At 52.1% G+C, this 66,701-nt stretch overlaps 6 protein-coding genes and 1 long non-coding RNA gene across 24 annotated transcripts in view; 4 read left to right on the forward strand and 3 right to left on the reverse strand.

The window, feature by feature from the left end:
* Positions 1–4,328: 4,328 nt before the first annotated feature.
* Positions 4,329–30,300, reverse strand: TGFA (transforming growth factor alpha). Its single transcript, XM_081960892.1, has 6 exons — positions 30,093–30,300; positions 20,747–20,800; positions 10,796–10,913; positions 9,878–10,027; positions 7,721–7,830; positions 4,329–6,952 (listed from the first exon to the last, which is right to left on the reverse strand). The coding sequence occupies exons 1-6, from the start codon at positions 30,133–30,135 to the stop codon at positions 6,945–6,947; spliced, it is 483 nt and encodes a 160-aa protein (XP_081817018.1). The 5' UTR covers positions 30,136–30,300; the 3' UTR covers positions 4,329–6,944.
* An 8,614-nt stretch (positions 30,301–38,914) lies between these two features.
* On the forward strand, positions 38,915–40,706 carry LOC309395948. Of its 2 annotated transcripts, none has more exons than XR_014176008.1 (3): positions 38,915–38,932; positions 40,251–40,430; positions 40,601–40,706. It is a non-coding gene; the product is annotated as an uncharacterized lncRNA (long non-coding RNA). The 2 variants fall into 2 exon arrangements; XR_014176009.1 differs by lacking the exon at positions 38,915–38,932 and adding an exon at positions 38,959–39,747.
* Positions 40,707–41,960: 1,254 nt separating this feature from the next.
* On the forward strand, positions 41,961–46,604 carry VAMP5 (vesicle associated membrane protein 5). The gene is made up of 3 exons (XM_081960649.1): positions 41,961–42,150; positions 45,148–45,285; positions 45,765–46,604. Exons 1-3 carry the CDS (start codon positions 42,148–42,150, stop codon positions 45,957–45,959), a joined length of 336 nt encoding a protein of 111 aa, XP_081816775.1. The 5' UTR covers positions 41,961–42,147; the 3' UTR covers positions 45,960–46,604.
* Positions 46,605–48,286: 1,682 nt separating this feature from the next.
* Positions 48,287–49,699, forward strand: RNF181 (ring finger protein 181). 2 transcript variants are annotated; one of them, XM_081960920.1, is made up of 5 exons: positions 48,287–48,493; positions 48,580–48,713; positions 48,960–49,075; positions 49,150–49,224; positions 49,476–49,699. In XM_081960920.1, exons 1-5 carry the CDS (start codon positions 48,318–48,320, stop codon positions 49,533–49,535), a joined length of 561 nt encoding a protein of 186 aa, XP_081817046.1. In that variant the 5' UTR covers positions 48,287–48,317; the 3' UTR covers positions 49,536–49,699. The 2 variants fall into 2 exon arrangements, with proteins under 2 accessions (XP_081817046.1, XP_081817045.1); XM_081960919.1 differs by having other exon boundaries at positions 48,580–48,688.
* Positions 49,700–50,624: 925 nt separating this feature from the next.
* Positions 50,625–60,501, reverse strand: TMEM150A (transmembrane protein 150A). 15 transcript variants are annotated; one of them, XM_081961007.1, is made up of 8 exons: positions 58,858–60,501; positions 57,930–58,074; positions 55,063–55,110; positions 54,870–54,956; positions 54,630–54,697; positions 52,511–52,569; positions 51,658–51,852; positions 50,625–51,481 (listed from the first exon to the last, which is right to left on the reverse strand). In XM_081961007.1, the coding sequence occupies exons 1-8, from the start codon at positions 59,156–59,158 to the stop codon at positions 51,272–51,274; spliced, it is 1,113 nt and encodes a 370-aa protein (XP_081817133.1). In that variant the 5' UTR covers positions 59,159–60,501; the 3' UTR covers positions 50,625–51,271. The 15 variants fall into 15 exon arrangements, 14 of the variants coding, with proteins under 14 accessions (XP_081817133.1, XP_081817143.1, XP_081817144.1 ...); XM_081961017.1 differs by having other exon boundaries at positions 51,727–51,904; XM_081961018.1 differs by having other exon boundaries at positions 51,727–51,826; positions 52,442–52,569.
* Positions 60,502–60,637: 136 nt separating this feature from the next.
* On the reverse strand, positions 60,638–64,521 carry LOC309396166 (UPF0561 protein C2orf68 homolog). 2 transcript variants are annotated; one of them, XM_081961055.1, is made up of 5 exons: positions 64,295–64,521; positions 64,077–64,192; positions 63,830–63,999; positions 63,387–63,441; positions 60,638–62,284 (listed from the first exon to the last, which is right to left on the reverse strand). In XM_081961055.1, the coding sequence occupies exons 1-5, from the start codon at positions 64,378–64,380 to the stop codon at positions 62,277–62,279; spliced, it is 435 nt and encodes a 144-aa protein (XP_081817181.1). In that variant the 5' UTR covers positions 64,381–64,521; the 3' UTR covers positions 60,638–62,276. The 2 variants fall into 2 exon arrangements, with proteins under 2 accessions (XP_081817181.1, XP_081817180.1); XM_081961054.1 differs by lacking the exon at positions 63,387–63,441.
* Positions 64,522–64,609: 88 nt separating this feature from the next.
* The window catches only part of USP39 (ubiquitin specific peptidase 39), a 7,356-nt gene continuing 5,264 nt past the window's right edge, over positions 64,610–66,701 (forward strand). The window contains exons 1-4 of the mRNA XM_081960989.1: positions 64,610–64,811; positions 65,091–65,160; positions 66,172–66,266; positions 66,650–66,701. The exon at positions 66,650–66,701 is cut by the window's right edge and continues 85 nt beyond it. Coding sequence (XP_081817115.1) covers positions 64,625–64,811; positions 65,091–65,160; positions 66,172–66,266; positions 66,650–66,701 — 404 coding nt within the window. The 5' untranslated portion in view covers positions 64,610–64,624. The remainder of the gene's footprint in view (positions 64,812–65,090; positions 65,161–66,171; positions 66,267–66,649) is intronic.

Here is a 66,701-nt window from a genome sequence, read left to right on the forward strand (position 1 = left end):
TTTGAATCCTTTGTTCTAAGCCCACGCCTCTCGAACTCAGCAGTAGCGTTCTTTTTAAAGAGATTTTTTTTTTCTTCCCCCAATTAAGACTTAAAATACTTGCAAAAGTCTTGCTTCCTTCTTGGGATGTTAAGATGTTAAGATGTTAAGGCTGTTCCCGGCGACTGGTTCTGCTAATTAGCAGAGGTTATCAAAAGGCAGGAGAATACAACAACTGCGAAGGGGGGCAAACCTCGTCGGACTCCGGACTCCGGAGGGTACACGAGGGCTCAACCCAGCAGCTGAATCTCTCCCTCATAAATTCCAAGAATTTACGAGTGTCCGAGGTGTTAAAGATCGTAAAAAAACACCTCTAACTGTCTCTTGATCTGACAGGCTCAAAAAAAGCCTGCCATCGGCACCAGGAACAACCGGAAGTCTTGATTCTGATTCCTACCCTTTTTTGCCCAATGGCGAATTCTGTGGGATGGAAATGTTTGTAGCTATCTTGTGACCTGTCTGTTTTGCTTGTTTTGTTTTGCATATATTTATTTTCTTATTTATTTATTAGATTTATGTATCACCCATCTCATTTGCCTAAAAGGAATTGCTTTCAAGGAGGCTAATGAATTGCATACATTCATGTGAGACTCTGCTATTGTAAATAAATAAAGGTCTCTTACTACATGGGATTTGACTAAAAAGAAATGTGTGGTGAGATGCACATTGTGGCCCCCAAACTTTTCCTGAAGTTGTTCCAGCAACTGTGCATCAACATGTGATGGGTTGTTGTTTTTTTGCTGCAACCAGTCCTGAACAAAACACAGCAGAGTAATTTTTACAAAGGTCATTAAAATTTAAATTATTACCATTAACAAAGCTGTGTGATGTAACAAAGCTAAAATTAAAAAAAAACAGGTTTGGAGAGTACAAACCCAAAATTAAAAACAGACTAAACATCTCAAAAATAGAAATTAAAATATGCACCGGATGAACACGGAGATCCAAGGGCAACCAGGGGCAGCTTTGTGTTTCTCATAGTTTTGCCAGCCAGAGTGGCAAAGAGGAAAAGCTTTCCCACCAAGTGCCAGGAGTTGTGGGTTAGCTGCAACAGGTTTGCTCCATCACGTGGCATGTGGAGGTGGGCTGCCTCTACCTTGGGCAGGACCAGTCCTCAAGCTTTGTGGCCACTGAGGAGCCTGTCCCCAAGGAGCTGGTCTGGGCTCTTTGGGATTCAAATGTTTGTACTACCAATTCGGTGGGCGTGGCAGGGGAAGGATACTTCAAAATCCCCATTTCCTCCTGATCAGCTGGGACTCGGGAGGCAGAGAATAGATGGTGGTGGGGACAGCCAGAGGGGGTATCTACCAGTTCTCCGAACTACTCAGAATTTCCACTACCGGTTCTCCAGAACTGGTCAGAACCTGCTGAATTTCACCTCTGTTTGGAAGCCCACTGAATCAGCAGCCAAGCCCAGATCCCGTGGCAGGGTGTTCAGCTGGCGGATTAGACGCTGGGTGGAAAAATGCTTCCCCTTATCAGATTTAATCTTCTCCTAGTCAGTTTCCTTGGGTGGCCTCCAATTCTAGTACAATAGCAGATGGAGAAAAACCTGTTCGTTCTTTTGCCCTCGGTCTGTTGTGCACATTCACACCTTGCTGACTGGCCTTAAAAACAGCCTGGAGTACGGAGGAGTGTCCAGCTTGGGAACTGACGCTGCTTCCTCAAGTGGGGCCTCATTCTGGCCACGGGAATCCACAGGTTCTCCTTTGGGACACACGCCCATATTGTGACCTGGGCAGGTGGATGGTTCCCTTGGAGGCTTTAAGGAAATAATTGCTGTTTATAGCAGCTGCACCTGACATTGCACTTGAGATGCTCCGTCTCCTCACCGGTCCTGAGCAATTGGGCACCAGCATTCCTTCGCCAATGGAAAGGGATGATGGGAGTTGCAGTCATCTGCTGGGTCTTCTCATGGCCAAGGAACGGTCAGGAGCAAGCGAGTCTTGAACTCTGAGAGAGGAGGCCTCTGTCAGCTGCTCAGCTGAGCCAGCCAAAGACCTTCACCTCAAGTGCCTGGGAAAGAGGGTTCCCAGAACAAACCACTGCTCATCCTTTCCAGGCTTCTTCCCAGCTCAGGCTGATGGGTCTGTAGTTTCCTGGATCCATTTCTCCCATGGAGCTACTAACCCTACTGTGAAGTCCCTCCCAGCCTGCGCCCCAAAATGTCAAAGCAAAATGCCAAAAATCAGTGTTGCGTTCAGTTAAGTCAGTAACTAAATAGGTTTAAAAAGTTCCCAGCAGACCTCCCCATCACCTGTCTTATTCAGGACCAGAGGAAGTTTCCCTCTGAGCCCCTTGGAAGCGTTTCAGGGCCCACCATTGTTTTGGTGGTTTTTCCTTGCAGACCTTCCGAGGTTCAGAAATATTCTCAGATGCAGCTGACGCTTCAAATCTCCCATCTGAATTTTGAAGACATTCAACACTGTTACTTTCCTGGGCTTCTGAGCTGGTCTGGGTTTCAACTGCGTTGGTTTGCTGAAATACCCAACCTCTTCTCAACTTCCATTTCTTCCTGACTGTGAAGCTTCTGGGGTACATTGATATTTAGTTGCCTCCCTGCTTCCTTCCACCCACACAATATTTCCTGTGCGACTGGCTGCTACACAATCCCAAAGTAGGATGCAGCAACCCCCAGGCTCAACAATTGACAAAGTGCTCTTTTCTTCAACTCTCACTTCCCCCCCCCGCCCCGCCCACCTCCTCCAAATGTGTCCTGAGTAGTTGTGGCTGAACAGTTAGCTTCTTTTCTCAGTTAGCTTCTTTTCCCTACGACCAATCCGCTCACACAGGGAGGGACTCCTCCTGGTGCCGTCCGCTAGGCAATGCCAGCGGGCGACACCTAGGAGTAGGTCCTTCTCTGTGATGGGCCCAACCCTCTGGAATGACCTCCCCCCCGACATCCGAACTACCACCGACCTCCGCTCCTTCCGTCAAAAATTAAAGACTCACCTGTTTCAATCAGCTGGCCTGGCACTCTCTTAGTTTTGTCTCCCGGGGATATATTTTAATTGGGTTTGGGTATTTTAATTGGGGATGTTTTTTAGGGTTTCTATAGTATATTTATTTCTTGTACAGTCTTATCTCCTCCATCCAAATGTTTAGTATTTAATTGTTTTATATTATTGTATTTTTTCTGCATTTTATTTGACTGTACACCGCCCCGAGTCCCTTTTTGGGAGAGGGGGCGGTTTAGAAATCCAATAAATAAATAAATAAATAAATAAATAAATCTAAAGCACTTTATTCCAAAGGTTTATTTCAGGCTTATCCTGGTTTTCTCTTGCACATTGGAGATCGGTGCTTCTCCACTTCAGCAACTTTAGCAAGGGTGAACTTCAGCTCCCAGAATTCCCCAGCCAGCATTTCCCCAGCCATGACCTCAGCTTTTCCATGGACCTCCATGTCTTAATTAGGTTTCTTACAGCTGAAATTGCTAGCTGGCAGCAGGAAACATTTCAAGCTCTCCGCTCTTTCACGAGAGAGAATGACATTCGTTTTTCAAGCACTCGGGGAATGCTGATGGTTGGCAACAGTAGTCGGAAACATTACAACTTAGAAAATCAGAAGGATCAGGGATCCCTTATGGCAGGGGTGTCCAAAGTTGGGAACTTTAAGACTTGTGGACTTCAACTCCCAGAATTCCTCAGCAAGCCGGCTGGGGAATTCTGGGAGTTGAAGTCCACAAGTCTTAAAGTTCCCAAGTTTGGACACCCCTTTCTTATGGAATTTCCTTCTCCCGTCAGTCAATCATCCTTGGCTGCAATAGGAATCCTTTTCTAGTCACGCTGCACTTACAACACGCCCTTTCCTATTTTAAATATGTAAACAACACACATAGGGTAAACGATAAGTAAGCATTCAAATTTGCAGAACAACAAATTTATATCCTAGAGAGAGCCTGGTCAGATCACTGAAACATGCCACTTGTTTTGCATGTAAGAGTAATGTGACTGGTTGTTTTGGCTGTGGCTTACAGTGATGTGTCATCCAACTACAGTATGAATGTAGCCATTATAGTTTATGAACTGTGGTCCGTGGCTTACTCTGTTGTATGAAGCAAGTCTTCATCCAACCACAATTCACACAATCACCCTGGAGGAGGAAGGGAGCTGGTATGTAACACAACACCTGGCTTTGGGCCCACCTCCTTACACGCAAGGCCACCCGGAAAGAGTGATCTCCTCCGATACACAAACAGTTGCTTCGGCTCCAGCATGAACCTTTGCAATTCAAGGCCCCTCCAAGGGAAGAGGTAGGATTGCAATGAGACACAGAGAGCCCTAACATTTGCATAAAGAGTTCCTTATGTAATTTATAGCCTTCCTTTAAAAAAAATACAACAAGGTATTATGAAAAGTGTATTTCACTCATTTAAATATCTATTAACTCAGCGTATTAAGGAAGAAATAATAACCAATCACATAAACGTCTTACATGAATCAAATTAATTTATCCACACAATAAATTAAAATATTAAATAGTAACCTTCAGTGCAACATATACAGAAGAAAAAAAGTGTAACTTGGCTAAAAATAAAACTTCAGTTTGGCTATGGACCAAACTAAACTTAAATTGTGAAAAAGGACAAAATGTTAACTTGGCGTCAAAACACAGAATGGCATTCTGTGCATTTAGTGGCTGATAGTTCAGCATAATTCAAATGCACTCAAGATGAAAAAAGGCCTCTTTTGCTTTAGCAGAAATATTTCATTTGAGAATTTTAAACCGTTTTTCTCCCCCAAAGGCCTTGATACTTCTACACTCAGCTTAGTGTCAATCAATTCCATAAGTCCGGGTGGCATCAGATTAAACAATTGCCAGCTGACAGGGTGCATCTTATTTCTAAACAGCAACCCACAAAACAGAAACCCAGAGAAGAGCAGAAGGCTGCCTTCAGAGAGAAGGCTCTTTCCTCCCTTGGACAGGGGAGAGCATCCTGTCCTGGACAAACGATGTATCAAAAGCCTAATTTAGGAGAAAGGCAACCAAAGTCCTTGGATGCTGTAGCTCCGGAATCGGGTCTGATAGGATCCAAGCTCTCCTTTGGGGCAATTCTCAACTGAGCAAAGGTGCGTTTTCTTTAGCTCTCTGGCTCTAATTTATGTGCCTTGGATTATGCCTTGAGGGGTTGTGCAAAAGGCCCTGCTTTTGGGAATTCCTTTCTTCCTTTTTTACTTATTTGAGAAACTCCCAATCTATAAACTGGTTGTTGAGAAGCAAGGCTAGGGAAAAAGGGAGCGGGTTCAAGAACCCCATTATTTCCCCTTTGAGGAAAGTCAAAGAGGGAATCCCATTCAGGGCAGGAAGAGAATCGGCCCACTAAAAACAACGGGAGCCTTTGTTAGCCAGACCACTTGGGGAACAAAGCCAACTTGTCACATGGCCACAAAGTTTATGGCATGAAGCTCCCCTCGACATGCCAAGCCATCCGTCTGGGGAAACGGAACCTGAAAAATCAGGAATGTCAGCAAATAGGTCTTCTTTCCATCAGCGAGGGAAAGAAGGCTTGCACACCAATCCTAAGTCATAGCTGGCCAATTCAGAATGGCTCTTGAGGCATCACTCGGGTCTATCGCCATCTCTCTCGCGTCCTTCTACCTTTGGTCCTCACAGGGCCAGTCCTTTAAACCTCCACGCAGCCGCCAAAGGGCCGCTTCCGGAGCAGAGCTCTCCTCCACCTCAGGAGTTTCTCAACCTTCTTGAGAAGAACTCGGCTTCCAAGATCCTCCTGGACTCCTGGACGGCCACCCTCGCTCACACTTCCCCAGGCTTCCCCAGAGCTACCTCATTCTTGGAATCAAACCCTTCTGTCGTGCCCCGGGGGGGAGGGGGGTGTCAAAACATTCAAGCACCCACACAATTGTGGAATGTTGTCCCCAGTCCTATGGAATGTTTGTGACTTGGAGGAATCTTCTCTCTCCCAAGACGTTGGAAGAGTTAGAAATCCCGTACAACATTGTAAACCCAGAAACGGTGCAGCATTTTAAAAACACCCCTGCTAAAAATTGATTTTTAGTAAACTTCTCATCTAGCTCAAAGGTGTTTAAGTCAGTATTAAAAACAAGGCCAGATGGACAACACCCCATTCCTACCCATCATGTAATAACAACTAAGGCTTCTGTGCTCTGTTTTCTTTTTGGAAAAAGGTAGCAGAGCTGTCACCAAGTCACCCAGAGACCCCGGTCGAGGAGCAATGATTCAGAAGGAAAGAAGGGAGTAAAGAAGGAAGGAAGGAAGGAAGGAAGGAAGGAAGGAAGGAAGGAAGGAAGGAAGGAAGGAAGGAAGGAAGGAACTTCTGCTCTCACCTGGCTCCAGTCTACCCTTCCCCACAATGTTTCCCCCTCTCCCTTCCCCAAACAAACACTACAAACACGGACAAGGCTACTTGGCATTTTTCTACTTGTGGCTGAGCGCCCACTGGGGGAGGGGGGCTATTCCCAGAGACCTAACGGGGAGCATCCTTCCGCTGGAGAGGAGTCCAAAGATGCAACAGGTAGGCAAAGCCAAGTCAGCCCATCAGGTGACGCTGGATCCAGTCTCCATGAAATAAACCTTTTCCAAGGCAAAGCAGAACAAGCTGGTCCTCTGGTGCTTACAGTAAATGTAAAGCTGCCGATTGTCGCTCTTCTCTATTGTGACTAAAAAGAAGTCTTGGAGATTTGCTGGTGGTCACAGACCACAGACAGGTTTAGTCGGAAGCGGCACCGGCCACGCAGCTCTTTCAGCAAAGTTCTGGACGCCCAGCGTTACGGGGGAAGATCCGGAGGCAGCCTCAAAAGGTGCACTGCGTTGGCCTCCTGGTTGAGTCCCTGGAAACCGTCTTGTCCACATTAAGCTTTTTCTCAGAAGACTGCAGGCCCCTCAGGTAGAAGACTCTGCGCTGTTCCCTTCCGTGGTTTTTGTCAGACAACTGCAAAGGAAGCCGAGAGGTCAGTCCAGAGCAACCGAAGCCTCTTTGTTCTGGCACAGCAACACAATCCTGAGCATCCCAGGGACCCAAAAGGGATTCCCTCGCAGGGTGACAGAGTTGGGAAAAGAACTGCCTTCTCCTTCGCCTCCCTTGCTCAAGCAGGAGACCAGACAGAGGCGCCCAAGCAGGCCTTCAGCCGAGGCCACTGACCTTCCCTCTCCAAAGGGATCTAACGGGTGGAGCAGGAGGAGGAGATGGGCCCATTTCATTCCTCTCCTCCCCGGGAAGGGTTAACCCAGAATGTTTTGGGGACTGGTATTTTTCATACTGTTACAATCCAGGCTTCTCTCTCTGCCTGACTCCTGGGAATACTTTCCCAGCAGAGTGATGGGAGGAGGCTCCCCTGGGAGAGTTTTCCTGACTTCCCATCTGGCCTTGCAGTCTCTCGGCCATGAGTGGGTGGGCTTGGCCCTGCTTAGCCTTTGAGCTCAGCCAAGATGCTCAGGAGTTCTCGAGGACTTCCCATCGTTCAACTGAAGGCAGAGAGGCTTGAGAGCCCCCCCCCCTCCCAAAAACACACAGGCCCAGCAAACTTTGCGCTCTCGCCTGGGACCCTGGCCCGGATCCTCAGGGCTCTCCTTTCCCAGCATCCTCCCTTCTGCTTGCAAAGCCAGGAGGCTCAAGCGCCCACCTCCTTCCTTGGCTCAAGCCAAAGGAAAAAACCAGGGTTTTATTGTCTGAAATTGCACAGACACAATGTTCATTTACCTGTCTCTGAGTGGCAGCAAGACGTGGCCCCCTCCAGCAGCCCTGTGGGTTTCTCATGCCGGCAAACCATCGCCCTGCACCACTCGCAGTGCTTCCGTATCCTGCAGCAACTGCACAAACACACACAAGGGGGGGTTAATCGAACAAAGTTTGGGCCAAGAACGGGAACGGCTGGCAGGCAAGGAGGGAAAGGAAGGAGCAGAGAATCCCTTTCCAGAGCAGAAACAAGGGGGGGCTTGTTGGGAGGCAGCCTCGGGAGGGGGGGGGGTCCGGGGCATGTGTCTTCAGCCAAGACTTGTCCACAGGGTCCCACAGAAGCTTGGATTCACACCAGAAACGGGCCACGGTCCCTCAGTCTGTCAATGGCACGGAAGCCCTTCGACCCAAGGCTGGAAGCCAAGTGTTGTCAGCAGCTTTTCAGCTAACCCAATACTGACAACCAAATGTGGTGTACTGACCCCAAAGCCCCCATCAAGAATTAGGCTGAAAGGCAGGGCAGGTGGCCAGGAGGGCCTTTGCCCAACTCCACCTTGTGTGCCAGTTATGCCCTTTCCTGGATAGGGAGGCTCCATCACTCTTGCCTTGGTCACCCCGTTTGGGCCATTGCAATGGGCTCTGCATGGAGCTACCCTTGGAGAGTACCCAGAAGCTTCGACAGGTACGCAATGTGGCTCCGCAGGCAGTTTTAGGGGCCCGAAGAAGGGTGCATGGAACACTCAGCTCTGTGAGCTGCACTGGGTACCAGTTTGCTTCCGTGTCCAGTTCAAAGTGCTGGTTATATCCTATAAATCCCTACATGACTAGGGTGAGGTTACCTAGGGAACCAGGTTCTCCCCATCACACTGGTCTGTCCCACCTGGTCAGGCAGGGAAGGCATGCTGCAGACCCCATCAGTCAAAGGATTCTGGGTCTAGGAAGAGGATGTTCTCTGCCGCTGCCCACGCATTATGGAATATCCCCTCCCCCCTCTCAAGGAGTTGAGAGGTGGCTCTATGGCCTTGCATGGCGAGCCCAAGGGAGCACCCAGCTGGGGGGCTGCTGAGTCCTCCCTCCGCCTTCATCAATCAGTTTTTAACAGGATTAAATTGCCTTCTCAAACGTTTTCCTGCCAATTCAAAGTTTCTTCTAATTTAAACTTCTAAATAGCAATATTAGCACTTGATCCACCTGTCAAGGACCCTTTGCTAAGCATTTTAGGAGGAGCGGAAAGTGAGAAGAGGGCTGCCCTGTTTTGTGCCCTTTGGAGCTTCCTAAACCTCACTGACAACCACAGCCGTGGTTTAGCACTAACAAGCATTGCAGCCACAGCCACTCGCAGAATTGGAACCTCTTGAGTATGAAGTCAGATTCCCAACTACTGGGAGTTTGTTGTGACTTCAAGGGGAGCTGAGCCGCAGCCAGGGCCCAAGCACAGGGCAACCAAGCGTTCATTTCACGCCATCGTGTGCATAAAATAGGCCAGGATCCTTTATTGGCCAAGTGTGGTTGGACCCAGAAGGAATTTGTCTTTGGTGCAGATGCTCTCAGGGCGCATAAAGAGAGTCATAGCCCTCAATGATAGTCAGGGGACAGTCTTTGTTATGACTGTATTTTATTTGCATTGACTGTACACCGCCCCGAGTCCCTTGTTGGGAGAGGGGGCGGTCTAAAAATCAAAGAAATAATAATAATAATAATAATAATAATAATAATAATAATAATAATAATAATAATAATAATAATAATAATAATATTGTGAGGTCCAAGCGCTCCTCTGCAATTGTGACCCAGGCTCCCGAGAGTCAGTCGGGCTGCTTGGGGCATTTCGGGGGGTCCTGAGCTCAAAAGGGGTTGCTTCACTTTTCAGAGCTTCCAAGCTGTGTCTGCAGCTGTTTCCCCCCCCCCCCAAGCAGCTGAATTTAGAAGGAGATGCACGTAGCCCCACCCCCACCCCCACCCCGGGCAGATTTTAGTCTCAATGCAGGGAATCTGCTGGATTCCATGTAGGCAATGCTCGGGAAGGCAACGGGGCAGTATTCTGCTTCCTTCCTTCCTTTCTCCTCCCCCTGACACCGGGGGTGGGTGGGTGGGTGGGTGTCTGCCCTGCGCCCGAGGAGCCTCCCGGCCTGCAGCTCTTGCAAAGGGGCTTTGGCAGAGGTGGATTTGAATCATACTTACTGTATCAGGACGCAGACCACGACCACCACAATGGAGGCGACGATGGAAACCACCACCAAGGCGGTTATGGTTTGCTTCTTCTGGGTGGCAGAAACAACCGCCAGGAGGTCGGCGTGCTCACAGCGGGCTCCTATGTACCCAGAGTGGCACCTGGCAAGGAAAACAGAAGCCAAAGGCTCTTTTAGGAGGGGAAGGAGGGAAGACCACCGGCTCAGCTCCTGCCCACTGAAGGGGGATCTGGCTGCCTTCGCTGGCCAAGGGCTGACCACAGCAGGCAGGCAGGCGGTCTGGACTCCAGCCGCCCCAGTGCAAGAGACTTTGGAGGGGAACTGGCCCCACTGCTGCCCAGTGCCCGACGCCAGATTCAAGGGCCCTCAGGATCTGCCCTTAGCCTCAACCCCTTTTTATGAGGCTCCATTTCTGTGCAGCTCACCTCCTCTGCTCAGTCTTTTTAAATCTTAGAACATGGAATCCCAGGGCTGCGAGGGACCATAGAGGTCTTCTAGTCCAACCCCCAACCCATGGCAGGAGACCTGATATCATCCTGGACAAACGGTCGTAGGGGTCGCAATCATCCAGATGTCGAAGGTACATTGTTGCCTAAGCGGGGTCTCTCAGCTTCAGCAGCTGCATGTGGGTAAATTAACTTGCTGCATTACTCCAAAATCCCCAGGGTTGTTGGGCCGTTTCTGCTCTGGGGCACCGAGTTCAGGGAAAGCCCCCCTACAGAGTGCAAGAGCTGCAGGTAAGCAGAGTTCTCAGGAGACCCTCCCTCCCTCCCTCCCTCCCGCAGGGCCTCAGCCAGCAGGGGGGCCTCCTGAGCTCCCAGGGCTGCCTCCAGTTGCTCTCCTTCCCCTCAACTGGGAAGCGCTGGGCTGCTCCCCTGCAGGCATCTCAAAGGGCAAGGCAAAGACTTACACGCACGTCGGTTCTTCTTCTTGCACCAGGAATCTGCACGTCCCATGGAAGCAAAAGGTACTGTGGGCATCTGGGCAGTTGTTAAAGTGGGATCGCACTGCAGCTGCCACCGGGGGACCTAGAAGCCCAAGAGGATCGATTAGCTTTCACATCTGCACCGAGGCCCTTCCACCCTGACTTTCCTGGGCCAGTTCCTTTGGAATATTCCCAGGACGTTTTATTCAAGTGCACTCTATGACAAACTGTGAGGTTTTTTATTACGCCCATTTTACAGGCAGGAAAATAAGACCTTGTGAGACCCCAGCTGGGCCAAACCGTGACCGACTGATCACAAAGGGGGACTTCAACCAAAGCACTAGATGGAAGTCCTCTAGGCCAAGAAGATCCCCACACGGGTGTGGCTGCTGCTGCTGCTGCTGCTATTCTCACTCCACTTCCTGTGGCTAGGAATAGAGCCTGCTGCTTATAATGTCTTCATGTGGTCAAGTGTCAGCATAATGCAAAACGAAGACTTAAATGTAAACCAGGAATCCAATCATCATCATCATCATCATCATCATCATCACAAGGCCGCATTTTGGGCACCTGGCAACCTGCTCACACTTACCGCCAGTTGCCAGGCTCCTGGCAATCATGGGGAAGCCAGTGGGGAATTGCAGGCGGTTGTTGCCTGCCGAGTGAACTCCTCTCGCCTCTGGCAAGCGGCTGAAAGAGTCGCCTGCCGGGGGAGCAGAGCCTGAACCCGGTCCCTGCGTCCCACACGGAAGGAGGGCAGCCCATGTCCTTCGGAGGGAGCTCTTTCAGCCGCCCCAAGAGGAACAAGCAGAGCCCGGGCTCCCCAGTGGAGGCCCTGGCAGGAGGGAAGGAGCCTCAGGCCAGCCGTGACGTCTCTTCACTCGGGGGCTGAAAAGCCTTCAGGGATTTTGCCGGGAGGATTTTTGGCTCCTGAGCAGCCAGGCTGCCCCACGGGCGTCTCAGGGGCCTTGGGGAGACGGCTGTGGCCACGGATGGGCCTCTTTCCCTCCAGGGCTGAAGGTCCTGCTTGGATTTCAGCAGGCAGGATTTTCAGCTTCCAGGGCATCACCCACCTTCCCCATGGACTCCTGAACGACACGTATCATCCTTAACGACCACAATCAGGAGTGCCAGGATTGCAGCCTTTGAGTGAAGCAGTCAAGTGGGCAGTCATGTGGCATCTCGCTTAACAACCAATTCACACAACCATTGAAATTCTGGTCCAAGTTGTAGTTGTTAGGCGAGGACTGCCTGTACATGGAAAACGCCCTTATATTCCACCTCTCGGAAGGAAGGCATCATGAGAATTAAGAGCCCAGAGGGAGAAGGGAGGGGCCCAGCAGGCCCCCCCTGTCCAAGGCTCCCTTTTTCTCTTGCCTGCCTGGAGATCCGGCCATGAGATGCTGCTGTGAGGCTCAACCTCGGCATCTGCTGAGCCCCGGAAGGAACTTGCCCATGTTTTTCTCAGGCCGGGGGGGCTGGGAAGGAATGCGCTGCCATCAAACCACATCCATTCGCAGGAAGAGGCTAATGGAGCGTGACATCAGTCCCAGCCTTGGGAAGCATCTGTCTTGAAACTGCCTTCTGAATCACTTCCATCCCCAGCGCTGCTCCCCACGCCGGATCCTCCAGCCGTCCTATCAGGAGCTGCCCTGAGTCACACATGCCGTTCCCTTGGCCAGCACTCCTTCCCTCCTCATGAAAGACTCCAGCAGGTGCCACCAGGTGGGTTATGCAATCAGCCCAAAGCTGCAGCAAGCTTCACATTTCACCGGAAGGAACCTGCCCTAGGTGGATTCTGAGAACTGGAGGACCCGGGTGGGTGGGTGGGTGGGTGGCTCTGCCTCCCCTTTTATTGTCCCTGATGAGTGAGAGAGGCAAACCTCAGCCGAGCAGCCTTTGGCCAGCACATGTGCAGCTGCCAGAGCCCGATTCCCAACGGCTCCAAGGTTCAGACCAGACGTTTGCAGCCGGAAGTAGCTCAGCGCTCGGTGGCGATAATTTCTGAAGCCTAAATTCTTGACTTCCAGATTCCGAGGGGGAGCGGCGTTAAATCTTTTCTGCCGGGAACAACAAAGGCTTTGCTGGGGCCCTTGAAAAGTGATCCCATCTGTCATTTTCTTTGATTGATGGCGGTTGTCCCACTCCAAAGGACTCCCACTGTACCAGCTTTTATAGATCGCAGCCTCTTTCATCAGACGCATCCAGAACACCCGGGGGGGGGAGGGGTGTGTGTGAGACCCACTTAAAGCAGTCTCTGAAATCCTGAATTCTCCTTTCTCTCCCGTTTTTGGCTCTTGCAAGCGAGGGACAGAAGCTTCCAGCATTCTTTCTGTTCCAGAAACTAAGGCACACCTGCTAAATTAAACGTATAAAGTCCTCAACATGACCTCAATGTTGGAGCCCAACACTTCTGTTGCTAAGCAAGTCAATTGTTAAGTGAGTTTTGCCCCATTTTATGTTTTGCCCCAGCTGTTAAGCAAATCACTCCAGTCGTTAAGTGAATCACACGTTCATGAAGTGACTCCTGCTTCCTCCATTGATCTTATCAGAAGCTGCCAGGCGCCTGGATTTTGATCCCGTCAGCTGCGAGAGCTGCAGGAGAAAGGCCCTTTGTTGGGTGTCCTTGTAACTCCGCATGGTTGAGGACCCCTGGAATCCCCCCAGCCATGCCACTGTCCGGTCTGTCCTGCTACCAAACCCCAAAGCAGGAGACCTTCACCTGACATCCATTTACCCAGTAGTTGATAGCCACTGAGTAGCCTCCCTTCTCTTCCACTACAGGCCCCCTTGAAGGACCCCCAAGGCTTAACTCAAGATTTAAATCATAACATTTCTTCAAGCCTTCGCCGGACACACACCCTCCCCCCCAATGTGACAGCACTGCAGATCCCACAGGTTGAGAACCTCTGGTCTGCCCTACTGCGCTTTTTCTCCAGGGATGCAAGGAATAGTAGGCCCTCCACCCCCACATATCTTGGCTGCTCCCACTTTATACTGCAAAGGGTGAGGATTAGCCTCCCCTTCCTCGGGGACTGGGACAGTGTGCGTGTGTGCGTTGAATTCCTACTACTTAATTTCCATTCTGCCTGCCCCCAGCCCCAAATGTTCCCCTGACCCTCCCCAGAGAGCTTGCAGACTGTATCCTGCCCCTCTGGAAATCTCCCTTCCATTTCAAAGCCTCCTCAAGTTCCTGTTCCCATTAAGGGAGGGCAGACCAGGCAGCAGAATTAATGGAAGCCACTTCCTGGACCTGGAAGAGATTAAAGGGCTTTGAAAGGGGCCCATTGGGAAGTCAAAGGGCCTCCTTGCTCCAACTCGGGCCCAGAACCCAAAGGTGCCCAAAAGGCCCAGGCAGCAGAGCAACATGGGGCCACCAAAGGTGGAGGGAGGGAGGGAGGGAGGAGGCATTTTCCACTCCAGAAGTCTAATGGGAAGGTGGAAGATTAGCCCAAGGATGGACTCGGGTTAATGTTTACTTGTGTTCATTTATTTTTCACATTTTTGAACCCTCCGTCTCCTTCAGGGAAGGTCTTTTGGGGCAGTGGGTGTACAATAAAACATTAAAATATAAAAATAGTATGAGGTTAACACTTTAGAAGGAGGGCGGGATGCTTAAAGTATTAAAAGGGGAAGGGAGGCGTCTCAGGGCCCCCACAGCCACCTGCTCCCCTGAGATCCCCACAGGAGCTCACCAGAAAGCGGGGGGGGGGGGGTATTCCATAGGGCAGGGCTAATGGCAGAGAAGGCTCCCCCACTGATGGGGTCTGCAACATGCCTTCCCTGCCTGACCCACCTGGGATGGGACCAATGTGGTTCTGTGATATGGAGCTGCGTTAAAAGGAATGGCTTGAGGGGGCCCTTAAAGAAGAGCCTCCTAACCATTTGGGGTCGAAAGGAAGAAAAAGGTTAAAAGACAGAGACCCCCGTCAAACTGCAGACGAAGCTTAGGCCCCCTGATACTCTTGCACCAGTCTCTCCCCCCCCCTCTCTCAGCTCAGCCCACCTCATAGGGTTGTTGTTGTGGTGGTGGTGGAAAAATAAGAACAGGTATTGGGTTTATAGGCATGGCCCCTATAATGGTAATAAAAGCAGGCTAAATAGCTAATAAACAATAAATATATATGCTCTGTGAACACGGTAAAGGAACAGCCATGAGAAGAGTTCTGCAGAATACATCCATGCAGGTTATTTCCCTGGCCTAACTAACAGAAGTGGGAAAAAGTAGCCCTTGGAAGAAACTTTTAGGAGAACCGAAGCAAAGGGAAGATGAAAGGACGGAAGAGAAGAGAGCATCTCAGGGGCTCTTGGACAGCAGGAAGAAAGACAGTCTTGAAAGAACAACCTGCACCTGGCCACACCCACAAAACCACCTGGCTGACTCCAGAATCCCCTTTCCAGCCCCGGCTTGTCCTGCCCACACACAGGTGAGCTGGCTTCCCCCTGGCAGCCCTCATTTTGCCAGGGAAGAAACGGACGGATGCCTTTCAGGTAGCCAAAGCGGACAGCGGATGCTCTCAGGAGGAAAATGCGCCCCTTTCGTTTGCCGATGGCGGTTTCCACCTTGAGGAATTGGCACGGAAAACGGAGACAAACAGCCCCTTTGATGTGGGGGTGGCAGGGCCTCCTGCATTTTCCCCTTCGCTTCCAAAGTCAAGCTTTGCTGCTAGAAAAGGGTTTTTATTCGACTGCCAGGAAGGAAGTGCCCAGCAGACGCAGGCTGCTTTTCAACCCGGCGCTGCTGCGTAAATAACCGAGGTGCATGAATTGACCCCTTGCAAGTCTCCAAGCCTCCTTCTCTTTGAACCTGGGCAAAGCATGAACACGCCCCCCCCCCCATCCACCCTCTATGCGCATCAAGACATTGCTGGGGTTTTGTTGTGCAGCCCCAGCGCACCAAGTGGCCAATATTTCTGTAGCCCAGGCCAGAAAAGTGAAAAGCTGAGAGAGGTTTATGGCCTCCCTCCCTCCCTCTCCCTCAACGGCCCTTCAATCCTACCCTTTCATAAAATCCTCCAAAGCTCAGAGAGAGCTCAGGCAGCGGAATAACTTCACACTTGTGTACGAGTCAGTCAAAACGGTTGCCAAAGAATAAGTGTGTGGGATCTAGAGCCCTGCGAGACCGAGGAAGCCTCTGGAATGAGCATCACCGCCAGCATCTCTGCACAAGCTCCTTCCCCCCCCCCCTTTTTTTCTCCCTATTTTAAGGTCCTTGAAGGACTTGAGTATATTGGTGTATCTGAGAGCATCCCACAATAAGGTCAACTCTGAAATCTCTGGCAGCTCTGGCAATATTTTCCTACTGCTCAGCCTCTCCAATGCCTATAGAAGCCAATATAATATCCCAGTGTAGCTGCAAATCGAAGGACTTCCTTCCTACACTTGTAGACGTGGTGGGAGGGTGCACAAAGGCTCCATTTTGGCCCTGGCTTTCTCTCCAATTGTCCGTTTCTTCTAGGAGGTGTGTGTGTGTGTGAGAGAGAGAGAGGGGGGGGGGATTTAAATGGCATCTCTCATGGCCTGAGGTTCCTGGCTTTTGGCCAGAGCAGCACATTCCCTCTTGCAAGCCTTGTTAACTGTGAATCAGAGGCTCCGTTTCCCCACCTGGATAGGTACTTTCATTGTTCACTGACTAATGCCCCTTATTTGGGCTCCTCGTCTGCTGGTCCTTCAGCCGTCGGGTGCCCGGCCTTCCCTCCTGCCTTGCTGGCTTTTGCTCTGCTTCTCCTTATGCTGGTTGGGGGGGCGGGGGGGCTGGGGGCAGCTACAAAGCAGCAGCATCCCACGTCTCGCACAAGAGCGTGGAAGTCAAGGGGAGAATGAAATAACAGTTGCCCTTCCTTACTCCTCCTTGAAGTGCCCTGCCTGCCTCGGCAGCTGCCGCTCAGCCTTCCCTCCCCAAGGCTGCAAAGCATCCCCAGGCTGCTACTTGATGAGTAACAGAGTGTTGCTGCTTCAGCTGAAATTAGCAACTCCCCTTTGATCTCCTGGCTCCTGGCACTCACCCTAACCCTGCCCAACCACAGCCCCAAGCAGCCCCTACAAAGGCTGGGCCATTCGGCTTCAAGACGTTGAGCTTGGCTTGCAGGATCAAGAGCCAATCAAGCCTCTCCCATCTAGGTGGTGTCCTGTGTGTGTGTGAGAGAGAGGGGGGGGAGGGAGGGAGGGAGAGACCCTCTCCCTGAGTTGCAGGACCCTGGAGTGTCCAAGTCAAAGAAGGCACGGCTGAATCTATGGGCTGAGAGCTGGGGCAAAGGGTGCCTGAGAGGATGATGGGGCAGGCAGAAGGTCCTGCCACCCCAGGACTTGGGAGATGCCCCCGAGGCACCATTTGGGCAACTCCTGCAGTTCAACTGCAGAGTCTGATTTTCCTTTTTAGGAGAAGAAGGTGAGGAGTTCAGGGTGGGCCTCCGAAAGACCCTGCCCCAATTTTTCTTAGATTGATGGAGGACCCCTCACCCTCTCCCATTTGCAACACTTCAAAAGGCAGGACCAGATGACCCGGTGCCTTCGATTCCCCTCAAACCCGGCAGTCCGGTCACTGGACAGGGATTTTGGGCACTGTAGTTTCAGGCACTACGTTACCTCCCACTGCACAACTGCATTTCCTACTTTGCTGATTGTTAAGTTGGGCTTAACAGGACAATTTGTGCTGCCAGATTTTCCAGTGACTGCAGTCTAGCGAGGGGAGCCCAGAGAAGCTCCTGCCAATGAAGAGAGAAAGAGAGAGGGGGGGGGGAGGAGGGGGGGTGCTCAGCATATGGTTGCTACATGCACCAGTAGGATATTAGCTTAATGTTCTGTGAGGAACTTTATGAAAGTTGATGGCTATTTCCAAATGTGCTTTTTTTTTCATCCTAAGGATTCCAGATGTTGAGGCCCCAACATGGGGATAGCAGGAAGGATCCAAAGACCCTGATGGGAGACAGGAAGCTGCCTCTATCCTGCCTCTCATCCGCTGCGCCCTAAAGACAACTTTCACAGCCAGCCAGGGAAGGGGACAGCATCGCTTCTTGGAATCGGCACGGATCGACTGGAGAGGCCGCTTCGTGGCTTCACAGAATGGCCAACTTGAAAGGGGCCACGAAAGACCCGAATCCCGTCCTCTCCCGTAGGAACCCCAATTATCAGCCTTCCCAGAAAACAATTCCCCGGTTTTGCTTGAATGCCTCCAAGAAAGAGGTGCCTGTCCCCTTCCTTGGCCACTGGCCCCCACCGCTCTTATTTGTCCGAAGGAATCTTCTTCCCCTGCCTTAGAGCCCCCATTCTCTCTCCTGCTCTCTCTTTCCTGGATCCTTCGGCAATCCTCTTCCTCACCAGGCTAAACTTTCCCAGATCTTCCAAGGTCTCCTGCTCCGTCCCTTCCCTCTGACCATTTTCACTCCCCTTCTTTGCAACCGGCACCAGTTTCTCTCAACCCTCCTTAAAATGTGGGCCCAGAAGGACCTGGTCCATTATCTGAGTGAAAGAATAACAGCCTCAGTGCAGCAAAAGCAAAACCATCAGCAGCAGAAACCCAGGGTTACCAAGTGTGCGAAGGGCGTGCCACGGCAGGGTCAAACGTACAATTAAAGCCAAGCTGAAAGAGAGGAATGCCCCTTGTACTTGGCGACTGTCATTGTGCCTGGCAAAGGAGGGCAGGCAAAGAAGAGGGTGCTCCTTCCACAAAGCCCCCCCCCCCCCAGATGCTGCCCCCTTTGTGAGCAAAACGCTTCCAGAGAAACGGCGATGGAGGCAACGGCGGCACCACATGCTTCTCTCAGCAGCATCAACCGGAAGCTGCCAGATGAGATGCCACTGAAAGCTGCTGTGAGAAAAACCAACCACAGCGATGTCTGGAACCGCACCTGCATATTTTAGCCATTAGTAAGCGGTGCCCTCCAAAAGTATGTTGGAGAAACTGCTGGAGTTTGCTCAGCCGGGATCAGGGAGATTAAGAGAGCACATTGCGCAAGAGTCTGGGGGTTAGTGAGGATGCAGAAGCCCTTTCCCCACATGAAACATGGGAAAGCTTCACCTGAGCGCCAGGCAGGTGGTGAAGGCAACACCTGGATCGCTTGTTTTGCCTGCCCACTGACCCCCCCCCCCAAAAGCGGCAGCCTCCTCCACGCCTGCCTTAGAGGGGCTTTATCCTGGGGTGCTGCTGGCTGCGCAACCCCAAGCGAAGTTCTCGGGGGGCCAGTTCTGGCACTTCAGCCTTTGAGAGCCATGGACATGGGGCACTCTGACACATGTCCAGGAGTTCTCTGGCGACGTCCGGACACACGCCCTGGGAGGCTGCAATCAAATGCTGAAATTGTGGGAGGGGTTTTAAGCACGTCCAGCAGTTTTCTGGAAGCTCAGCAGGTGTTTAAAATGCCTCCTCCCACCCTTTCATATTTCATTATTAATAGAGCAACTTTTGAACTTGGGATGAAATTCTCTAACAAGACAAAGAGCCAAGGAGTTCGGCGTAACTTCCGAGCCCCAGATATTTCTGGGAGAAGAAATGTTATTTTCAGAAAGACCAGCTCCTCAAAAAGAGAAATTCCTCTCGAGACAGCAAGAAGAACTCAGGAAGAACCCCTGCTAAGAAATTACCCAAGGCAGGAACGAAAGAGCACAAGGAGTTTCTCCATTGAGAACCATGCGGTTAGTGGCCACTCAAAGTGACAGGACTATTTTTCATACTTTCAACTGCAGTGCAATTCCCACAGTTACATGTTCAAAATTCGGGGCCTTGCCTTGGCAATTGGCATGCATTTATGAGATTTGCAGTGATCACCATTGGTAGCCTTTCCAGATGGCGGCTGGCCAGTCAACTGGGGAAGCCAGATTCACTTAATGACTGCAGTGATTCATTTAACTCTGGGAAAAAAGTTGCAAAATAGGGCAAAACTCAGTTAACCGAGGCCTTGCTTAGCCATGGAAATTTTGGACTCCACTGTGATAAGTCAAGGACTCCCTATGCAGTAGCCCTCAGCTTATGGCGACATATACTAGCCCAACCCTGCCCAGGGCAGGAGTCCTTACGCCCTCGAGGTCAAATGCTTGTCCAGTTTATTCCTGAAAGCCTCCCGTGATGGATTGTCTGTGACAGAGCACCATGGCGAGAGTCAGTTCCGGTCCCACTGATCAACTGTTCTCACGGTCATTTCTAGGTTGGATTTCTCTTTTAACAAGCTCCCACCCGCTACTCCCTTGTCCTGCTCTGGAAAATAGGCGGACCTTTTCTTTGAGACTTGCAAGGGGTCCAGCTGGAGTCCTGGAAGGCTGCTATCATGCCACCCTTGGTCCTTCTCTTTCCTAGACCAGACATACCTAGTTCCCTTAACCACTCATTGTACAGTTTAGCACCCAGACCCCTAATCATCTTCTTTGCTGCTCTTCTCTGCAGAGTTTTCAAGGTCTCAGGATCTGTTTTGTATGATGGTGACCAAATGTGGCCTTAGCAAGGCCTTACCAAGCGGTACAATCACTTCAGGTGATTTTGAGGCTGTCTGGCTGTCGATGCAGCAAGGATTGCATTGGCCTTTTTGGCAGCTGCAGCACACGGCTGGCTCCTAGTGAAGTGGGGATCCACCAGGACACACGGATCCCTGTCACAGCTGTTGCTGTTGAATGGACCAACAACCCAGACCTTGGGAGTGGACGGCGATGGTCTGGTCCAGGCAGCCTGCTGAGATACAAGCCGAGCTCCCCCCAAGAGACTGATTCACAAACAACCCCACCTCACTGCAATCTCACGGCTATGAGGAAATCAGCCGGGGCCTCCAGGCACGTGGGGTTATGGCTTTCTCCGGCTGCAAGGGGCCACAAGCCCAATCCAGCTGGCAGGCCTCTGGCCAGAGAGGACCCACGTGCTCCATGTATCCAAGCCCCAGAGCCCCACCCAAAGAGAAGAGGAGTCGCAGGTGAAGTTTTAAGACCTTATGTCTTGCACTGCAATAAACTCACCTCTCAAGGCTGATGTTGTGTTCTCTAAGGCATGGCACACCGCCAACAAAACACCTACAAGAAGAAAACACCCAGGTTAAAAACAATCAAACAGCTAATTGGAAATGCAAGTTGACTTTTAAATTCTGATTGTAGGACAGCACATTGTGGCAACATATTTTAAGGGCTGTTATTTGGGTCTGTCAGACACAGGTAGAATTGTGGGAGTTGAAGTCCACGCATCTTGAAATTGTCAAATTTGAAATCCCTGTTCCAGAGCCAGTCGGTGGCTGTGAGCACACCCAGACAAAATGCCTACTTCCACATCCACATGTAGCACAGGGCAATTCCACGGCAGCCACGCATTCTCCTCCTTTCAAATACTGGAGAGGGGGAAGTTATATCGGCATTCAGCACGTGAGCAAATCTTCCGGAAGTCCAAAGTACAGCTCTTGCAGTGACCTACTTTCCAAAGTAGCCTCATATTTGCAAAACCAGTGTAGTTATGTAGGTATTAGGCCTACATTCCAACCATTTTTCTGGGCCACAATGCAGAAAAGAAACAGACTTGTAATTTCAGCTGGGGAAGGAGCTGGACTTGAGAGGGAGAAAACGCGTGTCAAGAGCTGCTATCGGTAGCTGCAAGACATCCCCCGTGGCTACTTGCTATAGAACAGACATATGGACGTCCTTATGCACCACCTGACCCCTGGCTACTGAGGGAACCCACTTTCCGCAGATCCAGGAGCTTTTAAAGCGGAGCTTTTCAGCCTAGCAACTTTTAAGACGTGGGAGCTTCAACTCCCAAAATTCACAGCCAGCAGGCGGCTTTTAGTAGATTGCTGTTCCCTTGCAATTTGGGGGTTAGATATTTATCAATGTTTATACTTTGCTCTGAGGATCTAGTTGAAGAGCAGACATCTTAAAAGTTGCAGAAGGTTGAGAAATGCTGCTGTGAAGACTCACAGAGGTCCCTCGTCTTAAGAGTCCCCCCTTTCCAGTCACACACACTGAGGGCTTTCTTCTTTAAAAACCATAATGTTTGTTTTCTGGTCCTCCGAAGCCTATAAACAGAGCGGTCAGGGGAAGTCCAAAATGTTGACATGCAAGCCCCAAGGGCAATTCCAGGTAAGGTTCTCTCCTCCCCTGGAGGAACAGCATTTATTGATCTGACCTTCTCAAGCACGGCCCCGTCCCTGGAGGAATTTTCCATGGCAGGGCTATGCGCGTGGTTCCATTTTCCTTTCCCCATTCACAAATGCTCTGACCGGACACCCAGAATTGGATCTTCAATAGAACACAAAAAATGTGGGCCAATTTGAGGCAACTGAAGCAAAAACCTCTCCTTCCCTTCCCTTGGCCACCTGCGCATCAGGCAGTCGCCACAGGGGGCCCTGGATGCAACCGCTGAGAAACCTCTCATGCCATCGCCCCTCACCTTGCAGAGGGAACAGAAAGGACCCCCCAGTCAGTGGAAGTCCTCAAAGTGACAAACCAGTTAAAAAGTGAGGAACCTTCCCACAATGCCCCCCCCCCTGAAATCAATGGGTGCAATGCAGCCTCCTAAGCTTGCCCAGTTCACGCCCTGGTGCCTTCTCTACTCAGCCAAACTCCAGTCCTCAAAAGCCCAAGCATTTGGAAGAGATCCTGTCAATTACTGAATGGAAACTGACCAGCCATGGCCGGCCTCGGCTTCTGCTGCCTGATAAAGGGGCTTTCTCCCTTATGGAAGGCAGGTGACCTCGGGGCCTTATACCGAGTCCCCTCTGAAGGGACTGCAAAACAGAAACCGGTGTGGCTCCATAGCGGAGGAGAAGGAAGAGGTGCAACACATCCATTGTCCAAGCTGGCATATTCTGGTTTCTGCCTGGGGAGGAGAGCCGCCGTGGCCACGAGGGGGTGGGCAAGGCGCTCTGCCACAGGCTGAAGGAACTTAGCCAAGGCTGCAGAGTTCGGCTCTGGCTACGCTGTACTTTGACCCCCTCCTCCCCTCCCTAAAATTCTATGCCAATGAGTCACCGGGAGATGGCAGGGAAGGAACCAACACCCCCCCCCCCCCGGCTGAAACCGTGACCTGCACACTCAGGTTGTGTTCATGGGCTTCTGGGAAGACGCAGGGAGAAGCGAGGTGCAGCCTGCGCAGAGATTCATCCACCCCGGAGGGCTTTCAATCGACGGCAGCAGCAGCACCTCGGCACCCCTGGGAGGGAGGAAGCACCTCCATCAAACCACCCACCCGCCAGAGGACAGGAGTGAGGCCAGCAAAGCCCAACCATGGGAGAAGCAGAGCAGCATGAAAGGAGGCATGGGGTGACCACCCTAAGGCAGAAGAACACCTCCCGAAAAAGGCTGTCCTCCCTCGTTCCACAGTCTGATTGGGGGCAGAAAGCGAAGCCAAGGGGAGCCCACCTGCATCTCCAGCCACTGAAAGAAGAAGCCCAGGCAGAGAAAACCACCAGCAGAAAGCAAATACTCCTGTTTGCACCTACTTTCTCCGGGGGAGGGGCACGGGGGGGGCACTTTGCATAAGGTGCATATCTGGGAAGAGCAGAGTCTAGAGGTCCAGAAGGCTCCACTTGCCACAGTTATGGGATGCGCTCAGCTCAGCTATAGGTACTTGGAATCCAAGGGTAGGAAGGAGGTCCTCTAGTCCACCCCCACCCCTCCCAGGTAAGTGGCTGCCTGACTTTTCTTTGAAAGCCTCCACTGGATAAAATGTGGGCAACACAGGCGCTCCTGGGGAGGGACGACCTACGGGGACTCCCTCTGACTCAGCAGAAGCCTCGTGAGTCAGCAGAGGGATCTCTGGCTGGGTTTCCCTGCTTGGAGGCTGCTGAGCAGAAAGGCTGAAATGCCACTTTCTAACCTGACTTTTGCAAAAAAAAAAAAAATCCCAATGGAGGTAGACAGCTACGTCTCATTCTGGTAACAATAATTTGGCTCCTGATAAAACAAGTTATACAAAGCAAAGTTCATTTCCGTTTTTAAAAACAAGCCACATTTCTGATGGTTTATTAATCCTACCCCCGGCCGGCCCCCAACCTCTGCTAGGTTTTCCAGGTTTAAAGGCTGCCTTTCCTTCTTCAGTCATGAAAGGAGCTTCCTTTCCAGGCCAAGACCGAAGAGGCCGGCCAGATCAAGGGCGGAGAAGGGAGCCTCCCGTGGGAGGGGGAGGCCTCCAACCATCACACCGGCACCTCTTGATTTCTAACACTTCCGCAGCAAGATAAGCCCCCGGGGAAGAGATGGAAACTCCTCCACCCCATATCCACTATACAATCCCTCTGAGCAAGTGTCTCCGTGATGAGAGATCATTCTGCAAGGGCTTTATTTCTCTTTATTTCCCCGGAAGGCCCTCGGCTGCCCCCCACCGCTCTCCCCAAGGGCAAGGGCATTTTGAGGAGGGGGTCACAGAGCTTGTTTTACAAGGAAGCCACCCAGGATGGCTTGCTGGAGCAGAGAGGCTTCTCCTTTCCTGGGTGAAATTATTAAGCACCGTTGACTATGATCTAACACACGACACGATTTTCAGACTCTCTAACGGGACTAAGCAGCACATACGATGAACACTGATACATAAACCAAGGCGTAGCCTCTCCTCTTGCTATCAATGTCAGAAGATGCTCAGAGATGGAAAATGATGACTGCACATTTCTAGAATTCTTGGGAAAAGGGTGTGCTACTAACCCTTGTCCTGGACATTTGAGTTTTGTTCTTTTTACGCCTTACAACAGTTGCATAAGAAAGGGACAAAACATCATGTTCCTCTTTTTCCAGGAAAACTATAGTTTTCTGACCGGGAGAGGAGCTTATGGTCATATCTGATATGGTTGCAACTAAAGATACAAAATGTTGTTGTCTCTCAGGTGGTTATGGTGAGCTCACTGTTTGGAGGTGTTGTATAGGGAAGATCTCCGGGTAGGGAAGATCTCCACCATATGGCAAGCACCCATGGAAGCTGCAACGCAGCATGGAGCGAAGAGCTTAGCAATAATGGTCTTAGTGGAATCTCTCTACACACCACAACAGCCCCCACAGCAGTAAAACAACTGAAAACATATTTACCTTACATTCCTGTCCTGCAAAGGGGTGCTTTGTTCCTGGCCTGAAACTTTGGGCTCCCCACCCCCACCCCCGTCATTTCTTCTGATCAGGTAGCAACTTTGACAAAGGAACTGGGTTATTTAGAAAAGACAACACAGAATATAGAATCACAGAGCTGGAAGGAACCCTGGAGGTCTTCTAGTCCAGCCTGCTGCTCGAGCAGGAGACCTTATACCTTCCCTTCCAGCCCTATGTTTCTATATCATAAAATTATGGTCAAATGGTTTATCTGGAGGCAAGTTGGGTTCCACTGGTTAATTGTTCTCACAATTATCAGGAAATTTATCCTTAGTTCTAGGTTTAATCTCTCTTTAATGATCTTCCACCCATTACCTCTTGTCCTGCCCTCAGGAGCTTTGGAGAATAGGCCCACCTCCGTCTCACCTGTGGCAGCCCCTGAAGTATTGGAGGAGAGCTCTCACCTTATGCCCGCCGGATCCTTCTCTTGGTTAGAGTAGACCTAGTTCCTCCTCAGCTTTGGCCTCCAGGCCCTTTGCCATCTTTGTTGCCCTTCTCTGCCTCCTTTCTAGGGTCTCTTTTTCTCTCCCCCCCCCCCCCCATTAAAACTCTCTGCCGTATAATCCCAGCCATCGCTTCAAAAGACAAGATCGGGAAATGCCCAAAGCCCAGAGGTACGGGGGCAAATAGGACCAGAAGGCAGTTCATACAGGAGGGCTGCTTCCTCTGAAGGCTCACTTTAGGCCTTCCTTTTGGGGCCTTCCTCAAGGCAAGTATCTATGTGGAGAGGCCACAGTCCAGGGCAGGTGCACTTTGGAGGAAAGTGGCTCTCCAACCTGGTGTCAGAAATAAAACAGCAGCTGGAAAACAAAAAACAAAAAAAAACCCACCCCCTGAAAAAGGATGTCGGTCCCTCCGAGCAGCGCAGGCCTCCCCTCAGAGTCCTCCCAGGCCAAAGACATTTTTTGGAAGCCAAGATGTGGGCCCACCTGAAGTCCTCCCCCTCCCCTGCCCTGAAGCGGTTGCACCAAAGGGGGACTGGCTGCCATCTTGGCTTCCCCTTGGAGCTCCATCTGTGGCAGGGGCCAGAGCCAAGATCAGAAGGGGGCCCCGGACCTTCCCCCCCCATGACAAAAGGCCGGCATTTGCCTGAGGAATCCTGAAAGGCTCCCCCACCAACCGGGCAAGCTAGAGAGAGGCCTCTTCAGCAGCCGTTCAGAGGGCTGGACTCCAACTCCCAGAACTGCCTAGTTACCCATGTTGGCTGGGGAATTCTGGGGATTGGAGTCCACCCACCTCAAAGGCCCTGAGATCGAGAAACCCCCCTCTGCAGGGTGGGAAAGGAGGCCTTCCCAGGGCCAGGCAGACTGAGACCCTGTCACCCGCTCCCCTAATTGCTCCTGCCCTCCCACTGGCAAGCCTGATAGAAAAGAGGGATCCTCAGGGGAGCTCAGAGTCCCGGCTCCCGGCAGCTCTCTTGAGAGAAACCAGGCAGTTTCGGTGGCAAGGAGGAATCTGCCAGCCAAGGGCGGAGTGGTTCGTTCCAGGTCTCTCGGGACCAGAAAAAGGTGAGGCAGAGAAAAAGGCAGGATTCCCACAACAGGTTTTTCAGCTACGCTTCCTCAGAGCCAAAGCAGGAATGGCTCCTCTGTTGAAAAGGAACAAGTGGCGTTCAAACTCCTTGCAAACCTGAGAAGCAGTGGAGAAAATTTACTCCTCCCGTTTGTCAAGATATTTCCTAACGCAGATGGAAGAAGTTCCTTAAAGAAAATTAAAAATAAGCCGAAGCCGATTATTACAGTTGCCCCCCGTTTCCTCTTGCTCTTTCTGATGCCCTCTGAAGCTGACCCTGTTGGAACCCCCCTCCCATCCCATCCCTTCAGGCTACACAAAAGCGGTTTTCCCAACCGCAGCACAGCTGAAAGCAGCTTGGTCCTTGCAAACACGACTGGAGCTTCCTCCTTGAGCACCGGGGTGGGGTGGGGGTGTCTTCCCTGCAGAGGGGCAGAGGCAGAGGGGCGCTCCTTGCAGCCTTACTGTGACTTTGGCAGTGAGAAGACAGAAGACGTTGCCTTGAATTGCTTAGTATACAGCTGTAAATATGAAATGACTCAGACTTGAACAGTAGTCGAATTACTTTAATGCCTGCTCAACTGAATGAGATTAAGAGGAACTACTAGTCAATTCCAGATAGTCCTTCTCAAATGAACAATTGGGCATCTACGCTCTAACCCTTTAACCTTCCTTTGGACTCCCATATCCAGTCCTCTATATAGGTCTCCTCCATTTCTTAATTACTGCCTCATCTGAATTTGTTGGTCAAAACTGGGGCAACAATGTGGGGAGAACTCCAGCTGGCTGCTGGAAACCAGAGTCTGTGGCCCAGAAGAGTCTGCCAGCAGAAGAGAGTAGCTCCTTTGCAAGTCCAGGCACCAGAACTCTGAGACTCATGAGCTTTAAGGAGTTTGGTGATCTCTTGAACAGAGGATTGCACAGTGGGTGGTGCAGATTATTTCAGCAGCACCTGTAAAAACATTGCTGGACTCTGGCAGGGCCTTTACCTGTGCAATAATCTCACTTGGTTAAAAAGCTACAGAAACCAACAAGCATTGACAATTAGGGCTGGGCAGCTCTTGCATCTCTAGAAAGCACCTGCTCACCAATCTGCAGCTCCTTAAAGGAGCCATGACTTTCCCTAGGATAGCTTCCCTGCCCGCTGTGGAAGATGGGCGGCACCAGAAAGGTGTGGCTGCTTTAAGATGCTTTTGCAGACAGGTGCCACATTCCTGCTCCTGCACGCAATGAAGCGTTTGCAGAGATCAGACTGAGGACCTGACTAGAACCAGAGGGATATGTGAAAGGGACACCAAAAGTTTGCAAACCAATACAAGGAGATCATCATCTCGGTTCATTCTCTCAGTGGATCTGTGCCCAACAGAGCAGATGCGTGGATTTCAACTCTCAGGATTCTGTGGTTGATAGGCACAGCGAGAGTAACTGCTTCCAATGCAGATCTCTCTGCTTGGCCTTTAAGAGGAGGAAGGAAAACGATGGCACCCTGGGGATATCCGAAGAGTCACCAGACAGAAGAGAGGGTGGTGCCCCTATTGGAAAGAGAGCTCTTCCTTGTCCACTGTCCGGCTTCTTGCTCACCCAGACATTACCAGGAGACGAGCAGGAAGCCTCTTCCCAGAATGGGCCTTATAATGTTAGATGAATGCATAGCTCCCTCTAAAGAAGGTGCAGCCTCTTTATATAACTATTGAGCAATCCCACCTCTAGAAAAACATGGACTTGATACCTGAACCTTCTAAGAATGACACCCAAACAACGAAGGGACCACCTTGCAGGTTGCAAAGGCATCTGATTTAATCTGCTGCCGTGGGGGTGCTCAGGAGGCGATGGTGCTTCCAACAGAATATGCCAACACTCCTTGGGGTACTAACAAGAGAGCCTTCAGTGTTATGCCCGAGACCCGTTGGGAACACAACTCCCCAAATCCCAGTAAGCACAGCCACCATGTCTAAAGTCGGAGGAAGCTGGTTTCTATCCTCTGCTCCTTAAGGGAGATTCATCAGATGATTGTCAGGCCTGGGTGAACAGCCCATTGCTGACAAATAGTTTTCAAATACTTGAAATATTTGAAGAAGTCCAACTAAACCTCGTCTCAGACGGCTATCATCCAATGATGGGTCAACTTGTCTGCGCCTCTGAAAACTGTTATACCTCCAAAAAGATTTTTGAATTCCAGAGCTAACCATGATTAGCATCGTTCCACATCAATGTCCTCTGGAAGACAACCGGCTTCCCTCAAGACACGCACAAGCAGCCTGCTGGGGGGACGTGAGCCCATTTCCAGGTGGGCTCGCTCTTGACCTTGACTTCTCTCCCCAGTCTTGCCTGACAGCCCCGCTCTGCCCATCGGCAGCCCCGCTTAGGGCTCGTCAACAAAGCAGCATTCCCCAGCCTGTAATTTTGCAGCTAGACCTGAAATGTGTTTACTCAGAGTAGTTCCCACTTAATTCAAGGCACTTAGGAAGTAAGATAAGTCTGTGTGTGAAGGATGCTTAATGAGGGCGCCTGGAGGCCAGGGCCAGGAATTTCTCAATTGCATTGCTCTCCTACGTCCTGGGCAAGAATGGCATCACTCGAGTGACTCAGGGCAAATCTATTTTTGTTGAAAGCTGGCTAGGGGAGAAAATTTCCAAATTATAAGGAAGTTTCTAGATACAAAAATATAGCAAAACAAAAACAGCCAAACCCTGAAACAGATCAGGACCATCCAGGGCACGTCCAGAAGCTCTGCGGGAGCCCAGCCCCTCCTTCTGGAGACTTTTCCAGCATGGGGTCTCTGAATGAGTTGCCACCATAAGGTCCAGAATTTCCAGCAGCACAAGTGGGACATGGGAATCCCCAGCCACCCAGCGTCCCTGGAGGTAGAACATTGCCCAGGGTTTCTTCCTTCCCAATGCAGTCACAGCTCCCCAATCAGAGGGAGATGCGAGTGGCCCAGAACGGGGCTGACTGAGAAATAATGCCAGCTAAAGCTTTGATGGCACGTGGCAAATGCGCCAGAGCATTGCAGGGACAGGTCTTGATCCTCTGACTCCAAAGTGCCAGAGAGGCTGGGATACTTGGGGGGGGGGGGTCTGTACTTTAATTTGTGTAATGAGCAATGAGGGGCAATTGAGAAAGAAACCCTCCCTCTTTGCAGAGTTACCTTAGAAGGCCTTAAAGGGGAATAAATTATTAGCGATACTCAGAAAGTTACCAGGATCAAAACTCTTTTCAATATCAAATGGTTCAATTGCCAAACATTATCAAAAGTCACGTCACACAACATGTAGGAAAAATGAAGATCAGCCTCTCTCTCTCTCACTCTCTCTCTCACTCACTCACATACAGACGGATACTGGAACACAAACCTAACAAGCTGAGAGGCAAATGGTTACAATTCCCCCTGAAGTCAACTTGGTGCCTACAAATCCCAGAATTCCAACTAGCTACGGAGGACCCCGGATAGCAAAAGGCTGGAAAGCTTTGAGCACAGTTTTCCCTTTCTTTAAAGAAAAGCAGATAGTCCTCATTGAGGAGGGAGATTCTTAGCTGCGCTTCCCGGCTCTCCTCACCCGAGCCTGGCCGCTTCAGCCGCGCCGACCCTCCCACCCAGCCACCTCTTCCCTCCCAGGCTCCCGGGCGGGCTGGCAGGGCAGGGGAGGCTTCGGAAGCCGCCCGTCCCGAGCCCAAGGCGGAGACCCGCAGCCCCGAGCGGGCAGGGCTTCCCTCTGGCGCCGGGCGCACTTACCCAAGGCGAGCAGGGCGAGCTCGGCGGCCGCGGCGCTGGCCATGGTGCGGGCGCGTGGCGCAGCGGGTGGGGAGCGGCTCACCTTCCCAGCCCGTGTCCGGCGGAGGCGGCGCCCAGCATGCCGAGAGGGAGGCTGCCACCTGCGGCTGCGGAGGCTCCGCTCTGCCCGGCCGGTCGGCGGCTCGCAGGTGTGCGCCACGCTCCGCCCCGCCCCCTCCGCCTGATTGGCTGCCGCGCCCAGGGAGGCCGGTGGGCTGCAGGAGCGGCGGGGACCGGCAGGCGGCGCCCCTCCCAGCCGCGGCTGACACGCAAATTCGCCCCGCACGTCTGAACGCGCCTGCGCTTTTAAAAAAAACATACGTAGTTCACTTTTATTTTCTCTCACTGTTAGCATTAATTGAATGGACATCACCCCTGTTATAGTTACGGCCCTTGTAGACCCTCAATTTGTTAAGAGATTTTCTGGAAGGCCTTTCATTCTCCTTCCTTTCCCTTGATCTCCTGTTTTCTCTCTCCCTCGTCTTCATTCCCACTATTCTGTTGTGTGACACTTCTGATAAAAGCTTCCTTTGCATCTCAAAAGCCTTCCGAAATCAGCACCTTTATCTAAACCAGGGGTCTCCAAACTTAGCAGCTTTAAGACTCGTGGACTTCAACTCCCAACTCCCAGCTATGCTGGCTGGAGAATTCTGGGAGTTGAAGTCCACGAGTCTTAAAGCTGCCAAGTTTGGAGACCTGTGAGCTAAACTGTTTTCCATGCCTTTTCCTTTTAGGGCCTTCCACTATCGCTTCTCTCTAGGGTTGCATTTCATGAAGTCCTGTCCTAAAAGGCCGGGATTTCCTTTTGTAGACCAGAGTAGGATCCGAAGATCCAGCCTCGGCAACCTCTCTGTTTGAGAAACCGGTTCTTTTGTTTGTTTTTTAAAAGAATTTTTTTTATTTTTGGTTAAACAGACAAACACAACACAAAAAAAGTAAAATAAAATCATCTTTTGTTACATATTGTAGAAGTGTGTTGATTGGTTACAAATAACTTTCGTGCATCTCTTCCACAGTTGTTACTTTTAATTCATATCACATTGTATATTTTAAATCAAAAATCTTTATATATCTTATTATCAACATCCCACAATTCTCATTTGACTATAATTGTTTTAACGTCCTTTTGCATAAAATAATCCAAAATTGAAAACACAACCACATAATGACATTTCATTAATTATTTCTAACATCATCCAATAACATTACACCTTTATAACATGTTCTAAGAATTAATTCTGATTGATAACAAAATTTCTAATCCTCTTTTCCAAGTCGCTGTTTACTATTTGTATCCCAATAACTTTTATCGAGCCAGTACACATACATATATTGTTAAGTATATCCCTTGTCATTTCATTGTTATTATTATAATTGTTATTTATTAATAGAAATTCATTTGCTAATTATATCAGGTTTCCTCTCTTCAAACCAACACATGTGTATACCTTGTTATCATTATAAATTATTTATTTAACATATTACTCTAAAGATTACTAAATTTCTAATAACTAATCATATTGTAGAAGTGTGTCGATTGGTTACAAATAACTTTTATGCACCTCTTCCACAGTCATTGCTTATAATTCAAATCACATTATGTATTTTAAATCAAAAATCTTTATATATCTTACTATCAACATACCACACTTCTCATTTGATTGTGGTTGTTTTAACATCCTTTTGCATGAAATAGTCCAAAATTAAAAAACACGAGCACATCGTAGCATTTCCTTAATTATTTATAATATCTAAAATTGAAGGGGAAAATGATTATAAAGATAAGAAAACTGATTACCTTCCCAGTGGAGTGAACGTGGTTGAAAGTGGGAAAAGGGGAGTATGGAAAAGGGAATTAGATCGACAGGAACTATACCCCTGATTTCAAGGCATGGAAGAAGAAGAAAAAGGAAAAACGATGGATTTAAGGAGAGAGAACTTCTCAGAAGCAAGATTGACAACCAAAGATAAGCTGATTAAAATAGCAGTTGGAGGGTATCAAGATTACTTAAGTGATGCTACAAGCAACAAGCTGCGGAGAGAAGTCCACAAAAAATTTATTAAGGAAATAAATAGAAGATCAATTCCACAAATGACAAAAGAAATAAGACTGTATTATTACTGGAAGGATACAGGCTGATATATGAAAGTTGATAATAAAAATTAGTTAATTTTAGTAATTAGTGATTAGTAATTTAGTAATTTCTAGAGTGCTATGTTAAATAAATAATTGATAAGGATAATAAGGTACATACATGTGTTGGTATGATGAGAGGAAATTTGATATAATTAGCGAATGAATTTTTATGTACTGGTTTAATAAAAGGAATTGGGATATAAATTGTAAACAGTGATTTGGAAAGGAGGATTAGAAACCTTGCTATCAAACATAATTAATTTTTACTTAGAACAAGCTATAAAGGGGTAATGTTATTAGTTATTAGAAACCGGTTCTTTGAAAACCTCCCCCCACCCCGCCCCTGTCTGCTTGTGAAAAAGGACCGGGGGCTTTCAGAAAAGTGGCCCACCCTCCTGGGTTGCCATTTTTCTGTCTCTGCATGTCCACAAGCCCAAAATGGCCCATTGAATCAAAGAAAACTTTGGTAATTTGGCCTGATATTTTTTATCCAGGACATCTGAAAGATGGATCAGTCATCGGCCTTGTTGCGTGTCTCGTTCACCCTTTTTGATACCACCTCAGTTCAGCAAAGGAGGATCTGCCTTTCAGGTCTTCCAACAGTGCACTCATCACTTTGGATTGAAAGTGGTTTAATTTGCAGCATAAACAAAACCAAACATGGCTTGTTGTCCCTCAAAATCATTGAAAAAGGAAAGGTGCCTCAGGGGCTTTGGGTGAACTGAGTGGCAGAAAATGCTGTGATTCAGAAACACTCAACAAAATCTCCTGATGAGTTTTGACAAAACCTAGTCCTTTGTTTCTGTGTACTGTGCGATTCCCATATTACACCACCAAGGCCATGACTAATACAGCTAAGAAGCCCGAAAGGCACCAGGCCTCCCTGCCTCTCGTCTCCATGCATTTCCTCTGCATAGAGATCAAATTTATTGCAAACAACAGCAGACCTTAAAAAACAGAAAATCCTGCTTTCTGATTGGGGATAGGCTTCCTAAGCCAATAGGTATTCTGAGACAGGTTAAAATAGGATTACAGCCCTGGCTTGATATAGTTTCAATGATGGCTTTGCTTAATTAGCAAATTAAACTCAAATTAATCGCTCCGAAAGTGAAGAGCCGTCTTCTTTGGGTCACTGTTTCAGTTCTCAAGGGTGACGTTTTGTCTTCTTAGGGATGAGCTGTTTTGGGTCCCAAAAGTTGCCATTCTGTTGCTGTGCAACTCCCCTCCACCCTGGCCTCGAGCTCTGGATTCAGAAATGAGGCGGGTCAGCAATATGTACATGTCGTGGGATTGCAACCTGGGAGTTCTTCAACTTGGAGAAAACTTGGATTTTTGAAAACGTCATGCAGGGGATCCTCCTCTGCTTCAGTGACTATAAGATGGGTGGACCTCAACTCTCAGAATCGCCCCCTCGCTGGGTTGGCTGAGAAACTGCTACAGGGACTCCAACCCCTGGGTGCCTGCCTGTTTCTCCAGCCACCTACAGACAGTCCGGCCAAGAAAATGGCTGAGAGTCCAGCAACTGGTCTTTGAATGGCCCACTGAGGACCAGAAGAAGAAGAAAGCATTTCCCTCCATTCCTCCTGTGCTAAATCCCTTGTTGATTTCTGCTAGATTGGTTCTTGTTTTGCGTCTTCTTCTATCAAGTGGGACAATGTCTTCTCGCTGATGCTCCATTAATGCATTTCAAGAGGGCCCAAGTCACCTGCTATACCAGAGTCTCCTTAAGGCTGGACAATTCAGTCTAGAGCAGGGGTCTCCAACCTTGGCAACGTTTAAGACTTGTGGACTTCCAACTCCCAGAATTCCTCACCAGCAAAGTTTGGAGGTTGGAGACCCCTGGTCTAGACCACCCTTAAGTGCATAAAAGTGTAAATGACATTGCCTGGCCCTCACCTCACCTGGATTGAGTGAAGACAACATGCTAACCTTGGTCACCGAATGAAGCAGACAATGGGATTGAGTAACAACCATCATGTTCTGTATGCTAGGTCGCCTGGGCTCCGTCATGGTTTCCCAGATCTTTTCTTACCTAAGCAGAGAAACAGAATGACCTGGGGCTGCACCTTGGATCTGCTCCCTCAGTCCTTCTCTCTCACCTGCTCCCCCTCCCCCCCTCCCAAGATGAAAGGAAGTGCTTCTCCATCCAAGTCCTCTCTGGCTCTGTGAGCGGAAAGGCCAGCCTGGCAAAGGCAGCCCTTTCCTCCCCACCCGCCTCAGGTGTGACTGGGCTCCCAGGAATGTCAGGTATTTGCTGCTGGCTTGTGGGAGGGTGTTCCGGCTTTTGGTATCTGGGAGACCACAGGGAGTGGGTGGAGCCCAGGTGCGCCTCTCCCTGCCCCAGTTGTGTCCCCAGAACAAAGGACTTTCCGGGCCAGGTGTTTCTTTCGGGGGTGACGTGGGGGGTCGCCTAGGCCAAGGAGCAGCCCCCCAGCCAGTTACCTCATTAAATCCCCAACAGCCAAATTACAGGCAGAGTTGATCATGAGTGGGTGGAGGTAACACCCAGACACTCACCCACACACAAACTCACCCAGGAGAACTGAGAGAGCCCCTTGCACTGTTTCCCTCACTGAGCGCTAAAGAAAGAAAGAAGCGCCACGCAAGGAAGGGAAGGAATTCCTTGGGGCAGAAGACGGCCACCAAGCAGCCACAAGAGGGAGACAGATGCACTCCTCAGCCCAGAACGCTGCCGGGCGCCGGCTCCTTTGGAGTCCATCTGTACTGTGCTTAAACTTTCCTTGCGACCGAGGATGGATGGATAGTCCTGGCAGTGTGCCTAGGCCTTGTTCTTGCCCTCCAGGGCTGCTGAAATGGTCTTGTGGTTTCTGACAAATTGAAAGACAAAAAGGAGAAGCACCAAAAATGGAAAGAGGGACACACCTAAGGCAGAGCATCAGCAGATAGCCGAAATCCGCAAAGATGAAGGTTCAGAATGAGCAAAGACTTTGAACAAATGGCAAAGGTAATTTAAAAATTGTTTCTTTCAACATATGAATAACAAGAAAAAAAAGTCAAGGAAACAGGAGGTCCACTTAACAGACGATGGCAAGGAAGTAAACAGCTTCTATCCCAGGGCAGAAACCATATTGAATTCGATGGTGTAGTAGTGCAATATCGGGTTTTCAATTTCAATTATATAGAAAGTAAAGGATGTGTGTTTGTGTTTTATTTTTATAGTTACAATGTACACTGAAGACGGCATTTAATTTCGTTGTATCACGTGCAATGGCAATAAAGTAAAGTAAGTAGGCGGCAGAGAGAAAGTAGAACTGCTTAACTCATTCTTTGCATCAGTCTTCATGCAAAAATAAACTGTAGACCTAACACCTGATGGTAAAAGACAGGCTAGAAATAAAAATTAAAATAAGCAAGAAAATGGTTAGAGAACATCTATCTGATCTTGAATATAATTCACCAGGACCTGATGGATTACATCCCAGAATTCTGAAGGAAGTGGCAGAGGTTATCTTAAAACCATTGAGAGATGATGTGGTTCCCATCTTCAAAGAATTATTAGTTTTCAAAACCACCAGAGGGCAGCACAAGAAACAATGGACGGAAACTAATCAGGGAGAATAGCAACCTGAAATTAAGGAGAAATTTCCTGACAGTGAGGACAATTAACCAGTGGAACAGCTTGCCTCTGGAGGTTGTGGGTGCTTCATCCCTGGGGTGGGGATTTAAGAAGAGATGGGACAGCCACTTGTCTGAAATGATATAGGGTCTTCTGCTTGAGCAGGAGGCTGGACTAGAAGACCTCCAAGGTCCCTTCCAGCTCTATTCTGATTGAACTGCCATCCTTGCAAGCTGAGTTGTATCCTTGTGAAGGTTGCAATGTCTAGTTTAGCTTCCATTTGGCTATCTTGAAAGAAGATTCTCCGTATCTTTCTTGAGAAGCAGGTCGAACATCAACCAGCCCAACAGCAGATTTTATGCATTGGTTTTTGTACTTTGAAATGTGCAGCAGCCCCTTATTTCGAAGGCCTTTGGGCCCTGGGCCCACTGAGTAGGTGTGCCAGTTCTAGGCCCCTCCTGTACATTGCTGGAGAAAAGCATCACTTGATTATTTCCAGAGCTCCAGCGAGGGCAACTTTTGCTACAGAAGGGCAGCGCATGGTAAACAATCGCTGGTTTCAAAGTTGTCCTTAGTGGACTTTGATTCTCCCCCAAATACCTAGAGGTCCTCTGTAGAAAGTCCCCTCCCCTCCCCTCTGCCCAAGATCTACAAGGGACCCTGGCCTTGCCCTCATTCCCTCTGCTCTTAGCAGAAGCCGCCTCTCCCAGGCACCGGCTCTCTCAGCTGGGGAGCAGCAGAGCTGGAAGGGAGAGAGGGCTGGCAGAGGCATGGAGGAAAATCTCCTCATCCTGCCAGCCTACCTGCCTGCCCTCCCAGTTATCCATCCCCTTCCCAAATGTAGAATTTGGAAAGAGGATTGGGAAGAGCAAGAATGGGCAAGAAATTAGGGGACCAGAAAGGCTGCCATCTCGACTGGGACAGAAATCTTCCTGGATGGCCACAGAATTGACCCAATACTTGTCGGACAATCAGTCCACCGGAGGGTCCCACCAGCAGAGTCTGAGAAAGAGCAGAATGGGGCTGAAGGGCTGGTGGGAGGTTTAAGGCAGAAGGAGATTTCAGCCCAGAGGAAATCTAGCTGACTCTTCGTGGCCAGCGGTTCTCATCAAATTGGGGGGGGGGGGGGCGACTACGGTCAAATGGAGGCCCGGTTGCCGCCGGCTGCCCTCCCTAAGGGGCTGCTTTGAGGAGCCTTTGGGAATTTGAGCGGAGACCTCGAGCCGCCTCCTGCCCGCGAAAGGCCCTGGAGGGCGGCGCGGGGGCGGAGTGCTGCAGGGCAGCAGCGATCCCGCCTCCCCTCGCTCCAGGCGACCAGAGGATGCCGCTTGGGTAGAGGCGCCGCCGCTCTGCTGCAGCTCCCAGCGCCGGCCATGGTAAGTGCTCGACGGCTGCTTCTTCTGAGCCTGGCGGGCTCCTGGGACGGGGACGGAGCGCAGCCCCGTCCCTCCGCTTCCACCTTCCCGGAGGCGGCTCAAGCCCGGTGACTGGCGCGGGCTCGACGGGGCTGTCCGGCGTCCCGGCCGAAGAGGCGGTCCGGGGATGGGCAGAGGCCGTCGGGCGGAGAATCTGTTGCCGGCCCTGGAGCTTCTCAGTCGCGGCGGGGCTCCGGCTGCCCACGGTCCGTTTCCCGCCTGCTCAAGGGGCCCTCGGCAGCCCGTCCGGCCGCAGGGGAAGGGTGGCTGTCAGCCGGTCCAGGGAGCGGTGCAAAGGCCGCCTCCGCCTCTGGAAGTTCGGGGCCTGCCGCTTGCGATGCTCCGGCAGCTGCGGCCTTCCTAGACGGGGCGGTCCGGCTGGCCTTGCGGTGGGAGCCCTGCAGGCCGCTCGGTCCGGGCTTAGAGCTGCCCAAGGCGCCCAAGCGCCTCCTTCCGAGGCCGCTGCTGGGGAAATTCCCCGACGCCTTCGGAGGGCGGAAAGCCCCGGCCGAGCCAGCGCCTTTCCGAGAAGCTGCTACCTGGGGGAGGTAGGGCGGCCTTTGGCTTCCTCCGCCGCAAACAGCCCCGGAGAGACTATTCCCTACCACAACTTTGATATGCTCCTTCCATTAGACACCGTCAGTCCTCCCTTCGTGGGCATTTAGTGTGGAGAGGAGGAGGGAAAGCAAGAAAAATAATTGTCTCCTGAGCTTCTTGGAATTCCAGCACCTTGGATGAGTTTTGCTCTCTGCCCCCCCCCCCATTCTGCCCTTTCCAAATGCAGAGGTGGGGGTTCTGCCCACCTCCCTTTGTGAACTTGCTCACTCCTGCAGCCTCCTCTTCAGTTTCCCCTTCCGACTGCCTGGATTCAGACGGCGCCAACACAACCCCAGCAGTCTTCAATGGTTATTGCCTGACAGACCTGCCCCTTTCATATTCTTCCCTTAAGAGGCCGACTGGCAGCTCCCAGGCAGGTAGGAAGCTGCACGAGGTGTACAACAGCTGCACGTTTTGGTTTTAGTAAATAGGAAAAAACACTGGACTTTGAAATCATTCAGTGCCCTGCCATCACAATTGAACAGAAGCTTGATTGATATCCCACTTTTATTATTTTTAGAAATAACTCAAGGTGGTGAACTTATCCAACACACCTTCCTCCTTCTATTTTCCCCACAACCCAGCCGACTTCTACTTAAGGAAGAGGCGCACGGCTGGCCCTCCGGCAGTTTTTCTTTGCAGAGAAAGGTGCATCCTGGAGCATGCCTGGAATGCTCACCTGGGGGTGCCAAAGTGCCTCACAGGCATCCTGAGCACACCTGGCTGCTCTCTGGTGAGTCTCATCGGCATCAGAGAAGACAACCCAGGGACATCTCACTGGTGTGCAAAGGGGCTTTCCACCTAATTCGCCTGAGCCTCCCTGGCACTGGGCAACTGGACCTTCCTCCTTGGGTCGCAAGGAATTTCTTCTTGTACCAAGCTGGGGAAATGAGCCCCAGACCCACCCACAGTATTACCAACCTGCCCCCTTCTGCAGAGTGGGAACCAGCTGAAGCAATGCCAGCAGGAGGCTGAGGAGATGAAAGATATCCTGCAAGACAACTGCACCAAATTGCTGGACCACGGGGGGGGGGGGGGGGGCAACCTTAATGACCTGGATGAGCTTCGTAAACAGGTATGGAAGATGATGTGGGGACTGGGTGGGGCAGACAGGATGACTAGCAAGCTCTTCGTCCAGAGCCTTGCAAGGGCAGCTGGACAGCCAGCTGGGCCTACCTGCCAGTTGGAATTTCAGTGGGGTCAGGCCCAAGGAACCTAGAACAAGTTTCCGCATGCTCAACTTCTGGAGGCAAACTGTTCATTGATTAATTGTCCTCACTGTCAAGATTTTTTTCCTGAATTCTAGTTTGGATCTCTTTTTACTAATCTTCCACTCTTGACTTCTTGTCCTATCGTTTTTGTCTTTCAGTTTATTAGCGAGTTATTTATGCAAGCATACTGGTTAAGGCAGAGGTCTCTTATTTTTCTTTCTCAGTGATATTATGTTAGAAAGAGCTTTTCTAATTTCATTTTTCAGTTTCCCAAGTGTCTTGTTTTTCCTGTTAAGTTTTCCATCCATGGATCTTGCTTTAGCTTTCTCTCTTTAAGCTCTCTTAAAGTCCAAGACTCTAGTTTGACTTTGTTCTGTCCGCTGCCCGGTTATCACCAGGGAAGGGGCTGCTAGAAGCCTTATGGGGGACTTTGGGCTACTTTCTCTCTGCCAGGCCTTGAAATCAGAAGCGGTGGCAGAGGCTGGGAGCAGCTTTCGGGCAGCTTTCAGATTCAGAGGCCAGGCTGAACCTCTCTCCTCACTCTGGAACTTGTGCCAGCGCTCCATCCACTGGCCACTTAACTGAAGCCAGGTCAGCCACTCTGGAGCAGAAGCTGAAACACAACCTTGCCTGCATCTTGGCTCTTTTTGCTAACTGACATTCACGATGTGGGGCCTCGGTGAGTAATTCCCATGGAGGCCAGGGAGAGAGAGACCTTAGTGCCAAAGGCCAATTTAAGTAGTCTTCAAATTATGGCCACAATGGGCCCCCAAATGTCCACTGCTAAGCAAAACAACTGTTAAGTGATTTATGCTCCATTTTGTGAACTTTTGCCACGATTGTTTGCCACGATTGTTAACGAAATCACTTAATGCAGTTAATAATGTGACTTCCTATTGATTTTGCTTAATGGGAGCAACTGGGAAGATTGCCAGCAGTGATCACATGAACCAGGACTGGCCCAGGACACTGGAACGGTCATAAATACGTGGCAGTTTCCGGGTGCCTGGATGTTGATCATGTGACCATGGGGATTTTGCAGCAGGCTTAAGTGTGGAAAAGTCACTTTTCCCAGGACCTTTACAACTCCGAACAGTCACTAAACTAACGGCTATAAATTGAGGACTACCTGAATTTACCAGAATGAGATTGCAGCTGTCTCAAATTGTTTTTTTTTTTTAGGGTTCTATTTTCACCAAGACAGCAAAGCCACTGGCCAAGAAGAAACCCTGGAAGAATGTGAGAGAGAGGCATGCTCATCCCGTTGGCCCTGGCTGTGACGGTTGTTGTGGTCATCGTCACAGCCACCATACTGTAGGGGATGGTTCCAAGTTATTATGATCAAAATAGAAGCATAAAGAGGTAACTAAGTTTGACCCAACAAGATAATGAATACAAGAGGTTGTTTCCCCTAATGTAGACTAGCACATAGCTTGTTGTATGTTATATTCTTGCTCATTTGCCTAGAGTTAGCATTTTTAAAGTATAACCAAAGGTACAGCCACATTGACCCAATGTCTGAACCCTGACAGGCGATGACATACATGAAAGGGGAATACTAAGAATTTGAGAACTGAAGGGGGCTGGAGGGGGCTTAGCAACCAGACCTATCAACTGGGCCTGGCTAGGAGGGATCTGCGGCTGGTGAAAAGGATGAATAAAAGATGCTGAGAGCTAAAACTGGGTGTGGACTTCTGTTGCTGAAGCTGAAGCTCCACCAATTTTTGCAAAAACGTATAAATTTCAACTGGTTGACCCAAGTGTTGTGTGAATTTGTTACACACAATCCTCTACTCTCTCTGGATTTGGGAACCAGGAGGCTCCAGCACGGGCCAGCGCTGGGGGTGACTGACCTGCTGATCCAGGTCACCCTGGAATTGTCTTCCCAACACGAAGCTTTCAGGGGTGCCGGGCATCAGGGCTTGGCTAGGACCTGGCAGCAGCCTTGACCCCTTCATTTCTCATTTCATCATTTCCTTGATGTCTGCCTCCTCAACGCCAATGAGGACTCTCTATAGGCGTGAAGGAAGGAAGGAAAGAAGGAAGAAAAAAAGGAGAACTCTGCCTCCCTGTTTGTACACTTCCTGCTCCATTGTCCCCAAGGAGAGAGAGAGAGAGAGAGAGAAGCATGTTATAAACTGAGGCCGAAGTCCAGGCCTTGCATCTCCTGCCTTCGGCTGTTGGCTTAGGGAAGGCTCTGCTCCCAGGGGGAGAGCTTTGCACCCCTCTGATGCCGCTGCTGCCCTCCCCAGCTGTACTTGGTGAAGGGGGGCTCTCCGTCTTCTGCCCCTAGGCAGGTGTATCCCACCAAAACTGACCTTTGCAAACTGTCCTCTGGAGAGGCTTCGCCCCAATCTCCTGGAGGAGACGGTGGAGAGTCCCCTTGCAAACATGTTGGTGCAGGAAAAGGGTTTCTGAAACGGGACGAAGCCTCTTAGGGTTCATTTTGCTCTTTCTGCCTTGACTTGGTGGGAAAGTGGCCTTGGGGAGCCGTAAGCAGCCTGGGGCCCAAATGTGCTCTCCCTGGGATGGGGGGTTTGGGGCCCCTTGACCTCTGAGACCCCCAAGTGCCCACCGCTTACTTGGCTCGCCCGCACTCCGGAACTGCCTTAAAGGAGCTTCAGCATTAGAGGAATTGGGGGGGGTCTCCTGGGGGGGGGTTGAGTGCCTGGGAACTGCGCTGCCCCCTCAAACGCCCCAGCTGCTCCGCTCCTTTGACTGGGGAAGCCCCCCTGCCTGCTGGAAGGGCGCCCGCAGCGTCTCTGCCCGCTCAGCCCTACAGTCGAATCGGGGCAGGCGAGGCTTCCGCTCGAGGCTCCTGGGCGGTGAGACGCCCACCGTCCGCGGGGTCGGGGCTCCGGCAGCCTTCCGGGAAGCGGGGGAGGACGGCCCTCGACCCGCCTGCCGGCCAGCACCGCCCCCCGAGGGCCCTGGAGGGCGGCGCGGGGGCGGCGAGCTGCCGAGCAGCAGCGGGTCCCGCCTACGCTCGTCCCCGGTCGGCCAGAGGACGCTGCTCGGGCTGCTCCCGGGGGACCCGGCCCGGGTGGAGGCGCCGCCGCTGCAGCTCCCAGCGCCGGCCATGGTAAGTGCTTCGACGGCTGGCACTTCTGAGCCGGGTGGGCTCCTGGGCCGGGGCGGAGCGCAGCCTCGTCCCTCCTCGCCCGGCTTCCCGGAGGCGGCTCAGGACCGGTGACTGGCGTGGGCTCCACGGGACTTTCCGGCGTCCTTGGGGCGTCCCGGCTCCCCGGCCGAACCGGCGGTCCGGGGATGGCAAGAGGCCGTCGGGCGGAGAACCTGTTGCCGCCCTTGGAGCTTCTCAGTCGCGGCGGCCTCTGCCTGCCCACGGACCGCTCCCGCCTGCTCAGGGGGGGTCTTGGCCGGCCGCCCGGCCGCGGGGGAAGGGTGGCTGTCAGCCGGTCCAGGGAGCGGTGCAAAGGCCGCCTCCGCCTCTGGAAGTTCGGGGCCTGCCGCTTGCGATGCTCCGGCAGCTGCGGCCTTCCTAGACGGGGCGGTCCGGCTGGCCTTGCGGTGGGAGCCCTGCAGGCCGCTCGGTCCGGGCTTAGAGCTGCCCAAGGCGCCCAAGCGCCTCCTTCCGAGGCCGCTGCTGGGGAAATTCCCCGACGCCTTCGGAGGGCGGAAAGCCCCGGCCGAGCCAGCGCCTTTCCGAGAAGCTGCTACCTGGGGGAGGTAGGGCGGCCTTTGGCTTCCTCCGCCGCAAACAGCCCCGCAGACACTCTGCCCCCCCCCTCCCGCCGTGGGAAGGAAGATGTGGGGCAAGAAAAGAGGCGGTGCCCAAATGCGGAACTCAGCCTGAAGCCCCAAATTCCACTCCCAGCAAACCTGCCTGCTCGAATTAAAGAATGTTTCAATGTGTGTCCACTATCATTACTTTAAGTGAATTGTGTACCATCTATCGGTTCTGCCCCCCCCCCTTCCCGCCTTCCCTCGCAATTTGAAGTGAAAGCACATCAAGATCAAGAGGCCACTTGGTGCTCTTGAATCAGCCCCATTGGTGGACTCCTAATGAAGTTGTTGGACACCTGGGCTGCCTACCCTTCCTGCCTGCCACCCCAATCATGGGCAGGAAAACAATGGGGACCCAGGCCCTGCTCCAAAACCGTCCAAGGCAGCTGTGGGTCCCAGACGGGCATCACTATTGACTCCACTGCAGTGAGAGCTCAGTTGGGGAGAGAGGATGCAGGTTGTCTGGGTGGGTTAGCGCTGAAGGGCAAAGCCATGACCTGGTCCAGGTCTCTCCCAGGACTTTATTGATGACCGAGTCCTGGGATCTTTGGCTCTCCTTGCTCTGGATTGGCTCTAGAGCCCCCCCCCCCCCGGGCCTGCCCTGGCAGACAACCCAGAAGCGCTGCTCCAGGAAAGAGCCCCCCCAGCTGCAACTTCAGGTTGAATTAAATGAGCGGTCCTATTCCTTCCATCCTCCCAGTCCAGACAATTGCGATACCAGCTTTCAGTCGGCACTGCTTGTCCACCACTCAGGGATGGTGCCCCGTGGAATCAGCCTCTGCCCGTTTCTAGGGAAGGGAGCCCGTCCAGCCAAGGAGGGAAGGCAGGGAAAGAAAGCGGCTTCCCTGCCATGAGCCTCCCTTCCCCCCCCCGCCCCCCTGCTGTTTTCAGAAGTGAAGCTTCTCTGCTGCCCAGGAGCTTCCTCCCTCCAAGTCCTCCAAGGAGGCATCTGACTGCCTTCCAGTTAATCTCCCCTGCCCTCAGGAAGCCGCTGCTTCCTGGCAGGATCTCCCCAGGGCTTTCCTTGCCTCCTGTTAGCCAAAGGCCTGAGGAGTTGGCCCTTCCTTCGGAACAAGGACGCTGGTTCCCAGGAGGAATATTTGAAACGCTTCTGGCAAGGCTTCGTGCACATACGTCAAGGCACTCGGAAATTGCATTCTCTGCTAGGCAGCACAAGAGGAGATCACAAAGCAATGTTAAATCTTGCTCAAATCAACTTGGAGAAACGGGGGGGGGGGGAGCCATGCTGCCAGCCAAAGTTCTTTTCCTTGGAAAGCCCCAAGCCAGCTCCCAGACTGCCCTCCCCCATCTCCTCTCCTGCCACTGCTGCTGCTGCTGCTGCACTTCAGCCTTGGCTGGGTGGCCTCTCTCTCCCTGGCTCCTGTCCACCTGCTGCCGAGGAAGACTTAGGAAAGGCAGGGCGTCAGGTGACCAATGCTGGAGAAGGCTGTGCTCGTCTTTCTTCCCAGAGTCCAGGCAGAGTGTCCGTCACAGGCAACTAGTAAATCTTGATGGGTGTTTGCGGCAAGACAGGCGGTTGTGTGGATAAAGAGGTGTTCAGAGGTGAAGGGAAGATCAATGGCCGGCTGTGGGCTCTGGGGCCCTTAGGGGGACATTTCATCTGCATTGCAAGGGATCGGAGAGTGGGGTCCCCCTTCTGCCACCAGGAAGGAAGAAAGATTGACATTCTGATTTCCATTAAGCCAGGCGTTTTACTGGATTACTCTGCACCATCATAAACCGTTCTTTTAAGTTTATTGTAAGGACAAATAGATAGCGAGGAAAGAAATGTTTCATTTACTTATTCATTCATTCTTTCATTTCAATCACACCTTTGTTATTTTCACAAACAACTCAAGGTGGAGAATTTATCCGACACACCTTCCTCCTTCTATTTTCCCCCCACAACAACCCTGTGAGGTAAATACAATAAATCAATAAGAAATGTGCCTGGGATGTTTAAACGCTCTGCCTCTGTTGCCTTTGATCATCTTCTACTTAAGGAAGAGGCGCACGGCTGGCCCTCCGGCAGTTTTTCTTTGCAGAGAAAGGTGCATCCTGGAGCATGCCTGGAATGCTCACCTGGGGGTGCCAAAGTGCCTCACAGGCATCCTGAGCACACCTGGCTGCTCTCTGGTGAGTCTCATCGGCATCAGAGAAGACAACCCAGGGACATCTCACTGGTGTGCAAAGGGGCTTTCCACCTAATTCGCCTGAGCCTCCCTGGCACTGGGCAACTGGACCTTCCTCCTTGGGTCGCAAGGAATTTCTTCTTGTACCAAGCTGGGGAAATGAGCCCCAGACCCACCTTTTACCAACCTGCCTCCTTCTGCAGAGTGAGAACCAGCTGAAGCAATGCCAGCAGGCGGCTGAGGAGGTGACAGAAATCATGCTACAGAACTACAACAGGGTGCTGGACCGCGAGGGCAAGCTTAGCGAGCTGGATGAGCGAGCTGATGAGCTTCAAAAACAGGTATGGAAGTGATGTGGGGACTGGGTGGGGCAGACAGGATGACTAGCAAGTTCTTCATCCAGAGCCTTGCAAGGGCAGCTGGACAACCAGCTGGGCCTACCTGCCAGTTAGAATTTCAGTGGGGTCAGGCCCAAGGAACCTAGAACAAGATTGGAAGGGGCCCCTGAGGTCTTCTAGTCCAACCCGTGGCTTGAGCAGGCAGGAAGACACCCACTCATTTCATTCCGTAAAACCTCCAGGCTAAGAGCACCCACAACTTCTGGAGGCAAACAGTTTATTGATTAATTGTTCTCACTTCAAGATTTGCTTCCTGAATTCTAGTTTGGATGATTATGTGTTCATGGGGATTTTGCAGCAGGATTAAGTGCTGAAAAGTCACTTTTTCCAGTACCTTTGTAATTCCAAACAAACTGCTATAAGTTGAGGACTCTGAATTCACCAGAATGGGATTGCAATTGTCTCCAATTGTTTTTTTTTAGAGTTATACCTTCACCAGGACAACTAAGACTCTGGCCCAGAAGAAACACAGGGAGAACGCGAGGTTCAAGATCCTCCTGGTGGCACTGGTTGTGGGGGTTATTCTGCTCATCATCTCAGCCATCATCCTCTACTTCACTCTCTCTGGATCTGGGAACCAGGAGGCTCCAGCACGGGCCAGCGCTGGGGGTGACTGACCTGCTGATCCAGGTCACCCTGGAATTGTCTTCCCAACACGAAGCTTTCAGGGGTGCCGGGCATCAGGGCTTGGCTAGGACCTGGCAGCAGCCTTGACCCCTTCATTTCTCATTTCATCATTTCCTTGATGTCTGCCTCCTCAACGCCGATAAGGACTCTCTATAGGCGTGAAGGAAGGAAGGAAAGAAGGAAGAAAAAAAGGAGAACTCTGCCTCCCTGTTTGTACACTTCCTGCTCCATTGTCCCCAAGGAGAGAGAGAGAGAGAGAGAGAGAGGCATGTTATAAACTGAGGCCGAAGTCCAGGCCTTGCATCTCCTGCCTTCGGCTGTTGGCTTAGGGAAGGCTCTGCTCCCAGGGGGAGAGCTTTGCACCCCTCTGATGCCGCTGCTGCCCTCCCCAGCTGTACTTGGTGAAGGGGGGCTCTCCGTCTTCTGCCCCTAGGCAGGTGTATCCCGCCACAACTGACCTTTGCAATCTGTCCCCTGGAGAGGCTTCGCCCCAATCTCCTGGAGGAGACGGTGGAGAGTCCCCTTGCAAACATGTTGGTGCAGGAAAAGGGTTTCTGAAACGGGATGAAGCCTCTTAGGGTTCATTTTGCTCTTTCTGCCTTGACTTGGTGGGAAAGTGGCCTTGGGGAGCAGTAAGCAGCCTGGGGCCCAAATGTGCTCTCCCTGGGATGGGGGGTTTGGGGCCCCTTGACCTCTGAGACGTGCGCGGCAGGGGAGCAGAGGTCGACCCTGAGCCCCCTCACTTGTGGGGTGCCACAGGGGTCGGTCCTCTCGCCTCTCCTGTTCAACACATATATGAAGCCGCTGGGCGAGATCATTCGTGGTTTTGGGGTGGGATATCATCTGTACGCTGATGATACGCAGCTGTACATTTCCACCCCGAACCACCCCAACGAGGCCGTCGAAATGATGTCCCGGTGTTTGGAAGCCGTACGGGTCTGCATGGGTGACAACAGACTCAAGCTCAACCCCTCCAAGACGGAGTGGCTGTGGCTTCCGGCCCCCCGGTTCAACCAGTTGCTTCCATCTCTGGCCATTGGGGGCGAGCAACTGGCCCCCATGGAGCGGGCCTGCAATTTGGGCGTCCTCCTGGATGCCCGGCTGTCCATGGATGACCATGTAACAGCCGTGGCAAGGGGGGCGTTCCACCAGGTTCGCCTGGTGCGCCAATTGCGCCCCCTATTGGACCGGGATGCCTTACGCACAGTCACCCATGCGCTGGTGACGTCCCGCCTAGACTACTGCAATGCTCTCTACATGGGGCTTCCCTTGAGATGCACTCGAAGACTACAGTTGGTCCAGAATGCGGCCTCGCGGGTGATTATGGGGTGTACTAGATACTCCCATGTAACACCTCTCCTGCGCGAGCTGCACTGGCTTCCTGTGGCCTATCGGGTGCGTTTCAAGGTTTTGATTACCATCTTCAAAGCGCTCCATGGCACAGGACCTAGCTACCTGCGGGATCGCATCCTGCCCCATACATCCCTACGACCAATCCGCTCTCACAGAGAGGGACTTCTCCGGGTGCCGTCCACCAAACAATGCCAGAGGGCGACACCCAGGAGTAGGGCCTTCTCTGTGATGGGCCCAGCCCTTTGGAATGACCTCCCCCTCGACATTAGGATTACCTCTTATCTCCGCTTCTTCCGTTCAAAACTCAAGACCCACCTTTTTCAATTATCTGGCCTGGCTCAAGCATAGTTCCATCTTATTCCTCCTGACAGTCTTTTTTAAACTGGGGTATTTTAATTCCTAATCTCATTATTATTATTTTATGTATTGTAATGGTTGTTACCTCCTCCATGTAATGTAATATATATATGTGCTTTTATTTATTGTACGCCGCCCCGAGTCCCTTGTGGAGAGGGAGCGGCTAACAAATCAAATCAATCAATCAATCAATCAATCAATAAATAAATAATGAGACCCCCAAGTGCCCACCGCTTACTTGGCTCGCCCACACTCCGGAACTGCCTTAAAGGAGCTTCAGCATTAGAGGAATCGGGGGGGGGGGGTCTCCTGTGGGGGGAGGTTTGAGTGCCTGGGAGCTGCGCTGCCCCCTCAAACGCCCCAGCTGCTCCATTCCTTTGACTGGGGAAGCCCCCCTGCCTGCTGGACGTGAGCGATCCGGCTTAGCTCTCCGCTGGACCGGGCTTCAGCAAGCAGGAGCCCACTCCCCCCCCCCAAGTGCCGGCGGACTGGTCCCTCGGCTGCAACCGGCGCCTTCGGAGGGCCTCGGGGGGCCGTCCTCCGCGGAGGGGAGACGTCCGTCCGGCTCAGGCGGCGGCGCTGGCCGAGGTCCCGCCATCAGGTCAGTTGCAGATGAGCGGCTGGACGGGGCGGGAGAGATGCCGGAGGGCCGCCCCCCTTGCCCGTCTGCCGGGGCGCCGTCCAATGAGGGCGCGGGGCGGGGCCTGTCTCCCGTCCCGGCCATGGCGTCCTACTTCGAGGAGCACGACTGCGAGCCCGGAGCCCCGACGGGAGACCCGCTGCCGCCCCGCCGCGCCCTGCTGGAGCTGGCCAGGTCAGGGGGGGGGACGTCGGGGGGGGGCGGTGGGCGCCGCTTGGCCGAGGCTTCCCCGGGTTGAGCGTCCCCTTCCCCGCCTGCAGGTCCCTCTTCCACGGGCTGGAGATCGACGTGGGCGCCCTGCAGAGCGGAGACTGGGATCACCGGCTCCCGCCGCCAGCCGCCCGCAGCGCCGTGGACGGGCTGCCCGAGGTGCGGGTGGGCGCCGCGCAGGCAGGTGGGCCGGTGGCTCTCGCGGGGGGGAGGGTCGGGGGCGGCTACTGCCGGCGAGGCTTCCGGAGAGCAGAGGCGGAGGCCGGGGGGAAGGAAGGGGGCGAAGGCCGGGCCCGAAGGCTGCGGCGGCGGCTCCTCTCCAGGGCGGCTCCCGGCCTTTCCTTGCGGGCTTCCGGGCGGGCGGGCGGGGAAAGCGATGCAGCCGGTGTGACGCGCTCTTGTTTCTCGCTCCTGCCCGGCCGGCGCTCAGCGAAGGGGCTCCGGTGCCCGGTGTGCCTGCTGGAATTCGAGGCGGAGGAGGCGGCCAGGCAGATGCCCTGCCAGCACCTCTTCCACGCCGGCTGCCTCCTCCCCTGGCTCGGAAAGGTGAGAGGCGGGCAGGCCGGGAGGGGGGGAGGGAGACCCCCGGGCAGGCGCTGAGCCGTTTCTCTCCCGCCCAGACCAACTCCTGCCCGCTCTGCCGCCACGAGCTGCCCACCGAGGACCCGGAGTACGAGGAGTACAAGCAGGAGAAGGTGAGGGGGGGGCGCCCTTTTGGGCCTGCCAGGATGGGGCGGGGGGAGCGGCTGCCCATCCTGGGGGTGCTGGGGGGGGCGCTGAGCTTGGAGGGGGGGCCACTTGACGCCTCTCTCGCCCCTCCCTCTGCGGGGCTTCCCCTTTTGGCTCAGCAGGAAGCGGGGAGGCGGCCGCGGCTGCCCGCTTCTTTCTGCCGCGAGTCCCGGGATGGGGGCTCCGTAGGCCGAACGCCTCCCTTTCCCTCCCGAAGGTCCGCAGGGAGCAGCAAGTGCACCGGCTGGAGTATCTGCATGGCGCCATGTATACGTGAGCCCCGCCCGCTCCTCCGGCCCGCGGCACGGACGGTCCCCGTTGCAAGAGGGGGGGCAGAAAAGCCCCCCCCCCTTCTCAGTGCTTGTCCTAAGCAAGAACTCAACTCCGCAGAGCTCAGAGGGATTTTTGACAAATAAAAATAGCGCAAGGCTTTATTTCCAAGGATGAGGTCCTTTTGGCCTTGTTGGGACAGAGAGGAGGGAACAACCCTCCCCAAGTGGGCTGGGGGCAAAAAGCAAGGGCATTCAGTGGGTTTCTTCCCCCTTTCCCCCTTCCTCTCCTTATGTCCCACCCAGCCCTATGAATTCCCCCAACTGGCTGCAGGCTAGAAATTCAGCTGCAGCTTCTCCCTGAAAGCTGTACCAGCTGAACTGTCACTTGGGGGGGGGGGGGAGCTGCCAAGGAGAAAAACCTTGTGAAGGCCCATCTATCTAGAAAACATAATAATAAACATAAAAACAAAACGTTAAAGTACATCATACTCTACGAAATATGAAGGACAACCTATGCAATTCCCAGGATCAGGAAGCCCCCTTTCTCCAAGACCTGCCTGTTAATTAAACTGCATTGCAGAAATGTTGATTTGGCTACTTCTTAATTAACCTGACATCTGGCTCAATTGAGGGCAATGGGTGGGGTTCTTCAGGGTCCCTCCAGAGGAGTTTCCTTTGGCCTGGTCAGCTGATCTGGAGATGCCCCACAAGACCACGGTGGTCCAGAGAGGAGCAAGTTGTAGCCCTTTTACCAACCTTATGGACCACCTTGTATCAGCAGCACTTTCCTTTCTCTTACAACCCTTCTAACTTTGCAGGACAAGGAATGGTTCTGTTGCCCCACTCAGGATCCAATACGGGCAGCAGGAGGAATTTCACCATTAATTTAGGGCACCAAGACAGGGCGTTTTTCTGGGCAAAAGTACCTGAGAGTTATCATGTCTGTGCGCTGCCCAGATGTTGAGCCAGGCAAAGTCTGCATTCAGGAAGAGTCCTGGAGGCAAACCTCACTTGACTTTCTGCTGCTCTGGGGTTTTGTAGCAAGGGAAGCCCCCCCCTTTCACAGAAACACCCTTATACACCACACAGCAGTCTTCCTCTGATGGCTCTTTATATATATATTATATAGGTAAAGATACAAAAAAGTTCTACAAAATATCAAACCACTTTACCCAGAGCTGAAGAAATGAACTCTGTATGATGTTGGGTGTGTGTGTGTGTGTGTGTGTGAGAAAAGGGTGGAGGTACTTGCTTTCCCATACTTTTCTTCACAAGAGGAGGGGTGAGTATTTCCACCAGCCCAGGGGGCACCCTCACATAATTTGCTTCTGCAGCTTAAGTAACTCTTGCCTGGGAAGAAGAGAGGGTGGCAGTGAGGCACAACTTTTGCAAGAGGAACCCGGGTTCTCGGGTACCCCAACACACACACACACAAGAGCACACTTTTGGCTTGGAGGCACTCCCTGAAGGGCGGAGAGAGATCTCGCAGAGAAAGCGCTTCAAGATGTCCTTGGAACGCAGAGGCTGGGCAAAGAGGCCCTTGGAACTTCTCCCTTGGATACTTGGAAAACAAACCATTTCTCAGAAAGGCTTGGCAGCAACAGACTCTTTAAAAAAACAATCCTGGTATAAAAATGGCCCGAAGACCTAAGGCCGCCTGCCAGAGCAGCGGAGGAGGTGGGCTGCGCCTGCCCGCTCTCCTACCGCTCTCAGATCATGGGAATGCTCTCCGGGTGGCAGTTCAGGTGGGTGGAGGTGCTGCTGCTGCCGGGCGACTTGCAGCCTCGGCCGCCGGAGTGCTGCAGGGCGGCCACCAGGGTCTCGCTGGAGATGGCACCAAACTCGTAGCTGAAGGTTCCGTAGAAAACGAGAATGTCAATAACGAAGATCCACTCGCAGATGGCAGCCAGGTGCTGCAGGAGGAAGCTCTGGTGGATGAAGAAGATGCCGCCTGGAGCGGAGTCAAGGGAAGGTCAGGGGAGAAGATGGCCTTGCCCGGGGGATGCCAGGTGCCCAAGCAAGGAAGCCCAGGGTGGTGCCCATCCCAGGGACTGGACCTGGGCAGGACAGAGCTCTTCTGCCTGGGGGAGGAGCAGCGGAGCGAAAGGGGTGGGGGCATGGACTCACTTGGAGGAGAAACGGGACAAGGGAGCTCTCGGCCTCTCCCAACCAGCAGGATGCCCTAGAAAAGGATACTGAGGACGAGAGAGACGAAGGCCATGGTGGAGAGGAAAACACGTAGATGGGCCATCCAGAAGTCCAGGGCAGAAACGGCCGTGTGATAGGAGAGGAAGCACTGGAGGCAGACGAAAAGCAGGCCGGCTGGGAAGGCAACGCCAGCTCCAATGTAGTGAAGAGATTTGGCATAATCCACCTGGGGGCAGCGGGAAGCCCAAATAGGATGGTTCCTCTTGGGCCTCGGGGAGCCGGCTTTGCCTCAGCAGCCCATTGGGCCACTCGGACAAGGGCTGAAGTGGCCGCTTCACGTCCAGGAAGAGTCTGGTTCCAATGAAGCCGCTGAGGTAAAAAGCAGCCGTTGCCTCTCGGGGAAGAAAAACCTCTTGCAACATCAACACGGCCAACGCAGCACTAGGTCGAAGGGCTAAGCCAACTGGCGCCTCCTCCACTCCACCCTGGCAACGCAGAATGGCCGGGCTCAAGAGGAGTTCAGGCAACTTCCCGGCAGCTCTGCGTTTGCAAAAGCTTCCCTTGTGGGATGAACCAGAGCGGCTCTGGCGGCTCTTTTTAGAGTGGCAACAATTGCCATCTTCAAGCCGAAGGAGGTCCCTGCTTAAGCTTTGGTTGAAGAATGGGGACTGATCTGCCCAAAGGCCCAAGAGCCACCAGAGAGGCCAGGAAGCAAAGGCAGCCGGTAGCCACCCTGACCCTGCAGACAGAGCTCTCAACCAACCTGAAAGTTTCCAACCACCACCAGGCCAGCCGCGTTGGTGCAACCGGTGACAAGCGCTGCTGTGCTCACCCCAGAGGCCTGTCTTTGCTCCAGGAGTTGCCCGTAGCGCAGGAAGCAGATGATGGACACTGGGAGGGAGAGAGGGAGGGGGAGAGAGGGGCGTCAAACCCAGCATGCAAAGCAGAACCGCAGGTGCTGGGCTCTCTGGGGAGTGGGGCCTTCCCAAGGACAAAAGTCCACAGGGACATGCGCAACATGGCAGCCAAAACCAAGCCCGCCATCTTAAGCCTGAATGCGTTACTTGAAGCTAGCTGGCTGACCTATCAGGACAAACTGAAACTTGGCATGTTGTCAAAACTACGCCATGCAAAAAAGAACACAGCAGCTTTTATGATCCTGAATTCCAATGAGCGCAACATTCCAGGGAAAAGATAAATGGGGCGGGGGACTTCGAGAAGGATGGGGATGCACAAAGGGGCCGTTTGAACTATAGGTTGCCAGCAACGTGTCCAGGAAATAGAAGGTGGGTATAATCGAGTGAAATGCTGGCAAATCGCGTCACTTGGAGACCTGCAGACCGACTAAAGAAGGAGGAGAACCTGAGCTGTTAGAGAGACTTTAAAAACAAGAGGAAGGGGATTTGGGGGCCATGTCGGTTACAAAAGCCACAGACTTGGAGAACAGGTTCAATCAGCAGGTAGCAGGAACCGAGCAGAGCGTCTCAATGTCTACTTTCCCCTGGCCGTCTCTCCAGAGGGGACTGGTGGGTTCAAAGAGACCTAAGAGATGACCAGGCAGGAGGGACGAGTCTTCACAAGGCTTGTGGGCAGCATTTCAGAGCCCCAGAAGACTGGAACAGAGCAGCAGCAGCACCTTTTGCAAAGGAGGGGGCAGAGCGGCCCTTGGCAACGGTGGGCCATGCTACTTGATGCTGATTATTTGGCAGAATTCTGGAACCGGGACGGAACTGGTGTGTAAGCCATGGCAAGTCAACTCGGCCTCCGCTGACAGATCAGTTTAGCTAACTAGGTAAGCACCCCTTCAGTGCATAAAGCCTCCCATCCAAAAGGTAGAGGAGGGAAGCTAGAGGGCAGCTATACTGGACTGTATTCTTACTAACAGAGATGAAATGATAGAAGGGGTTGAAGTTCCAGGAACGTTGGGGGAGAGAGACCATGTCATCCTGGAATTCAACATCATGCAGGCACAAGCAATAGAACAAAATCAAACCAATGTCTCTGCCTTTAAAACAGCATATTTAACAGAACAACAGTTGGAAGGGACCTTGTAGGTCATCTAGTCCAACCCCCCACCCAAGCAGGAGAACATGCACCATTTCTGACAGATGGCAGTCCAGTCTCTTCTTGAAAGCTTTCAAAGTTGAAGCACCCGCTACTTCTGAAGGCAATTTCAGTTTCATTGGTTGATCCTTATTTCTAGGTTGAATCTCTCCTTGGTCAATTTCCATCCATTATTCCTTGTCTGGCCTTCAGGTGCTTTGGAACATAGCGTGACCCCCCCCCCTCTCTAGCAGCCCCTCACACGGGAAGACTGCTATCCTGTCTCCCCTGGACCTTCTCTTCATTAGACTAGCCAATTCCTGCAACCGTTCATTGTATGTTTTAGCCTCCAAGCCACTAATCATCTTGGTTGCTCTTCTCTGCACTCTTTCTAGAGCCTCAACGTTTTTTCGCAGTACGTGTCAAAAGAATCGGAGTATCTTGATCAATCAAAACTTGGACGTGAGCCAGCAGTGTGACCCAGGGCAAAAAGAGCAAAGGCCATTGTAGGCTGCACCAATAGACACAATGTCACGCTTAAGAGAAGTTATTGTAATGCAAATCCAGAGTGTTGTGTCCAATTCTGGGCCCCGCCTTTTGGCAAAGACTTTGAGGAAACCGTTCCCGGGGGGCGGGGGGGAACAGCTGCAGAGGAGGAGCTACTTGGAAAGCTTACCTGATGAAGAGAAGATACCTGATATTCCCCCACCTGCTTCCTGCACAGCCCTGACCCTGCTGGCCTCCAGGAAGCCACCAGTATGCTAAGATGACTGAATTAAGGGCATAATTTTTATCCTGGAAAGTCTTGCTGCCTGGCATCAGCAGTTGCTCACTGAGTGGCAAGTGGGCAGTGGCCATCCTTCTTCCCTCACTAATGAAACTGGGGAAAGAGGGAAATGAATGCTTACCCAAGAAAGCTCCAATGTTCCCAATAAGGCTGAAGAGACAACTTTCAGGAGGGTAAGTGCCACATTTACTGAAGGGAAGGAAAAGAGCATTAGCACAAGTTGGAAAACCAGCACCTCGTCCTGCACACTTGCTTTGAAACTGCCCAATTGGGGAACTGCCTGGCACCATTTCATGAGGCCACATCTAGAGCAGCAGATACAGCCACCTGCTCATCCTCCACTAGCTTCTTTCCACCTCACCTGACCAAAGGGACATCTTCCAAGGTGCAGCAACTTTTGGGGTAACCGTGCTTGGTAGAATCAGCAGAACAAGACTCGTTGTATGACCTGCAGCCATTTGGATAGATTAAGTGGCGTTCTGAGAGGTTCCAGGAAAGGGGGAGCCCGTGCCCTCCTTTCCCCCCCTGCTCTCCCTCTTCCCAGCACAACTCACCAGTTCTCAACAGGACACACGTGGTGGTTCATGACTGCCATGGCATAGCTAGAAAAGCAGCAAAATGGAACAAAATAGATGGTAAGGCAGCAATAATTGGGTAAGCCTGAAAATAAACACTGCAGTTTCCTAATGTTTATGGAAGTCTGTATGAGTTTCTCTCTCTCTCTCGGCTTTCCAACTGATTTCTCAAGGTACTCAAGCAATCAAAGCAACAAGATCAAATCAGTTGAACAAACTCCTTTAATTCCCCCAGTATATCTTTAAATTCCACTGAAATAACAGAGAATCCAGCTTTCCAGCAGAGGCCTCCTTGGGGGAAGGAAATCCCAAGTGGTTCACATCACTGTTCCGACTAGCAGGCCTGGCATAATCACAACTGTCCCTCCTGGCAAATGTACTATCAACTGGTTATTTTAGGGGTATTGTTTTTAATTCATTGTGTGTGTTTTAGGGGTTTAAAAACTTATATTTATATATACTGGCTTTGTACAGTTCTTTTAATTCTATTTTTACCCTCCTCCATTCCAACTGTACATATTCAACTTTTTATTGTATTTTGATATATTTTGCATGGACTGTACACCGCCCCGAGTCCCTTTCGGGAGAGGGGGCGGTCTAGAAGCACGGTAAAATAAATAATAATAAATAATAATAATACCAGGCCCACAAGGTGTTTACAAGAAACCACTTTCCCTTCCCAAGCGCCAGTTTAGCCAGACTGAAGGTTACAAAAAATGCCCACGATTGGGGCACGACTCTCGTTCACCTGCAACTGCCCATCCAGGCACTGTTCACCAGTCTTTCCCTGTAGGCCTTTCAATCCCTGGCCCACTAAGGTTAAATAGGCAAGATCCAGTACAGCGCATTATCTAGCGACTGGAAACCTCTATCCAGTGGTGGGAGTCAAATAATTTAACAACCAGTTCTCTGCCCTAATGATTTCTTCTAACAGCCACTTCACCAAACTGCTCAGAAAGTTAACAACCGGTTCTCCCAAAGGGGTGCGGACCGGCTGAATCCCACCACTGCCTCTATCCCTGAAAAATGAGTTACAGGAAACTTCCAGGAAACCCACAAGGCCTTATAGGCATTCCAGCTCAACTGAGTTGGGCCATTTGCTCAGCTGGAATGAACACTGAAGCCATCACTGCGTGCTTTCCAAGCCACCTCCAGGAGACCAGATACCAACATGGCCTTTGCCTGACACCCCACGGCCAACTTTGGTTGCTTAAGTTTGCCAGGTTAGTCCTTTAAAAGTTCCACATTCAGGTTCTGCCCAAGGTGTCCCACTAAAGATTTTGGGCTTGGTCCACTTGAAACTTGGGTCCAGAGGAAATGCTTTAAAAAAACCTGTTGCTGGATGATGCAATGAAATGCCATAATATAAATCAATTCAAAATTTAGAATATCTCGCATAAAATGAAGTAATAATAGTTAGTCAAATAAATGATTAACAATGATAATAACTTATACATATATACTGGATCGATAATATGAGATTTTATATAAATTGTGAGGATTAGGGAGTGGATGCCCAAACGTTTTGTAACCAACCGACACGCTGTATGCAACTGGAAGGTGGTTTTATGTTTTATGTGTTTGTCTGAAAATAAAAATTTCTTTTAAAAAAACCTGTTGCTGTAATCACCACAAAGTTCTCCACTGGGCGTGCATCATTTGGTTTCATCAATTCTGCATTTTGCCTCCCAAAGGTAGAGCTGTGGAGGACCCCAAAGCCAGGAAGGTCTTCTGGATGGCAACCAACACCAAACCTTTGCACTGTTTTGTTCTTCCTAGCCCAAGCGGTCCATATCAATTACATCAATGCAAACATTTTTGACCAGCTTAGAAATAACCGATGCCAAATAAATAGAAATGGGAGTTATTATCTGTCTCACCTTGTTGATCTTGGCTGACCTACTGTAGAAAACTAGGCAGTTAGTGCTAGGGAGCCCTTTCTAGCTGTTGGCTAGACAGGAGGCACAAGACAGAAAGGCAAAACCATTTACTGGATGGATTGCAACTTTAGACCCCCAAAGATGAGCCTCATTTTTTTGAAATATAAGTTATTTCTTGCCATTTGTATTTTGGCAACTGATGTAATAAGAGCCTCGGGATTAGGGTTCCTGACATCCAGTGTAAATGACTTAAAACAAAAAGAGACAAGGATGCATCTACAATGTTTCCCCCCACAGACGAATTAGTGTAAAACTACAAGTTTATTTCAGATATGATTGCAATTAATTTACAAAGAGCCACAACTTTATGCTCCAGAAAATTTTTTATGAGTTCAAATTTCACATACGTTGTCTTTTAAAAAATATTTCTTGACTAAAAAATCAGTAACAATACTTAAAAGGGCTTTAACCCTCCTGCAGGGCTGGGCCAGCCCAAGCACCCCTTGGAGTCACCTACCCTCAAGAGCACCAGAATAAACGTAGCCTTGATGTGGATGGGTGATGCACATTAGGCCACCTGGCCCACAGAAAGTGTGGGGCCACCTAAGCCAGGCCTTGAGGCTGCTGGGGCAGGAAGAAGAAGTAGCCACAAACAGAGTGGCTACTCCCTACACAGAGGAGACACGGACATGAGCTACGCTGATCTGGCTTTGGTCTCTTTATGGTCTCTAGCGCGTTCGGTACCAACTCGTTCAAAAGGCAGAAAACCACCGGACCACCATGTTCCTTCATGCCTGCAGGTCCTGGTTCGGCAACCCATTTGCCAAGTCACCTCTTGGGAGAGATTCCGGCCAGCAGGTGTGCAAGAGAACTGCAGCTGAGGGAAGAGCAGAGGAGCCGAGGCTGCTCTGCAGGAGGAAACAAAGAGGCTCCCCCCTCCCGGCCACAATTCCCAACAGCTCTTACACAATCCATATTCCCGTGATGGAGAAGGTAGAGAGCCCGATGGGGAGGAGGATCCACGCAGTCATCAGTGGGGGCAGGAGGGGGGCAGGAGGGGGGGACCCAGCTGTACCCCAAGGCCTCCAGCGGGAACCATCCAAAGCTCCTCCTGGAAGAGAAGCGGAGAAAAAGAGGGTCAGTCAGAGTCAGCCCTGCCAGGGAATGCTCCCCCCCCCAGCCCCCTTGCTCCGTCCTCCAGGCCCTGGTCGTCCCAAAGGGGCTTTTTCAAGAGGCAAGTGGGTTTCCGGCTTTTCTCTGAAGATCTTTCCCTTCTCCTCCCAGAGGTTTCTTCAGCTTCCCCACCATCCAGTCGGAGCGGAAGAAGCTTCTTGGAGGAGAAGCGAAAGGTCTTCAGAGGAAGCCCAATGGAGGCCAGGGATCACTAAGGGATTGGATCTGGTGCACGGAGGGCCCGAGAAGGACGGACAGGCGGCAGGGAGGAGGCCCATCCCGGAGGAAAGAAGGGCAAATGGCAGAGAAATAGCCCAGGCAGGGAGGGAGGAAGCGCAGGAAGGCAGCTGCCCAGAGGAGCCGGGAGAGGCGAGGCGGCCTTCTGAAACGGCCGAGGCCGAGGGAGAGGACCGGGCCGGGCTGCCTCTTCCCACGCACCTGCCCATCGCGGCGCTCCACCCTGCCGGTCCCGCCTAGCTCGAGCCCTCCCGGCCGGCCCCGTCGCTCGGCCCGCGTCCCCAAGGCCCCTTCGGCGGGCTCCCCGCTGCCCCCCCCCCCCGGCGCCAGGCCCCGCCAGCTCCGCCTAGCCCCGACGCCGCAGGCGCCCCGCCGGCAGAAGCTCCGCGTGGGCGGGAGGCAAGGGCGCGGCGGCGGCTGCCCGTCCCGCAAGGCGGCTCTCGGAGGAGGAAGGCAGGGATGCCGTCGGGCTCGCTTCCCTTACCGCTCGCAGTCGCCGCCGCCGCCGCCGCCCCTGCCGGACGGAGCGTTGGAGGCCAGGCCGGTGCCGGCCGCCCAGCTGACCAGGCGGGGCCCGGGCTGCAGCCGGCGGGGAGGGGGCGCGCGCGGGGCGAGCTGGGAGGAGCCGCCGCCGCCTGGAGGCCGAGCGGGGGCCGTCGGGGGGCTCCGGCGGGGCTCTTGCTTGGCACGGAGCCCGAGCTCGGCCGGCAGCCTCGGGGCCGGAGGCGCTCGGGCCGCCCTTCTTCGTCAGGCGGCGGCTCTCGGGAAGCGCCGCGCTCGGGCATGGCGAAGCGGCCTCGGCTGACGGACCGTGGAGGCGCCGGCGGAGCTGCCGGCCCGCTCGGCTGGGGACGATGGCCTCGGTGGTGGATTCGCCTGCGCTCTGCCGCCGGGGCGTCGCGAGGGGCTGCGGGGTTTGTTCAAGAAATGGCGGTGCAGCCCTTCGCCTTCCGCGCCGCTCCCGCCGGCCGCTTCCTCGGACTTTACCCGGAGGGGGACGGGGAGCGCTCGGCCTCATGGATGGACCTCGGGCACTTTCGGCTTCGAGCAAGGGGAGGATGGGCCGCGGCAGCCCCGAGGATGTCCGGGAGGGAGCCAAGCCGGCACCAGGTCTCCTTGTAGGGGGGCTCGGGGTCACTCCTACCCCCCCCCCCCGAATAAGGTAGGTGGAGGAGGGGGAGGTCCCAAGCTGAGCCCCCCCCCCCGGCTCCTAGAGCCCAGCCAGGGGCGCCGCTGCTCGTTGGGAGGGGAGGGAGGGGGGGCTTCCCAACGGCACCGGCTCAAAATGTGCTAAAATATGGTTTGTTTCTGCCCCCCCCAACTCAATCAAGGGACTTCGGGGGGCTTCCAGTTCTAAAATTATAAAACAAGGTAAAAGACATTAAAAATAAATAAATAGATCCATAAACTAAGCATAAAGCGCAGTGAAAGAAGTGGCCTTCCCTCCTTCTGAGCTGGCTGTTCTAATGGGGGGAGCATATTCCATCAGGCAGGGCCCAGAGTAGAAAAAGCCCCCTTGCTCTGGTTCCCCCCCACCCGCTGGGCCGATGGGATCTGCAGCCTGGCAGATCTGTTGGACCAGAGAGATCGGGTGGGTAGAAACTCTTGGGAAACGATGGGGCCTGGCAGCCATTACAATCCAAAGTGGGAAATGATACACCAGGAACTTTAAAAGGTTTGATGTGCAACAAGCATGTTTGTGGGCCTGTTATCTCTGGTGGCATAGGACAGGTTGCATCTTTGTATGTAAAATTAGGTGGCAAACAGCATGAAAGGAAGGCAATGGACATATTGTATCTCTGGAAACTGACATTAAAGGATGTACCAGATCTGAAGGATCTTGTGGAGTAAAAGTGAGGAAAACCTGCATGGAGGTGAAGGTGTATGTTTAATTGTGAACAAAAAGGCTAGAAGAGCGAGCAAAACCATGCATTGTAGGCGGTTGTGGGTGCACTTTAGTGAACGGTGATAATGAAAACGAAAACCAAATAAAAAGGTTTGGGGAAAATCGTGCCGCATTCTAAATGGCTGGATTCAGAGGAACAAATTCTACCAAGTGATGTGAATGGATGGATAGAAATTAAAGGAAAAAAACAAGCAAAAGTTATTGGACTTTTCCAAAATTTCAGAAATGAGCAAAAAAGAATAAGATGTTAACAGTACCCAAATCGATTCCTTATGGACCTTATATTATTTTGCTTCGGATGCCCCGAAATAAAAGCTCAGGAAGAGGCTATTAACAAAAGCCAAAAAGGAATCTGGTAGCATTTTTTCCAACATCTTTTATTAAAAGGCGAGACTTTAGGCCTTTCTGTAAATAAACAAACATGAAATAAAACAATCCCCTCAGATGAGCTTTTCAGAAGAATCGCTTAGCTCCGTTTTCCGATTTCCTGGACTGATTTGAAGTGCGAAGGCTTTGCCCAAATTCTGCCCTTCTGGAGATCCTCTAAGCCCCTTAGAATTTTTTGTAACCTTGATAGAGACACAGTATCAGTGACTGGGCCAACTTGGTAGTGGGATTACTGAATAGGATGGGGCAATGCAACAGGTTGTGGGTAGAGTTGCTGAGACCCACTTGGGGCGGCCACAGGACACGATCCTTGACTCTCAAGGAATATGGGTGTACCGCTATAGCTCCTTTTCAGTGCCCATGTCCCCAAACGGCAGGTGTGCATGGAGACAGGGATGCTCTGGGTGGGGGAAGGGTGTTAGCAGTGTTCTGTTCGCCCCATGGGAGTCCAGCCTTGTAACCTTTCTTTGGAGAATGTCCTTTTGAGCTCTAGATGGTCTAGGATGAAACTGGGTATTTAGATCTATTCTCATTCACATTTTGGAATGAAAAATCCTTTGTGTGATGCCATCATCCGGTGGGAGTGGAACCCTGCTGTTCCGACAAAAGTCTCAAGGTGCCTGGGTATCTTTCACAGGTCAAGCCCTAAACTTGCTTTTTTGTAGCCCAATGTGTGGTGTGTTCCTGAATAGAATTCTTTCCCAGAACTACAGAAGAACGTAACTGCAAGTCCTTTTCAAAGAAGCAGAATTCAATTCTGGATCTTCTGTCTCCTCCCTGCATTGCTGGGGCAGGAAGAACAGGGACAACTTCTTAAGCTCCAACGATGTTTAGTCAACAAAGGGGTCGGGTAGGTTTTCACAGAACTACACAAGCATTCAAAACAGATTCCTGCAACCAAGAACTATTATGGAGGAGCAGGTTCTAGGTCTTTATTTACAACCCCGTGCTCCATTTCTGAGAACCTTTGCCGGCAGGGAGAGGGCGAGACAACGGAGAGCTTGAGCCCTGCTTCTTTTCACCCTCCCCACCCCGACCCTTGGGGCAGCCCAGCGGTCTACTTTCTGCACGAGGAAAGGTCCTTCTGGCTGATCTACCAAAAGGCTGCAAGTCTAAACAAGGGAGCAGCTCCCTTCAATAACCAATTCACAGCCGCCGCCTCTACCCTCGGCATAATCCAAGACCCTGAGAAACTGGGCAAGGCAGCTGCTCACACCCTGCTCCCTCCGCCTGGGTCTTGACTTGGATGCTCACAAGAGGGGAAGAGGGAGGCAGAGCCCGCCAGCAAGTCCGGGCTGCAACCATTTGGCTGGCTTTCTTTTGGGGCACATCTGTCAAAGGATGGACTGCAGGGATTTGCTTCCTTCTGCCACTGCTCCCGATGGTACCCTTGAGCAGCACAGCCCTTGATTCCCCCAAGCCCGGTCCTGTGCTGGTAAGCAGGAGGCCCAGCCCCATTTCCCCCTAAAGCATTTCTCAATCCCTGCAATGGCTCTCAGCGCTTCACTCGCCGCTTCTCCAATTCCTCTTGTACTCGTTGCCGAAGGGCCTCGTGCAAATCTGGCTCCAGCTGGTTCTGGGCACTGACCTTCTCCACCACTTCTTCGGGGTCATTGTCCTGTGCCAAGAAGCAAGAGAGTCCATTAGGAAGCACCCTGCTCAGGTGGCCAAGCGAGAGCGCTCCCAAGCAACTCTTTGGGGATTATAAAACACACTTTCATAAAGCTTCCAGGAGCTTAATACTTTTTAGTCTTTTTAGAAGTAAACCATGAAAATGGATGGTTTTGCTACCAAACCTCACTGGTGTAAACTTCAAAAAATCATTTACTGTCAGGAAATATACATAGAGTAGCAGCAGAGCTATTGGAATCAATTTTGTCAAAATGCTTCCTAAAACAGGCTCTTGGCTAAGAGTCTGAAAGCTCCCATTTCTAATATGACTACTCCCAAGAGGTGGACAGATGTTCAGTAGTGGGCTCAAACCAGATGCAAAGAAAGCTGGTTCCAAAATATTTAGAAAATGGATGTGCCATTCTCTTGATGATTGAAACAACACAGCAAAGTTAGCTCCCTTTAAAAACACACAGCACTGGCCTTTTTAAAAGGGAAAGTAGTGTTTTAATGCTCCTCTTAAAATGTAGTGAGAAAAGGGCTTGCTAACTCCCCCATTGGCCAGTCCTTCCATGCCAAACGTATGCAGGAGTGGCCCATAGAAGGAGCCGGTCTGGGAACTGGGTGTACAACGCCATAAAAGGGGTTTGAGAGTGCAACTGTTTTTCACCATCATGAAGTCCTGAATTTGGTTTGGAAGACAATTCACAACCTGTGAAATTACCTGGGCATGTGGAACCCCAGGAGGTCCACATTATCACACTGCTGTGCTCAAGGGCTGCCCCACAACTGTATCACCGTAATCCAGCCTAAAATCCATGAGTCTCGAAAGCCGCATCCTTCACCCCAAGCAGAAAGGTCAACATTGGAGGCCTCATTGCTGGTGGTGGGTCAGCGCTGGTTGTGAAGGGGCCCCAATCTGGCTCTGGGTCTTTGGCTTTACTGAAGATTCTGGAGGGCTTTACTTGGCCTGTCTACTACGCAGATGCCATGTGGTTGTAATAGTCTTGGGGTGGGGGTCAGCCATGAGCTACAAATATTGTCTTTTACCATTCACTAGAGGAAAACCCGTTATATTTTTAACTATTGAATTGTTTAATATTTATTACCCATTTTTGCAAAGCCTGCTGGAATAGGATGTCCAGGCCGCCACGGAGGGTAGGACTGTTCCAGCCAATGCAGCGTTGAAAACACAAAGCGGCCATGAAAATAAAATTTCAACCTTGTCTTCTGCTATTGAGTTCCCTGAGTTTTGCCCAGAGAGTAGCAGCCTTTCCCAGCATTCAGGCCATTGGTTTTTTAGCATAATTCGTAGAAGCAAGGAGGAGGCAATAAAACGGTCAAAGCCCAGCAGGGCTTGGAGCGGGGCTGACCAGAGGGCATCTGGACGCTCCTCCTCAGCCAGAGAGCAGGACAAGCCCCCCCCCCCCCAAGAAACATTGCCCAGCCCAGCCCAGCAGAAGGGGGGCGATTGGGAAGCACCCCCGGTAAAGAGCAGGGCAGGGGAGGCAGCTGGAGAGACGCTGCTCCTCCTCCTCGCCCGTCCGCCTACCTGATAGACCACCACCGAGGTGACCTGGCCGCCGTCGGCCTCGTACTCCAGGCAGAAGAGGGCCGGGCCGCGGGGGCGCCGCTCGCGGCTGCTGGAGCTGCTCCCGCTCGACGCCTCCGACTCGCCCTCGCCTCCTCCTCCTCCTCCGCCCGGGGCTGCTCCGGCCGCGCCTGCAAGGGAGGGGAGCGCCAGGGGGGGCTCGGGGACCCCCTCCCTCCCCCTTCCCCCCCCCCACCGCTGGACTCACCTCTGCGGCCGGCGCGGTAGACCTGCTGGTCGGGCCTGCGGGGCCGGGGGGGCGCGGGAGTCAGCCTCCGCCGCAGCTGCTCCTTGGCCTGCTTGACCTGCCGGTCGTAGTCGTCCCTGCGCGGAAGGGAGGAGCCGGTGGGAGCAGCCCCCCTCCCCTACTCCCCGGGAGCTCAGCGCCCCCCCGGGGCCCCTCCCCCCACTCCGCCCCCGCCCCACCTGGCGATCTGGTTGCGCCGGATGTGCCGCACGAAGCCGTGGCTCATGTCCAGCCGCCCGCCCGGATGGCAGCGCCCCGCGTCCATCGGCGCCCGCTCCGGCCAGGCCAGGCCCGGCGCCTCGCCCCACCCGCCGCCAGGGGGCCCCCGCGCTCCCCCACCGCCGCCCACGTGCGTTTGGGGGGGGGGAGAGGCGGAAAGGGGCCCGGGCGAGGCTGCAACGCCCCAGGCCGCCAGCAGGGCGCGCGCTCCCCTGGTGACGCCATCAGGGCGCGCGCTCCCCTGGTGACGCCATCAGGGCGCGCCGAGCGTCGTCTTGGCGCCCGCAGAGATGGCGGCGCGCGTCAAGCGGGAGCCTCGCAGCCCCCAGCCGTGGCCGGGCTGCCCGACGATCGCGCCTGGCGGAGCGCTGGGCTGGGCGCGGGTGAAGAGGGAGTCCGCCGAGGAGGTCGCCATCAAGCAGGAGCCCGACGAGCCGGAGGAAGAAGAGGAGGAGGACGGCGCGGAGGAGCCCCCAGGTGGCCCCCGGGGAGAGCGCCAGCCCCCCCTTCCCCTTTCTCTCTGGAGGGTCCTTTGAGGAGGGCCGGTGCCGCCCTGGTGGCAAGCAGGGGATCCCCGGCGGTGGTTTCCTGCCAGGAGGCAGCTGGTCCCGTGAGGGGGATGGCGGCATAAGCGTTTAGTCAGTGAAAATAAACACTTCGTTCCCCTAAAAGGCCCTTGGATGCCAGCCGCTTCCTCTCTTGCCTGTTTCGTTCCGTCTTCACGCTAAACGTTTCTGATTTATTTCCCCTTTTCAGTCAAGTATGGTCGATTTGACCCAGAAGATCGCCGGAGCCGCCATTGTCCCTACCTGGACACCATCAACAAGTGAGTGTCAAAATGAAATTGTATTTGGGGGGGATCAGTGAATGAATAACTGTACAAAAACAATGAGTCAATGCAGAGACTGAAACTGTTTGTAGGACGGCCAGTTGGTGTCCTGTCTGTAGCCTCCTTTGGCAAAAGGATCCCTGGCAAACGGTTCCCGTGAAGGACCTGGAAGCCCCTGATGCAAGATCAGCAAAAACACCCCTGGGAGCCCCCCTCCCCTGAACGCCTTCTTTGACTGTCCCTGGTCTGGGGCAGAGACTCCTCAGAAAGTGAGGGAAACCTCTTTGGTCCTCCCAGATGCCTGTGGTTCTCCCTCCTCCCTGGCCTGTCACTCCAGAATTGGGGAAAGGGCTCTCTCTGCTAGAGAGCGGAGCCTAAGAACTCCTGAACCCCCTGAGTGGGACACCCACTCACGGGGCTCAGCCTTCATCCAGGAAAGTCTCTGCTTCTGGGTTGACATGGGAGGCTGAGTGTTTTATTTCCACCTTCCCAGATTTCAGGGAATCAAATGTTTGTGTAAATGGAAATAATTTTTCTCTCTCCTAAGAATATGTTTCTTGTGAACAAAGGTCCTTGTGCAGAAACAAATGAAAGAATCTGAAGTAGGAGCAAGAGTCCTTGAGAGTGACACAAGTTTATAGAATACCAGGATTATATATAGAACCTAATACTTAATATTATTTCCAGTTTTTATTTAAAAAAAATAAGTCCTTGGGAGAAAAATCTCTAGTTCTCGTCTCACAGCTTTAAATCTTTCCTCCTAGGTCTTTATCAGAAAAACAATGTTTTACTACATGGAATACTAAGATGAGACAGGAAAGGTCATCCCTAATTTAAAAATAGTGGGCCCACCACCATGTGGTGGTGATAGGGACAGTATTTTGTTCCTCTACATCGACTTGTCACATCCTAAAGTTTCCCTGTAATGCATTATTTGCATATCTTAAATTCACTGGCATGGTGTTGAGAGTTGTGCGTTGTTAAGAATCCCATCTTGTGCCACTGCAGGAGCGTCCTGGATTTTGACTTTGAGAAGCTGTGTTCGATCTCACTCTCACATATCAACGTCTATGCTTGTTTGGTGTGTGGGAAATATTTCCAAGGTAAGCCTCTTTCAGTCCCTTCTCTTTTTTGATAGTTGGCCTAGGAACACACATTCTTGATCAGCCTAGTAGAAAAACTTTGTGCATAATGCCTGGGGTGGGTGTCTCTTGCCTCACCTTGATGAGCTTAATCTCAAGCAGGTATCACAGCTGATCATTGATATAATAGGCATGAATGAGAGATCAGCACTTGAAATGCAGCTTCTCCCATCCTTTTTCATAAGGGCTGACAGATCAAAATGTTGTGGGGCTGTCAGCAGCCTTGACACTAACAATTGATTGCCTCCCCCAAGACATGACTCCCTCCCTTCCTTCCTGCTGGTGGTGGACATAGTAGGCAGTTCTTGCTCATGGGATTGCTCTGCCTCCTGTCTTCTCCACAGGTCGTGGCTTGAAGTCCCATGCTTACATTCACAGTGTCCAGTTCAGTCATCA

Source organism: Natrix helvetica (genome assembly GCF_964273705.1).
Source record: "Natrix helvetica genome assembly, chromosome: 8".
Lineage (NCBI taxonomy): Eukaryota > Metazoa > Chordata > Lepidosauria > Squamata > Natricidae > Natrix > Natrix helvetica.

Bases quoted from the DNA above. Each gene is read 5' to 3' on its own strand.
- TGFA (XM_081960892.1), bottom strand. From the start codon at position 30,135: ATGGCCAGCGCCGCGGCCGCCGAGCTCGCCCTGCTCGCCTTGG. The intron at 20,801-30,092 runs GTAAGTGCGCCC...TTCTTCTTGTAG, and splicing joins GCTCGCCCTGCTCGCCTTGG to GTGTTTTGTTGGCGGTGTGC. The intron at 10,028-10,795 runs GTAAGTCTTTGC...TTTCCTTGCCAG, and splicing joins GAAGAAGAACCGACGTGCGT to GTGCCACTCTGGGTACATAG.
- VAMP5 (XM_081960649.1), top strand. The intron at 45,286-45,764 runs GTATGGAAGTGA...GTTTTTTTTTAG, and splicing joins CTGATGAGCTTCAAAAACAG to AGTTATACCTTCACCAGGAC.
- RNF181 (XM_081960919.1), top strand. From the start codon at position 48,318: ATGCCGGAGGGCCGCCCCCCTTGCCCGTCTGCCGGGGCGCCGTCCAAT. The intron at 48,689-48,959 runs GTGCGGGTGGGC...GCCGGCGCTCAG, and splicing joins CCGTGGACGGGCTGCCCGAG to CGAAGGGGCTCCGGTGCCCG. The intron at 49,225-49,475 runs GTGAGGGGGGGG...TCCCTCCCGAAG, and splicing joins AGGAGTACAAGCAGGAGAAG to GTCCGCAGGGAGCAGCAAGT.
- TMEM150A (XM_081961005.1), bottom strand. From the start codon at position 59,158: ATGCCCGAGCGCGGCGCTTCCCGAGAGCCGCCGCCTGACGAAGAAGGG. The intron at 55,111-57,929 runs GTAAGAGCTGTT...CTGCTTTTCTAG, and splicing joins ATCACGGGAATATGGATTGT to CTATGCCATGGCAGTCATGA. The intron at 54,957-55,062 runs GTGAGTTGTGCT...AAATGGCTGCAG, and splicing joins GTGTGTCCTGTTGAGAACTG to GTCATACAACGAGTCTTGTT.
- LOC309396166 (XM_081961054.1), bottom strand. From the start codon at position 64,380: ATGGACGCGGGGCGCTGCCATCCGGGCGGGCGGCTGGACATGAGCCAC. The intron at 64,193-64,294 runs GTGGGGCGGGGG...CCTTCCGCGCAG, and splicing joins CGGCGCAACCAGATCGCCAG to GGACGACTACGACCGGCAGG. The intron at 64,000-64,076 runs GTGAGTCCAGCG...CCTCCCTTGCAG, and splicing joins CTACCGCGCCGGCCGCAGAG to GCGCGGCCGGAGCAGCCCCG.